General features: G+C 48.3%; 1 protein-coding gene across 3 annotated transcripts; it reads right to left on the reverse strand.

The window, feature by feature from the left end:
- Positions 1–12,379: 12,379 nt before the first annotated feature.
- Positions 12,380–55,736, reverse strand: LOC120919636 (breast cancer anti-estrogen resistance protein 3 homolog). Of its 3 annotated transcripts, XM_040331883.1 has the most exons (11): positions 55,634–55,736; positions 42,725–42,861; positions 34,977–35,092; positions 32,635–33,011; positions 29,835–29,929; positions 27,815–28,644; positions 24,253–24,368; positions 19,580–19,751; positions 17,078–17,183; positions 15,303–15,497; positions 12,380–13,005 (listed from the first exon to the last, which is right to left on the reverse strand). In XM_040331883.1, the coding sequence occupies exons 3-11, from the start codon at positions 35,082–35,084 to the stop codon at positions 12,803–12,805; spliced, it is 2,202 nt and encodes a 733-aa protein (XP_040187817.1). In that variant the 5' UTR covers positions 35,085–35,092; positions 42,725–42,861; positions 55,634–55,736; the 3' UTR covers positions 12,380–12,802. The 3 variants fall into 3 exon arrangements, with proteins under 3 accessions (XP_040187817.1, XP_040187818.1, XP_040187816.1); XM_040331884.1 differs by lacking the exon at positions 42,725–42,861 and having other exon boundaries at positions 55,634–55,728; XM_040331882.1 differs by lacking the exon at positions 55,634–55,736 and having other exon boundaries at positions 42,725–43,056.
- Between the last annotated feature and the right edge of the window lie 16,353 nt (positions 55,737–72,089).

Genomic DNA, 72,089 nt, shown 5'->3' on the forward strand with positions numbered 1-72,089 from the left:
CGCGTTTAGCCGCGATTTGCGGCTAAAACGCGAAAGCTGAAAGCGTCTGAACCCAAAATTTGGGGTTTGGAAAAACGGCCCTAAACCCAACTGCTTTGAAACGCCAAAAAACGTGATTGTGTGCATGGACACATAGGATAACATTAAATGTGTTCAGGGGCAGTTGAAAAAAATGCCCAAATGCCTCTGAACTCAGGTTTAGCAGCGTCTCGTGTGCATGGGGCCAAAGAGTTCCAACCTCCCCTCATAGCCGGTCCAACACACGCCTCAAAAACATACCGGCCTTCAACCTCCCCTCCATAGCCGGTTGAACACACGCCTCAAAAACATACCGGCCCCCAACCTCCCCTCATTTAAGCTTTAAGGTATTCAAAAATATTACATTTTTGCGGGAAAGATAGAAGGGGGAGGGGGAGTATGGAAGAGGGAGAGAGGGAGAAAAGAAGGGGGGAGGAAGGGGAGGTTGTGGGAATGGAAAGGGTGTGGGGGTTCCCCCCAACCCTCACCCCCCTTCTTTCCTCCAACCTCCCCTTTCCCACCCTCTCCTTTCCTCCCTCTCTCCTTCCATACTGCCCCTCCCCATTGTTCTATCTTTCTATATAAAATTTTATATTTTTGATTAACCTTAAAGCTTAATCTCAAAGCTTCTGCAGAAGCTGAAGAAAGCAAAATAGAGGGCTAATGGGAAAACCCTCCAGTTATTGGAGTGGCAGCCGCCACCAGTGTAGGGACCTGTGTTGGTACAGCCGTACCTGGTCCCTGGGAGGGTTCCTCTGGCTTTTTGTTGAGTCTTCTTCTAGGAACAGCCAATTGTCTTGTTTGTCCATCTACATTGATAGTTGGTGATTCAGAAGCTCCAAAAACTAAAATGGAGGGCTGATGGGAGGACTCTCCGGTTACTGGAGTGGCAGCCGCCACCAGTGTAGGGTCCTGGGTTGGTACAGCCGTACCTGGTCCCTGGGAGGGTTCCTCTGGTTTTTTGTTGAGTCGTCTTCTAGGAACAGCCAATTGTCTTGTTTGTCCATCTACATTGATAGTTGGTGATTCAGAAGCTCCAAAAACGAAAATGGAGGGCTGATGGGAGGACTCTCCGGTTACTGGAGTGGCAGCCGCCACCCGCGTAGGGACCTGTGTTGGTACAGACGTACCTGGTCCCTGGGAGGGTTCCTCTGGTTTTTTGTTGAGTCGTCTTCTAGGAACAGCCAATTGTCTTGTTTGTCCATCTACATTGATAGTTGGTGATTCAGAAGCTCCAAAAACTAAAATGGAGGGCTGATGGGAGGACTCTCCGGTTACTGGAGTGGCAGCCGCCACCCGTGTAGGGACCTGTGTTGGTACAGTCGTACCTGGTCCCTGGGAGGGTTCCTCTGGCTTTTTGTTGAGTCTTCTTCTAGGAACAGCCAATTGTCTTGTTTGTCCATCTACATTGATAGTTGGTGATTCAGAAGCTCCAAAAACTAAAATGGAGGGCTGATGGGAGGACCCTCCGGTTACTGGAGTGGCAGCCGCCACCAGTGTAGGGTCCTGGGTTGGTACAGCCGTACCTGGTCCCTGGGAGGGTTCCTCTGGCTTTTTGTTGAGTCTTCTTCTAGGAACAGCCAATTGTCTTGTTTGTCCATCTACATTGATAGTTGGTGATTCAGAAGCTCCAAAAACTAAAATGGAGGGCTGATGGGAGGACTCTCCGGTTACTGGAGTGGCAGCCGCCACCCGTGTAGGGACCTGTGTTGGTACAGTCGTACCTGGTCCCTGGGAGGGTTCCTCTGGCTTTTTGTTGAGTCTTCTTCTAGGAACAGCCAATTGTCTTGTTTGTCCATCTACATTGATAGTTGGTGATTCAGAAGCTCCAAAAACTAAAATGGAGGGCTGATGGGAGGACCCTCCGGTTACTGGAGTGGCAGCCGCCACCAGTGTAGGGTCCTGGGTTGGTACAGCCGTACCTGGTCCCTGGGAGGGTTCCTCTGGCTTTTTGTTGAGTCTTCTTCTAGGAACAGCCAATTGTCTTGTTTGTCCATCTACATTGATAGTTGGTGATTCAGAAGCTCCAAAAACTAAAATGGAGGGCTGATGGGAGGACTCTCCGGTTACTGTAGTGGCAGCCGCCACCCGTGTAGGGACCTGTGTTGGTACAGCCGTACCTGGTCCCTGGGAGGGTTCCTCTGGCTTTTTGTTGAGTCTTCTTCTAGGAACAGCCAATTGTCTTGTTTGTCCATCTACATTGATAGTTGGTGATTCAGAAGCTCCAAAAACTAAAATGGAGGGCTGATGGGAGGACCCTCCGGTTACTGGAGTGGCAGCCGCCACCAGTGTAGGGTCCTGGGTTGGTACAGCCGTACCTGGTCCCTGGGCGGGTTCCTCTGGTTTTTTGTTGAGTCGTCTTCTAGGAACAGACAATTGTCTTGTTTGTCCATCTACATTGATAGTTGGTGATTCAGAAGCTCCAAAAATGAAAATGGAGGGCTGATGGGAGGACTCTCCGGTTACTGGAGTGGCAGCCGCCACCAGTGTAGGGACCTGTGTTGGTACAGCCGTACCTGGTCCCTGGGAGGGTTCCTCTGGCTTTTTGTTGAGTCTTCTTCTAGGAACAGCCAATTGTCTTGTTTGTCCATCTACATTGATAGTTGGTGATTCAGAAGCTCCAAAAATGAAAATGGAGGGCTGATGGGAGGACTCTCCGGTTACTGGAGTGGCAGCCGCCACCAGTGTAGGGACCTGTGTTGGTACAGCCGTACCTGGTCCCTGGGAGGGTTCCTCTGGCGTTTTGTTGAGTCTTCTTCTAGGAACAGCCAATTGTCTTGTTTGTCCATCTACATTGATAGTTGGTGATTCAGAAGCTCCAAAAACTAAAATGGAGGGCTGATGGGAGGACTCTCCGGTTACTGGAGTGGCAGCCGCCACCAGTGTAGGGTCCTGGGTTGGTACAGCCGTACCTGGTCCCTGGGAGGGTTCCTCTGGTTTTTTGTTGAGTCGTCTTCTAGGAACAGCCAATTGTCTTGTTTGTCCATCTACATTGATAGTTGGTGATTCAGAAGCTCCAAAAACGAAAATGGAGGGCTGATAGGAGGACTTTCCGGTTACTGGAGTGGCAGCCGCCACCAGTGTAGGGACCTGTGTTGGTACAGCCGTACCTGGTCCCTGGGAGGGTTCCTCTGTTTTTTTGTTGAGTCGTCTTCTAGGAACAGCCAATTGTCTTGTTTGTCCAGCTACATTGATAGTTGGTGATTCAGAAGCTCCAAAAACGAAAATGGAGGGCTGATGGGAGGACCCTCCGGTTACTGGAGTGGCAGCCGCCACCCGCGTAGGGACCTGTATTGGTACAGCCGTACCTGGTCCCTGGGAGGGTTCCTCTGGTTTTTTGTTGAGTCGTCTTCTAGGAACAGCCAATTGTCTTGTTTGTCCAGCTACATTGATAGTTGGTGATTCAGAAGCTCCAAAAACGAAAATGGAGGGCTGATGGGAGGACTCTCCGGTTACTGGAGTGGCAGCCACCACCAGTGTAGGGTCCTGGGTTGGTACAGATGTACCTGGTCCCTGGGAGGGCTGACGGGAAAACTCTTCTTTGGTTGCTGGCATTGCAACCTGTGCTACAGCCATATCGGGCCCCGTGTGAATGTCACATGCTGGTGGAGTCTCCGTGTGAACATTACATGCTGGTGGAGTCTCAATGTAGCTTTCATATTCTGTCTCGCTCACTGGGGCAGTCCTGCCTTGTGAGCTTTGTCTGCAGTAAAAATCGGGTACATCTGCAATAAAAAAAGAAGAAAAAGATTTAGCACCTTCACCTACATTTCATATATTTTTTATACAACATAAAATTCTAGAGAGAAAAGTAAAAAATTCCAGTGTCAGGGACAAGAACTAAACCCGACATGACAGGGATGACTAATGTCCATGGCAATCCCTATACATGTGTACATATAGGGGGGACCCCTCATCAATGTCCATGGAAATCCCTATACATGTGTACATATGGGGGGACCCCTCATCAATGTCCATGGAAATCCCTATACATGTGTACATATGGGGGGGAGCCCTCATAAATGTCCATGGAAATCCCTATACATGTGTACATATGGGGGGGGGGAGCCCTCATCAATGTCCATGGAAATCCTTATACATGTGTACATATGGGGGGGGCCCTCATCAATGTCCATGGAAATCACTATACATGTGTACATATGGGGGGGGGACCCCTCATCAATGTCCATGGAAATCCCTATACATGTGTACATATAGCGGGGGGCCCACATCAATGTCCATGGAAATGTCTATACATGTGTACATATGGGGGGGACCCCTCATCAATGTCCATGGAAATCCCTTTATATGTGTACATATGGGGGGGACCCCTCATCAATGTCCATGGCAATCCCTATACATGTGTACATATGGGGGGTGACCCCTCATCTATGTCCATGGAAATTCCTATACATCTGTACATATGGGGGGGGGGGCCCTCATCAATGTCCATGGAAGTCCCTATACATGTGTACATATGGGGGGGGGGCCCTCATCAATGTCCATGGAAATCCCTATACATATGGCGGGGGGGGGGGCCTCATCAATGTCCATGGAAATCCCTATACATGTGTACATATGGGGGGGAGCCCTCATAAATGTCCATGGAAATCCCTATACATGTGTACATATGGGGGGGGGGAGCCCTCATCAATGTCCATGGAAATCCTTATACATGTGTACATATGGGGGGGCCCCTCATCAATGTCCATGGAAATCCCTATACATGTGTACATATGGGGGGGGGGGACCCCTTATCAATGTCCATGGAAATCCCTATACATGTGTACATATGGGGGGGGGGGGGACCCCTTATCAATGTCCATGGAAATCACTATACATGTGTACATATGGGGGGGGGGGGGGGACCCCTCATCAATGTCCATGGCAATCCCTATACATGTGTACATATGGCGGGGGGGGGGCCTCATCAATGTCCATGGAAATCCCTTTATTTGTGTACATATGGGGGGTTGCCCCCTCATCAACTTCTATGGAAATCCCTTTATATGTGTTCATATGGGGGGGGGGCCCTCTTCAATGTCCATGGAAGTCCCTATAAATGTGTACATATGGGGGGGGGGCCCTCATCAATGGCGGGGGGGGGCTCATCAATGTCCATGGAAATCCCTATACATGTGAACATATGGGGGGGGGGGGACCCCTCATCAATGTACATGGAAATCCCTATACATATGGCGGGGGGGGGGCCCTCATCAATGGCGGGGGGGCCCTCATCAATGTCCATGGAAATCCCTATACATGTGTACATATGGGGGGGGGGGCCCACATCAATGTCCATGGAAATCCCTATACATGTGCAGGTGACTTATCCAGAGTACATTTTGTATCGATCACTATCCATAGTACTTACCAATCTCGGTGTCGGTATCCCGGTGATGTCCTTTGGCTTTACAGCCGGAACCGAAACATCCAACGACGGCTCTGATACAGCCGCGTACAAGCGCCCGGCTCCTCTTCATTTTGGAGGGCTTTTTGGTTGGGGTATCTGCAGGCTGGTCACTGATACCTCCTCTTTCCACAGCCGCCCTTCCTTCGCTGGGCTTCTCTTTGGTGTTTTTCAGAGAAAAAAGCTTTTTACATTTAAGTTGCCTCATTATTAAGAATAAAGAAACGCGCTTTAAATGTACAAGAACTAGAAATCGCAATGAAATCGAATCGAATGAAATCGAATCAAATCGCAAGAAAAATCTCAGGAGAGATTAGAAACACGTCTTCACTGGTCAGTGATCAGTCGGCTTCTGCCGCCTCCCCCTCCGCACCGCCTTATATTCGCTCAGCTGATGACATCAATGGTAACCATGGCAACAGACGCACTGTCTGCACCACATTATATGACATCACGGCACAGAGTCATGTGACCTCCTTCTTTTCTTTTGAAGCTCATGATGAAAATAACTGACGTTTTTTCTTAAAGGGGCCACGTCCTTATTTGTGAACTTTGTGAATTCAGGCTGTAGGATCAGTATACGGATCTAATAGGGACGCGGCTCCTTTAAGAAGATGTTCTTGTGGATGAGATTTAACCCTTACAGTCCCATGGCTGAAATAAAGATCTCTATTCTTATAACATTGCGAATGGAGCCTTATAAATCCTCCCGGCACATCAAATCTTTTCATTTCTTTTGTTTTATCGTTATTACACCCCAATTATTGTTTTTAACATTTTCACTACCAAATCGTATCTTTCCCCCCATTTTTAACCCTTTAACTGCCAAGTCAAATGTTTTTGTTTCATTTATAAACCCTTTTCTTTGTCCAGCCACTCCCCCGCCTTTTGTTTTTAACCTTTTCACTGCCAATCAATAATTTTAATTTTCAACCCTTTCTATGAAACCTTTCTTTGCAAAACAACGTTTTTATTTATTTTTTACGTTTTTTTTAACCCTTTCAGCGCCAAACCAAATTAATTTCGTTTTTTTTCACCCTCCCCCTTTTTAACGCTTTCACTGCCAAACAAATATTCCCCCCCATTTCTCACCTGTATGTTAAAGGAAAACCTGTTTATTGTAAGGCTAGGTTCACATCACGATTTTTACATCCGATAATCGGACCGTTAAATCGGATGGAATCGTATGTCAAAAAAAAAATCGGATCCTGATTTTAAATATTGTCTGGCAATGGCCATAAAAGAAGATTCTTGAAGTTTCTAGCTCGTTCCAGTGTCTAGTGCGCATGCGTAATAAAAAATCGGGTGCGATTTATCGGATAAAAACGCACAGTCATCCGATTTATTACGATTTTAGATTGACCACAATATAAAAAAAATCGGACACGATTTTAATACGATTTCAAATCAGGACCAAAAATCGTGGTCAAACACGATTTTTGATGCGATTTTAAATCGGATCAAATCGGATGCACTTGGGGACCTACATTAATGAATGGAAGTGAATGGATACGTTTTGCCATACAGATTTGTACGATTTCAAACCTAAGAATCGTGAGAACAAGTAGGATGATAAAATTGTGGTGTGAATGCACCCTTAGTGTTGGATGGAGTGGAGAGGGATTAGAGCCCCTGTCAGGTTTTTTTTGATGTCTCCGACCCCTTTAGGGAGATTCATTCTCTACAACTGACAAATATTTTTTTTTTTCTTTCAGTTTTTAACCCTTTCACTACCAATCTGTATTGTTCATTTGTTGCAGACCTTTAACTGTCAAACCAAGTAGATCCCTCCCCTCCCCTCCCCCTACACACACACATGTTATACCTATGGGGACACTGTGATGGGGCAACTAATCTATGGGGGCAACTAATCTATGGGGACACTGTGATGGGGAAACTAATCTATGGGGGCATTTAGATGGGGCAATTAATCTATGGGGGCACTGTGATGTGGCAACTAATCTATGGTGGCATTTAGATGGGGCAATTAATCTACGAGGACACTGTAATTGGACATTTAGATGGGGCAATTAATCTACGAGGACACTGTAATTGGACATTTAGATGGGGCAATTAATCTACAAGGACACTGTAATTGGACATTTAGATGGGGCAATTAATCTATGGGGGCAACTTATCTATGTGGACACTGTGATGGGGCAACTATTTTATGGGGGCAATTAATCTATGGGGACACTGTGATGAGGCAACTAATCTATGGGGGAACTTTGATGGGGCAATTAATCTACGAGGACACTGTGATGGGGCAACTATTCTTTTGGGGCAATTAATCTATGGGGACACTGTGCTGGGGAAACTGATCAATAGGGACACTGTGATGGGGCTACTAATCTATGGGGACACTGTGATGGGGCAACTAATCGACAGGGGAATTTAGATGGGGCAATTAATCTATGGGGTACTGTGATGGGGCAACTTATCTATGAGGACACTGTGATAGGGCAAATAATCTATGGGGACATTTAGATGGGGCAATTAATCTATGGGGGCATTTTGATGGGGCAATTAATCTATGGGAGCACTGTATTGAGGCAATTTATCTACGAGGACACTGTGATGGGGCAAATAATCTATGGGGGGCAATTAATCTATGGGGGCACTGTGATGGAGCAACTTATCAATGGGGCAACTAATATATTGGGGCATTTTGATGGGGCATCTAATCCATGGGGGCAATTAATCTATGGGGACACTGTGATGGGGCAACTAATCTATGGTGGCATTTAGATGGGGCAGTTAATCTATGAGGACACTGTGAAGGGGGAAACTAATTTATGTGGGCAATTAATCTATAGGGGTACTATGATGGGGCAACTAATCCATGAGGACAGTGTGATGAGGCAACTGTATATTTCCGGCAGGATGAAGTGTTACATTGTTACTTGTAGAAGGGATATAAGAAGACGGTGTATTCTGTTTCTTCATGAGAGGTCCCCTTTAGGGTCGGCCCGGAGTCCTCTGCTATAAAGCCTCGATCGCTGAGCTCTTCTTCTCCAGGATAGTGACTCTCACGTCTTCCCTTCTTCTTGTCACAGGAAGAATACCTGAGCTCCTTGTTGGGTGAATATCAAGAGAAAGAGGAGCAACAAAGAGCGCCGAAGATCCTCCAAGAGTAAGTGCAGCAGATAACAGCCCCTCCTCCCCACAGGGACACACTTTATTTTCTATGAAATCTGGTGGTAGAATGTACATCCTTGCCTTAAGTGTACATGAGGACCCCTGAGCAGAGGAAATATTTTGGTACTTATTGCGCATGGGCACGTCGTGGCCTCCCCTTTCCAACCCGGTAACCACCCTATTGGTCTGTGTAGCTTCCTGTCATACGTGTAATGCATTATGACCACTAGATGGAGCCTGAGGATCATCCTTATTTTTCTTATGCTACTCAGTGCCATCTAGTGGCCATAATGCAGGTTTTTTTTTTTTCATTCACTTTGTTTTTTTTGTTTTTTTGTTGCTTTTAACCACTTCCCGATCGGCTCCTGTATATATACGTTGGCAGAATGGCTCTCCTGCGCGTATCGCTGTGTATATGTTGTTAAATTATTTGTATTACATTTTTATACAAATATAAAACTTTTACAAAAACAAATAATTTAAAAAGCACAAAACATACAAAAAAAAAATATACAGATGAATACAGGAATGGATCTATCCTATATCACAGGGATATGCAATTAGCGGACCTCCAGCTGTTGCAGGACTACAAGTCCCATGAGGCATAGCAAGACTCTGACAGCCACAAGCATGACACCCAGAGGCAGAGGTATGATGGGACTTGTAGTTTTGCAACAGCTGGAGGTCCGCTAATTGCATATCCCTGCTATAGCATATACTTTTCTTAAATTTTCCAGGGCTATCTGAAAAAAAAAATGGAGAATGGGACCACTCCCCCATCTCCTCCCTTCCCCCTCCCAAAGCACCCACCCCCCAAGAAAAATAATAATAATTATTGCTGTGTGTATATATAAGGCGGCTCCTTTAACCACTTAAGACCCGGACCTTTAGGCGGGTAAAGGACCTGGCCAGTTTTTGCGATTCGGCACTGCGTCGCTTTAACTGACAATTGCGCGGTCGTGCGACGTGGCTCCCAAACAAAATTGGCATCCTTTTTTCCCACAAATAGAGCTTTCTTTTGGTGGTATTTGATCACCTCTGCGGTTTTTATTTTTTGCGCTATAAACAAAAATAGAGCGACAATTTTGAAAAAAAATCTATTTTTTACTTTTTGCTATAATAAATATCCCCCAAAAATATATAAAAACATTTTTTTTTCCTCAGTTTAGTCCGATGCGTATTCTTCTACCTATTTTTGGTTAAAAAAAAATCGCAATAAGCGTTTATCGGTTGGTTTGCGCAAAATTTATAGCGTTTACAAAATAGGGGATAGTTTTATTGCATTTTTATTAATTTTTTTTTTTTTACTACTAATGGCGGCGATCAGCGATTTTTTTTCGTGACTGCGACATTATGGCGGATACATCGGACAATTTTGACACATTTTTGGGACCATTGTCATTTTCACAGCAAAAAATGCATTAAAAATGCACTGATTACTGTGAAAATGACAATTGCAGTTTAGGAGTTAACCACAAGGGGGCGCTGAAGGGGTTAAGTGTGACCTCATCTGTGTTTCTAACTGTAGGGGGTGTGGCTGGACGTGTGACATCATTGATAGTGTTTCCCTACGGCGCCACAGTGAAGAACGGGGAACAGCTCTCCTCGTTCTTCAGCTCCGGGGACCGATCGCGGGACTCCAGCGGTGATCGGGTCACGGAGCTTCGGACCGGGTCGCGGGCGCGCGCCATTGACCCACGGCTGGGCACTTAAAGAGGACGTACAGGTACGTGGATGTGCCCAGCCGTGCCATTCTGCCGACGTATATGTGCAGGAGGCGGTCCTTAAGTGGTTAAGAGATATAGCAGGCGCATGCCCGGGGGACCGATGCACGTGGCGTGATCGGCGTCGGCCACCCGCGATCGCGGGCACGAGAGCAGGAACGGGGACACACAAATCCCTGTTCTGACAGGGGAGGAGAAACAGATTGTCTGAGTAGGAAGTAGAAACAGCGATCGGTCTCCTCTCCTCCCCTCCTCCAGTCAGTCCCATCCCCCCCACAGTTAGAAAACCAACCTAGGGAACATTTAACCCCTTGATCGCCCCCTAGTGTTATCTTTTTCCCTGCCAGTGACATTTACACAGTAATCAGGGGGTTAGATTCAGGTATCTCCTCTTAAAGTTACGGCGGCGCAGCATAGTGTATTTACGCTACGCCTCCGCAACTTACAGGAGCAAGTGCGGTATTCACAAAGCACTTGCTCCGTAAGTCGCGGCGGCGTAGCGTAAATGGGGCTGGCGTAAGCGCGCCGTCCGTGTACATATCCCAGTGTGCATTGCTTCCAAGTACGGCGCAACAACGTATTGGTTTCGACGTGAACGTAATTTACGTCCAGCCCTATTCGCGAACGACTTCCGCAAACGACGTAAATAATTCAAATTTCGAAGCGGGAACGACGTCCATACTTAACATTGGCTGCGCCTCCTAATAGCAGGAGCAACCTTACGCAGAAAAAGCCTTAACGCAAACGACGTAAAAAACGAACGTCGGGCGCACGTAAGTTTGTGAATCGGCGTAAGTATGCAATTTGCATACTCTACGCTGAAAACTACGGGAGCGCCACCTAGCGGCCACCGTAAGAATGCACCCCAAGATACGACGGCGTAAGAGACTTATGCCAGTCATATCTTAGGCTACAGTCGGCGTATCTAGCTTTCTGAATACAGAAAGTAGATACGCCGGCGCAACTTAGCAATTACGCTGCGTATCTATGGATATAGCACTGACCGCTGTAAAATTGTCAAAATAGTGTCAAAAGTGTCCGATGTGTCTGCCGCAATGTCCCAATAATAATCGCAGATCACCGCCATTACTAGTAAAAAAAATAATAATAATAAAAATGCCATAATTCTATCCCCTATTTTGTAAACGCTATAAATTTTGCGCAAACCAATCAATAAACGCTTATTGATTTTTTTTACCAAAAATATGTAGAAGAATACGTATCGGCCTAAACTGAGGAAGAAATTCTTTTTTTTATTATTTGTTACCTACAGAACGTCGATAAGAAAGGGTCCGCAATTGTGTAAAAATAAGCTTTAATATTTTATTTTTTACATATAGTTACAGAGACGGAATGCAAAGTCTTTCATAAAAATAGAAATAATAAAATAAACAGCAATATCAGTCTGCCGAGGTGTTACCAGTTCAAAGTGAAGGGCCAGTTGTACCGGGCGCTGCGCTGACCAATGGGAAGGTCTGTACTGTATATTGTATGAAGTGTAAGGTTCAGCTGAGTGATACAAAAGGTGAGAGGATAGGCTTTGCTTGCCTTTATCTGGCCCTTGGGGCAGGTTTTCATCCACAGATTCCAACAATGGGGCACCATTCCTCCCAATGACACCAATGACGGGGCACTATTCCTCCCAAGGACACCAATGATGGGACACTATTCCTCCCACTGACACCAATGATGGGGCACAATTCCTCTTAATGACACCACTGATGGAACACAATTCTTATCAATGACACCAATTATGGGGCACTATTCCTCCCAATGACACCAATGATTGGTGTCATTGGTAGGATTTGTGCCCCGTCATTGGGCCCCATTGTTGATGTCATTGGGAGGAATAGTGCCTCATCATTGGGCCCCATTGTTGATGTCATTGGGAGGAATAGTGCCTCATCATTGGGCCCCATTGTTGATGTCATTGGGAGGAATTGTGCCCCATCTTTGGTAGGAATTGTGCCCCGTCTTTGTGCCCCATTGTTGATGTCATTGGGTGGAATTGTGCCCCATCATTGGTGTCATTGGGCACAATTGTTGGTGTCATGAGTAACTGTGTACCTTTTGATGGTGTCAGTGAATGAAATAGTTCCCCAAGGGCCGGATAAAAGCAAGCAAAGGGCCGCGTCCGGCCCCCGGGCCACAGTTTGGAGATCACTGGTCTAATAGATATAAAAGTGGCAAGCTATAAACAACAGAAAAAAAGGTGTGACTACATTTCGGTCAAGTAGATACAGGGCTGTCCTAATGCATGGGCACTGCCCAGGGGCCCCAGGTGCATAGGGGGCCCCATGATAGTCTTGCATTACATCTGGGGCAGGCTGGTAGAGGCCCAGTGCATTACTTTGCCCAGGGGCCCGTGAGGCTATCAGGAGAAGATATACGGAGTCGCTGAACATCTTGTGGTTGGAAGGTGAAGAATGAACTCCGTAGAGAATTGTAACAAATCAGAATGTCATTGTTGACTTTTTTCGATAAAGTTGACCTACTTTGATCAGATATCAGTCTAGTAGGCGTGTCCATACACAGAACTCGCTAGCCGACTTCTCGGAGTCTCTGGCTCCAGTTTCTGGGATAAAACGCTCAGGATCTGGTCAAACTTCTTGTATCTTTCACTTTGTTCCACCGCGGCGCCTTTACTGCCCCAGAAAATCCTGAGGGAGAACTCCGTCTGGAAGGCCTCTCTGAGTTCGGGGTGAGGAACGAATCCTGCGGGATGAAGACCAACAACTGTATGAATAAAATCGTCTTTCGCAGGAACCTGGATATCATCTTTTCATTCTGCGATTACCTCCTGCGACCCCAAACTTGGCACACATGTAGCCCCACTCTTCCTTAAAACCGGGCACCCCTTCCATAGACTCCCATGTTAAACGGTAATTTCTCCGGAGACATTGGGGACCCAGTACTGGCCGGTTGTAGGTCCCCTGGACCCGGAACTTGGCACACCCGTAGCCCCGCTCTTCCTCTACAAGTGTGCACAGTTTGTTGTCCGGGGGAACTACGGCCGGGGAGCACCGATTTTTCATATTCGGGAACCCCTTCCATAGACTCCCATGTTAAAATGTAATTTCTCCCGAGACATTGGGGACCTTGTACTGGCCGGTTGTAGGTCCCCTGGACCCGGAACTTGGCACACCCGTAGCCCCGCTCTTCCTCTACAAGTGTGCACAGTTTGTTGCCCGGGGGAACTACGGCCGGGGAGCACCGATTTTTAATATTCGGGCACCCTTTCCATAGACTCCCATGTTAAACGGTAATTTCTCTGGAGATTTTGTGGACCTAGTACCGGCTTGTTGTAGGTCCCCTGATCCCGGAACTTGGCACACCTGTAGCCCCATTTCTCCTCTACAAGTGTGCAAAGTTTGTTGTCTGGGAGACCTATGGCTGGGGAGCACCGATTTTTCAAAGCCAGGCACCCCTTCCATAGACTCCAATGTTAAACTGTAATTTCTCCGGTGAATTTGTGGACCTGGTACCGGCCGGTTGTAGGTCCCCTGGACTCGGGAACTTGGCACACCTATAGCCCCATTTCTTCTCTACAAGTGTGCAAAGTTTGTTGTCCAGGGGACCTACGGCTGGGGAGCACCGATTTTTCAAAGCCAGGCAGCCCTTCCATAGACTCCCATGTTAAACGGGAATTTCTCCGGAGACATTGCAGACCCGGTACTGGCCGGTTGTAGGTCCCCTGGACCCGGAACTTGGCACACCTATAGCCCCATTTCTCCTTTACAAGTGTGCAAAGTTTGTTGCCTGGGGACCTTTGGCCGGGGAGCACCGATTTTTCAAATCCAGGTACCCCTTCTACACCCCCTTCCTGCCCAGGCCAATTTTCAGCTTTCAGCGCTGTCGCTTTTTGAATGACAATTGCGCGGTCGTGCTACACTGTACAGAAACAGAATTTTTGTTCCCACAAACAGAGCTTTATTTTGGTGGTATTTTATTGCCTCTGCGGTTTTTATTTTTTGCTAAACAAATAAAAAAAAGACCAAAATTTTCTATTATAATATTTTGTAAATAAGTTTTCTCCTTTACTGATCGGCAGCGATAAAGCGGCACTGATAAGGCAGCACCAATAAGGTGGCACACTGATGGGCACTGGTAGGCAGCACTGATGGGTGGCATTGATATGCAGCACTGATAGATGGCAATGATGGCACTCATGGGCGACACTGATGGGCACTGAAAGGCTGCACTGATGGGTACTTATGAGTGACACTGATAGGCGGCACTGCTGGGCACTGATAGGCGGAACTGCTGGGCACTGAAAGGCATCCCTGGTGGCACTGGCAGGCATTTTGGATGGGCACTGATTGGCATCTGCCTGGGCACGGATTGGCATTTTTCTGATGGTCTAGGGTGGCATATCTAGTGGTCCAGTGTTGTGGCCTTCCCTGGTGGTCCTGGGCGGGCATCCGAGGGGGGTCTGTGCTGATAAACAATCAGCACAACCCCCCCTCCCGTCAGGAGAGAAGCCGATGGGCTCTCCTCTAATCGCGTCTGTCAGATAAAGAGCCTCCGTCTGAGATCGGTGTCGCGGTGTATCAAACTGACACACCGCACCACCAATCGCTGTGAGGCGCGCCCCCACGTGCGCGCGGCGGCTGTTATCCCGCTGGACATCATATGACACCCACTCAGGATAACTGAACCACCGCCCGGCAGTCATTCTGCTATAGGCGGGCGGGAAGGGGTTAAAGGGAAGGGGTAAAAGGGTTGTGACACGCCCACCCAGGACAGGAGCTTTTTTTTTTTTACAATATTATTTCTTATAACGACTTTTTTACAAGGAGCCCTGTTGGGGGGGGGAGGGGCTTTGGTGAAATATCAGGGGTCTAAACAAGCCCCTGATGTCTCACACCGGGACAGGGGCTTTTAGAGGGGACTGCAGGCTAGCCTCTGATTATGGGCCCTGGCTTCTGAGGGGGCTCTATTTTTTGGGAGGCGGGCCTTTGAAGTCGGATCCAAGTCCCCGTCTCCATGAACTGTCACTATTCGATTCTCACCGGCTAGTTTGTTCTCGGCATTATTGCGGTAAGTCTCCTCATTGGCGACGTACGTCCTCGCTGCTTGCAGTACACGCAGGAGCCGCCCGCAGCTCTCCTCCACGGGGCCACCCCAGTCATCTTCTCCTTCCAAGGCCCTGAGAACTGGCAGGACGTACGGCACCACTATATTGGTCAATGATGGCAGTGACAGGCCTGGGGGGGACACAAGAAAATGGTCTTATATTAAAAACTAGAAATGGCATAAAAAAGAAAAACATTTTCAGTGTGGAGGTGAAACCCCTCTCAGGTTTGTCCCTGCTGGCGAGGTTTAGAAACCCTGTTTGGCTGGCGACCCCGGTCACTGCAACAGGAAGTGACCAGAACATGTTAGGGGGAATCTTCCACTTGGGACACCTCTCTGGTACAAGCTACACTATAGTGTCAAAAGTATTGGGACACCTAACTTTACACGCACATGGGCCCAGATTTACAGAGAGCAAGGCGCACATTACGCCGCTGTACGCTACGCCAACGCAGCGCAGAGAGGCAAGCATTGCATTCAGAAAGCCAGTGCTTCCAACGCTGCGCCAGAGTGGCGTAGGTTTCGAAGGCACACGTCGGCATAGGTGGAAGTGGGCGTGAACCCATGCAAATGAGGCGTGACCCCATGCAAATGATGGGCCGAGCGCCAGACAGGTACGTATCACGAACTGCACATGCCCCCTGCGCCTGCTCACAACCACGCCGGCACAACTGCCTAAGCTACGTCGGATCACCGCGTACGCCGTGAACATAACATACGCCCAGCCAGACACGCGTCCAATGCACAATACGCCGGCTTGTGTTCCCTGGTGCAGACCTGAGCATGTCTGTTGCTGGGTTGCACCTCCTTTATGGGGAATAACTTTACGCCAGACGTACAACTTATGCGCATCTCGTTCGTGAATCGCCGTATTTCCCATTTGCATGTTTGAATGGCTAATCAATGGGAGCGGCACCATGCGCCCAGCCTAAATGTGCGCCCACCCTACGCCTGCGTAGGCAAGTTACGTCTGCGGGGTGTAGCCTGTTTTAGGCGCATATTAGTTTATGGGTCTGGCGCAAACATACGCCGGTGCACATTTGCACTTACGTCGGCGTAACGTGTTATACGTCGGCGTAAGTGCTTTGTGAATCTGGGCCATGAACTTTAATGGCATTCCAGTCTTTGTCCGTAGGGTTCAATATTGCTTACCCCCTGATGAAGACTCTTTATGAGTTGAAATGCGTTGGAGTCCAACCATTGACAGGATGATATGGAAGATATCTCCATGTGGTTGAGTCTATATTCACTATCTTTCCAAAAGTATTGGGACGCCTGCCTTTACATTAACTTTAATGGCATCCCCAGTCTTAGTCCGTAGGGTCCAATATTGAGTTGGCCCCGCCCTTTGTATCTATAACAGCTTCAACTCTTCTGGGAAGGCCGTCCACAAGGTTTAGGAGTGTGTCTGTGGGAATGTTTGACCGTTCTTCCAGAAGAGCGTTTGTAACTTTGTAACTTTGTAGGTATTTATGACCCAAGTGGTTCTCATAGAGAGAGTTCATATATTGTTGCTTTGTTATTTACAGCTGCCTATGGAATGTTTGCATTCCGTGTACTTTTCACATGAACACAACACAGGTGGTAATAAATAAAGTATTGATCGCGCTGTTGGATTTCTGAGGACGGTGGCGCCACGTTGGCGGTGAAGGTCACAGAGGGGTATAGAGGAAAATCCTGAAGTTTGTGTCTCTGGAGAAGGACAACTTACATTCCTCCATTTCCCGTAAGGCCGGTTTCAGCTGTTTGTGGAAAGCGATGGCGCTGTCGGTGTGCGTTTGCCGGAGCGATTGCCATGTTTGTTCCAGGCGGGCAACCTGGAATAAAAATGTGGCTGTCTCAGAGATTGCTTCTGATTGGTGGATAAGCACAAGAAGCCTATTCTTGCCTTAAACAGCTAAATGCTTGGGCAAAAAACGGGGCACCATACAGACAACCTGACACGGGGCCCCATACAGACAACCTGACACGGGGCCGCATACAGACAACCTGACACGGGGCCGCATACAGACAACCTGACACGGGGCCACATACAGACAACCTGACACGGGGCCCCATACAGACAACCTGACACGGGGCCCCATACAGACAACCTGACACGAGGCCCCATACAGACAACCTGACACGGGGCCCCATACAGACAACCTGGCACGGGGCCCCATACAGACAACCTGACACGGGGCCGCATACAGACAACCTGACACGGGGCCGCATACAGACAACCTGACACGGGGCCCCATACAGACAACCTGACACGGGGGCCCCATACAGACAACCTGACACAGGGCCGCATACAGACAACCTGACACTGGGCCGCATACAGACAACCTGACACGGGGCCGCATACAGACAACCTGACACGGGGCCGCATACAGACAACCTGACACGGGGCCGCATACAGACAACCTGACACGGGGCCGCATACAGACAACCTGACACGGGGCCGCATACAGACAACCTGACACGGGGCCCCATACAGACAACCTGACACGGGGCCGCATCCCCTCTCCCTTATAAATTGGGTTCCCAATGTCCCTTCGCCCTTATAAATTGTGTTCCCAATGTCCCTTCGCCCTTATAAATTGGGTTCCCAGTGTCCATTCGCTCTTATAAATTGGGTTCCCAGTGTCCCTTCTCCCTTATAAATTGGGTTCCCAATGTCCCTTCGCCCTTATAAATTGGGTTCCCAGTGTCCATTCGCTCTTATAAATTGGGTTCCCAGTGTCCCTTCGCCCTTATAAATTGGGTTCTCAATGTCCCTTCGCCCTTATAAATTGGGTTCCCAATGTCCCTTCGCCCTTATAAATTGGGTTCCCAATGTCCCTTCGCCCTTATAAATTGGGTTCCCAGTGTCCCTTCGCCCTTATAAATTGGGTTTCCAATGTCCCTTCGCCCTTATAAATTGGGTTTCCAATGTCCCTTCGCCCTTATAAATTGGGTTCTCAATGTCCCTTCGCCCTTATAAATTGGGTTCCCAGTGTCCCTTCGCCCTTATAAATTGGGTTCTTAATGTCCCTTTCGCCCTTATAAATTGGGTTCCCAGTGTCCCTTCGCCCTTATAAATTGGGTTCTCAATGTCCCTTCGCCCTTATAAATTGGGTTCCCAATGTCCCTTCGCCCTTATAAATTGGGTTCCCAATGTCCCTTCGCCCTTATAAATTGGGTTTCCAATGTCCCTTCGCCCTTATAAATTGGGTTCCCAATGTCCCTTCGCCCTTATAAATTGGGTTCCCAATGTCCCTTCCCCTTATAAATTGGGTTCCCAATGTCCCTTCCCCTTATAAATTGGGTTCCCAGTGACCCTTTGCCCTTATAAATTGGGTTTCCAATGTCCCTTTCGCCCTTATAAATTGGGTTCCCAGTGTCCCTTCGCCCTTATAAATTGGGTTCTCAATGTCCCTTCGCCCTTATAAATTGGGTTTCCAATGTCCCTTCGCCCTTATAAATTGGGTTCTCAATGTCCCTTCGCCCTTATAAATTGGGTTCCCAATGTCCCTTCGCCCTTATAAATTGGGTTCCCAGTGTCCCTTCGCCCTTATAAATTGGGTTCCCAATGTCCCTTCGCCCTTATAAATTGGGTTCCCAGTGTCCCTTCGCCCTTATAAATTGGGTTGTCAATGTCCCTTCGCCCTTATAAGTTGGGTTCTCAATGTCCCTTCGCCCTTATAAATTGGGTTCCCAATGTCCCTCGCCCTTATAAATTGGGTTCCCAATGTCCCTTCGCCCTTATAAATTGGGTTCCCAATGTCCCTTCGCCCTTATAAATTGGGTTCCCAATGTCCCTCGCCCTTATAAATTGGGTTCTCAATGTCCCTTCGCCCTTATAAGTTGGGTTCTCAATGTCCCTTCGCCCTTATAAACTGGGTTCTCAATGTCCCTTCGCCCTTATAAATTGGGTTCCCAATGTCCCTTCGCCCTTATAAATTGGGTTCCCAATGTCCCTTCGCCCTTATAAATTGGGTTCCCAATGTCCCCTCACCCTTATAAATTGGGTTCTCAATGTCCCTTCGCCCTTATAAATTGGGTTCCCAATGTCCCCTCACCCTTATAAATTGGGTTCTCAATGTCCCTTCGCCCTTATAAATTGGGTTCCCAATGTCCCCTGCCTCTTTAAAATGATATTCCCAGCATCCCTTTCCCCCTAACATTATATTCCCAGCATCCCCTCTCCCTTAAAAAAATGGGGTTCCCAACATCTGAGCCCCGTCCTTACCTGGGGCATGGTCAGGGCCTTCATAACAGCCGAAAAACCAAAAAGATCTCCAGCAAAGTCCTTCAGCTCCATGGCCAGATGGATAATACGGTGCAGGGTGTGCGCTCTCTCGCTCACCGCGCCGGTGCAGCCCAGGATATCCACAGCTACCCCCAGAGACAGCAGGTGGTGCCTAGAGGCGGGGGAGAAGAGAGAATAAACATTCGCATTCTACATTCCCGCTTCTCTTCATTTTCACCATTTGTCTTCTCCTGCTGACCACACAGGAGCTACATAAAGGTTTTACTGCCGCTGACCACCAGGCCTGAGTCATTGTCATTGGCTCATTTTCTACTCCAGCTGGCTACAGTCCGGCCCTCCTAAAGTCACGTATTTGTATTGCACTTATCTGTCATTGCGCGAACATAACATTTCCGTGCAGTCCCAATCGCATAATAATCGGATGAACTGTCATGATCGGCTCCCGAAAGCTCTGCACTAACGATCTGATTATCGTACGATCTTCTGATCGTGTGTACGTGGGGCTTAACCACTTAAGGACCCCTTCACGTCGATATACGCCGGCAGAATGGCATGGCTGGGCACATCAACGTACATGTACGTGGCTCTTTAAGCCCAGCCGTGGGGTCGCGCGGGCGCGTGCACGCGACCCGGTCCGAAGCTCCGTGGTCGCGGGACCCGATCGCCACTGAGCTGTATGTAAACACATGTAGAGCTGTATGTAAACACAGCTTCCCCGTTCTTCACTGTGGCACTGTCATTGATTGTGTGTTCCCTTTTATAGGGAAACACAATCAATGACGTCACACCTACAGCCACACCCCCCTACAGTTAGAAACACAAATGAGGTCACACATAACCCCTTCAGCGCCCCCTTGTGGTTAACTCCCAAACTGCAATTGTCATTTTCACAGTAATCAGTGCATTTTTAATGCATTTTTTGCTGTGAAAATGACAATGGTCCCAAAAATGTGTCAAAATTGTCCGAAGTGTCCGCCATAATGTCGCAGTCACGAAAAAAATCGCTGATCGCCGACATAAGTAGTAAAAAAAAAAAAAAATTATAAAAATGCAATAAAACTATCCCCTATATTGTAAATGCTATAAATTTGGCGCAAACCAATCGATAAACGCTTATTGCGATTTTTTTTTTACCAAAAATAGGTAGAAGAATACGTATCGGCCTAAACTGAGGAAAAAAAATGTTTTTTTATATATTTTGGGGGATATTTATTATAGCGAAAAGTAAAAAATATTGAATTTTTTTTAAATTCTCGCTCTATTTTTGTTTATAGCGCAAAAAGTAAAACCGCAGAGGTGATCAAATACCACCAAAAGAAAGCTCTATTTGTGGGAAAAAAAGGACGCCAATTTTGTTTGGGAGCCACGTCGCACGACCGCGCAATTGTCAGTTAAAGCGACGCATTGCCGAATCGCAAAAACTGTCCGGGTCCTTAAGCTGCCTAAAGGTCCGGGTCTTAAGTGGTTAATGGACCGTAAACTGGCCCTTTGTTTGTAAAGTTTGGAGACCCCTGTACTTCATCAATGGAGCAGCAATAATCGAATACTTTTGGTAATTTAGTGTATATGTGCGTCGGCGAACTGATTGTAATCAGACCGATAAAATGATAGAAAATCGATCGTACTGATAAAATCGTACTTTTGATAATTTTTTTTTTATTTGCAAACAATACTTTGATTGGGGCTGATTTGCCAAAACTGGAGAGTGCAGAATCTGGCGTGGCACACCTCCCAACTTTTTAAATATGGGAATGAGGGACACCTATCAGAAAAAGTATACAGGCATAGGACACACCCCCTTGCCACGCCCCCTTAACCACTTCAGCCCCGGACCATTATGCAGCTAAAGGACCAGGCCCCTTTTTGCGATTCGGCACTGCGTCGCTTTAACCGACAATTGCGCGGTCGTGCGACGTGGCTCCCAAACAAAACTTGCGTCCTTTTTTCCCCACAAATAGAGCTTTCTTTTGGTGGTATTTGATCACCTCTGCGGTTTTTATTTTTTGCGCTATAAACAAAAATAGAGCGACAATTTTGAAAAAAAATGCAATATTTTTTACTTTTTCCTATAATAAATATCCCCCAAAAATAAATAAAAAAACGTTTTTTTCCCTCAAAAAAATCGCAATAAGCGTTTATTGATTGGTTTCAATAGTGATAGCGTCTACAAAATAGGTGATAGATTTAATGCGTTTTTATTATTTTAATTTTTTCACTAGTAATGGCGGCGATCTGCGATTTTTATCGTGACTGCGACATTATGGCGGACACATCGGACACTTTTGACACCATTTTGGGACCATTTTCATTTTTGCAGCGATCAGTGCTATAGAAATGCACTGATTACTGGCAGTGAAGGGGTTGACCTGTAGGGGGCTCGGAAGGGGTTAAGTGTGACCTAGGGAGTGATTCTAACTGTTAGGGGGCGTGGGTTGCCGTCACACGTCACTGATCGCTGCTCCCGATGACAGGGAACAGACGATCAGTGACATGTCACTAGGAAGAACGGGGAGATGTTGTGCTTACACTGACATCTCCCCGTTCTTCAGCTCTGTGACCCGATCACAGGACACCGGCGGCGTTCGGGTCCCGCGGTCACGGAGCTTGGGACAGGGTCGCGAGCGCTCCGCCAGCGGGGCACGTGCAACCACACGGCTCGCATCTATATACGCATCTATATACGCCCATATGTGCAGCCCTGCCATTCTGTCGGCGTAAATAGTTGTGCGCCGGTGGGGAACCGGTTAAGGCTGGCGCAGGGGGGGGGGGGGCGTGTACCGAAACTCTGAGCACAGATCCCTGTGTGTCCCTGCGGTAGGAAATCACAGGGCGGGCGCATTCCACATGGGCTCTAAGCGCTCTTTGTTGTGTTTAGTTACTCCGGTTACAGAAAAAGCCGGTTAACAATCGTCCACTGATCTGCAACCCTTCCCTGCCAAGAGCGCGTCGTATCTCTCTGGGAAACCTTTCCTCACAGCTGCAGTGCTAAAGACGCACCTCCCCCGCACAGCCCAATATAAAAGTACAACTAAAAGCAAAACTTTGTTTTGGATAGAGTAGGTTTTCTGGCACCCGATGAAGGGGAGGAGCCAGGAACCCCCCGGTGGGGCACTCCAGAAGAGGAGGATCCGGGCTGCTCTGTGCAAAACCCTTGCCCCAAAGCATAGTCCGCTAAAGTTACAGACTGACTTGGCCGCATTGAGGGGCCAATGGGCGGGGCCGCGTATTGTAAAATCTTGGGTGAGAACCTTCTTTCCTCAGACAGAACACTGAAGATGGGTGGGGGATGGGTCTTCCAGCATGACAGTGACCCAAAACATACCGCCAAGGCAACAAAGGAGTGGCTCAAGAAGAAGCACAAGAATGGCCTAGTCGCCAGTCTCCAGACCTTAACCCGCTGTCAGTGTGAGGAGGAGAAAAAGCCGATCACCGGCTTATGTGCAAGGGACATCGATCCTGAAGAGGAAGGAGGCAATTCTGCCGATCAGTACCCCCTGCCATTGCCACCTGCCAGTGCCCACCAGCACCACCTATCAATGCCCACAAGTGCCACCTATCAATGCCCATCAGTGGTGCCAATCAGTGCCTCATCAGTGCTGCCTATTAGTGTAACCTACCAGTGCCCATCACTGCCACCCATCAGTGCCCATCACTGCCACCTATTAGTGCCACTTATCAGTGCCCCTATCAATGCCCACAAGTGCCACATAGGAATGCCCATCAGTGGTGCCAATCAGTGCCACCTAGCAGTGCTGCCTATCAGTGTAACCTACCAGTGCTGATCAGTGCCCATCACTGCCACCCATCAGTGCCCATCACTAGTGCTCATCACTGCCACCTATTAGTGCCACCTATTAGTGCCACTTCTCAGTGCCCCCTATCAACGCCCACAAGTGCCACATATCAATGCCCATCAGTGGTTCCAATCAGTGTCACCTAGCAGTGCTGCCTATCAGTGTAACCTACCAGTGAGTGAGTGAAAAACTTGTAAAGCGCAACACATGCGAACTGAATCGCCTCTGGGCGCTGTTTCCAGTGCTAATCAGTGCCCATCACTGCCACCCATCAGTGCCCATCACTGCCACCTATTAGTCCCACTTCTCAGTGCCCGCCAGTGCCACCTATCAGTGCCACCTCTCAGTGCCCACCAGTGCCGCCTTATCAGTGCCCATCAATGCCGCTGATCGGTGCCCATCAGTGCCACCTCATCGGCGTACATCAATGAAGGAGAAAAATTACCTGTTTGCAAAATTATATAGCAAAATATATAAAAAAAATATATAAAAAAAACAATTCTGTCTTTTTAAAATATTTTAACAAAAAATAAAAACCACAGAGGTCATCAAATACCACCAAAATAAATATTTATTTGTGGGGAGAAAATAATAAAAATGTAATCTGGGTGCAGCGTCGCACGACCGCGCAATTGTCATTCAAAGTGCGTCAGCGCTGAAAGCTAAAAATTGGTCTGGGGACATCTGAATGCCCCCCCCCCACCCCTCCCCCCCTTTGCAACATGAGCAGCAAAAATGTCATAGTGGCCAAAAAATAAACCACGCCTTAATAATAGGCCTCTATGACTCCGCCCATTTCCTCCATCCTTCATTCCATTGGAGGGAAGAGAAGACGTCCCCCATAGGACTATTACTGACCTCTCCAGCAGATCCCGTCTCAGCTGCTGGCCGTAGGGTAACGTCAGCAGTTCCAGGCCCGACTTCACCCCCATAATCCTCTGCTGCTCCTCGCTCACCCCCCACATCCGAATTTCCTGTGAAAGCGGAAAAATTACAATTTTACTAACAGACGTTCGTTAGAGGAGAACCCAACATTCCCGATGGCAAGGCCACCCATGTCACATACTCTAGTATTGTAGTATTATTAGCGTTATTAGGTTTTTATTTACTCTTTTTGTGATAAATAGGATGGCCTTTAACACTAAAAGTACTGGAAGGGTTACACTGCCTTGAAAAAGTATTCATACCCCTTAACATTTCCCACATATTTTCATGTTACAACCAAAAACGTAAATGTATTTTATTGGGATTTTATGTGATAGACCAACACAAAGGCCCGGATTCACAAAGCACTTGCGCCGAACCTATCTCAAGATACGCCGCGTAAGTGCAAATATGCGCCGTCGTATCTGTGCGCCGGACCCACAAAGTAAGATACGCCTAAAAATAGGCTTCATCCAGCCGACGTAACTTGCCTACGCCGGCATAGCATTGCAGTTTGTGAGAAGCCATGTGGGGGGAGGGGACACAGCAAACATGTGGAAGAAGGTGCTCTGGTCACATGACACCAAAATTCAACTTTTTGGTCTAAAAGCAAAATGCTATGTGTGGGGGGAAAACTAACACTGCACATCATCCTGAACACACCATCCCCACCGTGAAACATGGTGGTGGTGGTAGCATCGTGGTGTGGGGATGCTTTTCTTCAGCAGGGAAGCTGGTCGAAAGAAAGATGGATGTAGCCAAATACAGGACAATCTTAGAAGAAGAATGTAACGTGAATCGCAATCAACGGTTTCAGGCGTAGGCGCCCTGCCGCGTGTGTATATTTAGGGGGGGGTTGGGGATTTTTTGTGCTTGGGTGTAACTTTTTTTTATAAAAGAATATATATATTTTTTTATCACAGAGGACAAAGTCATGTGATGTTTTTTTTTTTGGTGACAGGTTCACTTTAATGAGACATGCAGGGTCAATGTAAATGTAAATTACATAGTAATGTAATGCAGATCGCACTGCATTACATTCTTTCTCGGATTTGATGGGTGGAGAAACTGTCAACAGGTACCAAGAAATGACGTGTGTCCGCTCTTTCCCCCCCTCACTTCTCTACCCAGTGCCCCCCCCCCCACCCCGCTATGCCGGTTCCGGGCCCGCAGATGGGAAAGCGTAGACCTGGATACATAGCGGGGGGGGGGAGGGTGGCGCACACGCATGTGTATGCAGCATTCGGGCGCTAGGTTGAAACTTCTGGTTGCAATGGCGACCTGATGCCTGAGGTTTGTCGAGTCCTGCCTATGGGGCTCACGCTCTCAGCAGGTCTATCTGTGAAGTAGAAGGTTGTATGGAGAACTATGGTAAATACGACCAATGACGGGAGCACAGCCATGTTAAATAAGCCGGTTGAGACTGTCCCGGCACACACACAGACATTAATCTACCATATATACTCAAGTATAAGCCGAGTGCTGAAAATGCCCCCCCCAGGCTTATACTCGAGTCTGCGTACCTGATCAGCCCGTGATCTGCAGTCAGACGGCGGGTGTCCAGTGTAAAAAAGCCGCGCCTCCTCCTCGTCCGTGATAGGCGGAACACTCATTTTCCCAGCAGAGACTGTGTTCAGTGTTCCGCCTATCACGGACGTCCTCTCATCCTCGTCCGTGGGATGAGGAAGTCCGTGATAGGCGGAACACTGAACACAGTCTCTGCTGGGAAACTGAGTGTTCCGCCTATCCCGGACGAGGAGGAGGCGTGGCTTTTTTACACTGGACGCCCGCCGTCTGACTGCATGTCACAGGCTGATCAGGTATGCGGATCAGCACAGTGAGGCTGCAATTGGCACAGTGAGGCATGCAATGGGCACTGTGAGGCATGCAATGGGCACAGTGAGGCTGCAATGGGCACTGTGAGGCATGCAATGGGCACTGTAAGGCATGCAATGGGCACAGTGAGGCTGCAATGGGCACTGGGAGGTATGCAATGGGCACAGTGAGGCTGCAATGGGCACTGTGAGGCTGCAATGGGCACAGTGAGGCATGCAATGGGCACTGTGAGGTATGCAATGGGCACAGTGAGGCATGCAATGGGCAATGTGAGGCATGCAATGGGCACTGTGAGGCATGCAATGGGCACAGTGAGGCTGCAATGGGCACTGTGAGGTATGCAATGGGCACAGGGAGGCATGCAATGGGCACAGGGAGGCATACAATGGGCACAGTGAGGCATGCAATGGGCACAGTGAGGCGTGTAAATGGGCATTGTTGACCCTCTTTTCCACTTACAGTTGCTGCTGCATTCTCCCCCTAGGCTTATATTCAAGTCAATACGTTTTCCCAGTTTTTTTGTGGTAAAATTAGGTGCCTCCGCTTATATTCGGGTCGGCTTATACTCGAGTATATACGGGTACTTTATATTTTTAGCGGCTAAAACCGATATCCCATTGGTATGGAAAAGTCCGGTCATAGATCTTACCTTGATAAAACGCAAACTCAACTGCATCATGCTGAATGAAAAGACTGCGAGCGTCTTACGGGACAGTGGCCTAGTTATTTGCACGTACCGGACACGCGGAGTTGACCTCCAGGCCTTGGCTACAATCGTTACCTAACAGTCATTTTCGCTCGTTCTCACACAATTTCAAGTAAAACCACGGTGCTGATCAAGTTGGAAACCATCATGAGTTGGAAACCATCATGTGGTGCATGGACAGCTCTCGACAGAAGACATATAGGTAGATTCACAAAGAGTTAGGCCGGTTTATCTACAGATAAGCCGACCTAACTCTGAATCGAAGCCAGCTTATGTTTAAGTGTATTCTCTAACAGAGATACACTTAAACATACCTAAGATAGAATGGCGCAAGCCATTCTATCTTAGGCTGCAATGTTTCTTTTGCCCGCTAGATGGCGCTGCCATTGCGGCCGGCCTAGGTTATGTAATTGAGGGGCTACGCCGATTCCCGTCGATTTACGAGCGTACGCCGGGCCTACATCGTCGAGTTACGTCGTTTCCGTACGCGATAGGCCGCCTAAAGTTATTTCACCTATGAGGTGGAATAACAATGTTAAGTATGGCCGCCGTTCCCGCCGCGAGGTTCGAATTTTTTATGTTGTTTGCGCAAGTCATCCGCGAATCGGGATTTACATCGTTTACGTACGCGTCGAAATCAATAGGCCCGTACGGCCTACTTAGCCGCAATGTGCACTGGGAAATGTAGTCGCCCGGGGCATGCGCAGTGTAAAAAACGTCAAAAAACGTGAGGTCAAGCCTCATTTCAATAATACACGCCCCCCTCCCAGTCATTTGAATTAGGCGCGTTTACGCCCGCTCGTTTTAGGCTACGCCGCCTAAAATTTGAAGGTAAGTGGTTTGAGAATCACTTTTAACCTAAATAATTTAAGGCGGTGTAGCCTAAAAAAAGTAGGCTAGGCCGTCCTAATTTTAGGCGCCCGTACGTGAATCTACCCCATAGATTTGACTTACTTGGCAGTTTTCGCGGAGAATATGGAGGGCGCTCTCCTTGCAGTCTCGTTGACTAACAATCTCTTTCAGCTTTCGCAGAGCATTTGCCTCCAGAGGCTTGTTCTCCGGCGACAGCAGAATGGACGGGAAGGTTTTGGGATTGTACGATGTTATGGTCTGAATCTGCGGCCGGATGAAACCATCCTCATCTTCAGCAGTCTCCAATATTACATGGTCCATCTTGGAAAGTCTCGGCTTATGGTGTGGTTGGCTGAGATGTTCAGTTCTAGATTGTTCTGTTTTAGGCCTTTCCTCCGGCGAATGGACCGGTTTGTATTTATTGCTTTCAGAAACGACTGTCCTAGATTTATCCACCTCTTTATGAACCAGTTTTGTTTTGACAACTTCGGAGTAGACCGGTTTAGAGTTTCTAGGGTTGTCTAAATCAAAATGACCCTTTGACGACTGAATGACATCTGGGGACTTGTCTGAGTCCAGGAAACCAAAAGTGGTCTCTGTGGCTCGGGCGCGGTTCTTCCACCGTTCCTCAACTTTCATGGTGTCCATAAGTCTTCGAGGTGCCTCTGGGACACGAGGGACCAACTCCCAATAGGTGTCCATCCCATCAGGAGGGTCTGGAAGCAGCAATGATGGAGCTCGTATGGGCTTGGGTGGAGCCTTGGAGTGTAGCTGGCTGTCGGAACCCCTCAAGGCATTGTTACCACCGCAGTCCAGAGGCTGGATTGTTTGAAGTTTGGCTCTGAGGACTGGGTCGCTGCCCGTTCGGAAAATAGGCGATAATGGGATGGTAGATGTGTCATCTGGAGACGCCGATGTTTCTGCTGTAACAGCTGGAAGAAAAAGAAGGTGGTCATTATTGGGCAATGTTGGGTGAAGAGTTGTAGGGTGCGTTAGACTGGTAATAGAAAATGGAATGAAGACAGTGGTGGAAGGAACGGAACATCTTGGAGGAAAGACTCCATACATTTCGAGGTTTACAACTTTCCCGAGCATCCATAATCCTGTGCTATTCTACTTTACTCTACAAGACTGACTATTTGCAAAGCCACCCCAATGTTTTCTTATATAGTCCGTCACAGAAGTTCCCAAGAGAGATATTAACCCTTTTTAGGACAACTACATGTCTGACCATCCATCTGGACCTCCGATGACCCGATCGCCGCCAGGTTTCCCGCGATCGGTCACAAGAGCTGAAGAACGGGGAGAGGTGAGTGTAGACACACCTTCCCTGTTCTTTGTTGTGGCAGTGTCATTGATCGTGTGTTCCCTGATATAGGGAAACACGATTAATGACGTCACACGTCCAGCCCCGCCCCGCCCCCCTACAGTTAGAAACACATATGAGGTCACACTTAACCCCTTCAGCGCCCCCTTGTGGTTAACTCCCAAACTGCCATTGTCATTTTCACAGTAATCAGTGCATTTTTATAGCATTTTTGGACAAAATGGTCCCAAAAATGTGTCAAAATTGTCCGAAGTATCCGCCATAATGTCGCGGTCACGAAAAAAAATTGCAGATCGCCGCTATTAGTAGTAAAAAAAAAATTATAAAAATGCAATAAAACTATCCCCTATTTTGTAAACGCTATAAATTTTGCGCAAACCAATCAATAAACGCTTATTGCGATTTTTTTAACCAAAAATAGGTAGAAGAATACGTATCGGCCTAAACTGAGGAAAAAAATTATTTTTTTTACATATTTTTTGGGGGATATTTATTATAGCAAAAAGTAAAAAATATTGTTGTTTTTTTTCAAAATTGTCGCTCTATTTTTGTTTATGGCGCAAAAAAAATAAAAACCGCAGAGGTGATCAAATACCACCAAAAGAAAGCTCTATTTGTGGGAAAAAAAGGACGCCAATTTTGTTTGGGAGTCACGCCGCACGACCGCGCAATTGTCTGTTAAAGCGACGCAGTGCCGAATCACAAAAACTGGCCAGGTCCTTTACCTGCATAAAGGTCTTAAGTGGTTAAGGACTTGCAGAAGTTTTGACCATCCACATGTTTTTTTTTACTTACCTGAGAAGAGGTTGCTGTCAGACTGAGCGCTCTGTAACGGTCTTTCCTTCAAGATGTCCAGATTGCCAGGTTGGCTCCCGAACCTGTCTTTGGTCCTGGTGGATATAATCACAACAAAAAAAACTCCATTTAATAAAAAAAAAATCAGCTATGTGCAGTGAATGGGAGGAAATGGGCAACAAGATGAATTATGGGAGGCCAATGAGAGCAAAGTGCATTGTGGGTGAGAGGTGGTGCTAAAGAAGTGCGCCAGTGTTGGCATTGGCAGTTGTGAATGTGACCCAGATGTGGGACAGTCCTGTATTTTGGACCCAAAAATTGACAGGTTGTGGGGACATAGCTTGGCTGAGAATGCGTCTGAGAGAGCGGGCGGCTCCATGGATGAGAGAGAGAGAGAGGGCGGCACGTCGGTGAGTAGACAGCTGGCCAATCAGGGAGCCAGTGGGCGGGTAGCAGAGAGATGACATCATCTCTCAGCGCCCGGTGCCCGCCCTGCATCCCTGCAATGCAGTTCTGCCCTCACTGTGCAGGCAGCCGGGAAGCAGAGAGATGACATCATCTCTCTGCTGTCTGGCTAGTTATCTGCTGCCTGACTTCCAAGAGACCACCTTAGCAGGAAAGTGACACAGCAAGTGACAACCCGCAACATCTGGCAAGTGACAACCCGCGACGTGGCAAGTGACAATCCGTGACGTGGCAAGTGACAATCCGCAGCGTGTGACAGGTGACGTGGCAAGTTTCAATCCGCAACGTGTGGCAAGGGACAATCCGCAATGTGAGACGTGGCAAGTTTCAATCCGCAACATGTGGCAAGGGACAATCCGCAATGTGAGACGTGGCAAGTTTCAATCCGCTACATGTGGCAAGGGACAATCCGCAACGTGTGACGTGGCAAGTTTCAATCCGCAACATGTGGCAAGGGACAATCCGCAACGCGTGACAGGTGACATGGCAAGTTTCAATCCGCAACGTGTGGCAAGGGACAATCCGCAACGTGTGACAGGTGACGTGGCAAGTTTCAATCCGCAACGTGTGGCAAGGGACAATCCGCAACGTGTGACGGGTGATGTGGCAAGTTTCAATCTGCAACGTGTGGCAAGGGACAATCCGCAACGTGTGACAGGTGACGTGGCAAGTTTCAATCCGCAACATGTGGCAAGGGACAATCCGCAACGTGTGACGTGGCAAGTTTCAATCCGCAACATGTGGCAAGGGACAATCCGCAACGTGTGACAGGTGACGTGGCAAGTTTCAATCTGCAATGTGTGGCAAGGGACAATCCGCAACGTGTGACGTGGCAAGTTTCAATCCGCAACATGTGGCAAGGGACAATCCGCAACGTGTGACAGGTGACGTGGCAAGTTTCAATCTGCAATGTGTGGCAAGGGACAATCCGCAACGTGTGACGTGGCAAGTTTCAATCCGCAACATGTGGCAAGGGACAATCCGCAACGTGTGACGTGGCAAGTTTCAATCCGCAACATGTGGCAAGGGACAATCCGCAACGTGTGACAGGTGATGTGGCAAGTTTCAATCCGCAACGTGTGGCAAGTGACTATCCGCAACGTGTGACAGGTGACAGTCCTTAAGTGACACGCTGAATCTGGTGACAGGGGACGTGACAAGTGACACGCTGAATCTGGTGACAGGGGACGTGACAAGTGATACGCTGAATCTGGTGACAGGGGACGTGACAAGTGACACGCTGAATCTGGTGACAGGGGACGTGACAAGTGACACGCTGAATCTGGTGGCAGGGGACAGTAGCAAGTGACACGCTGAATCTGGTGGCAGGGGACAGTAGCAAGTGACACGCTGAATCTGGTGGCAGGGGACAGTAACAAGTGACACTCTGAATCTGGTGGCAAGGGACAGGTGGCAAGTAACACGCTGAATCTGGTGGCAAGGGACAGGTGGCAAGTGACACGCTGAATCTGGTGGCAAGTGACACGCTGAATCTGGTGGCAAGTGACACGCTGAATCTGGTGGCAAGTGACACGCTGAATCTGGTGGCAGGGGACGGTGGCAGGGGACGGTGTCAGGTGATACGCTGAATCTGGTGGCAGGGGACAGTGTCAGGTGATACGCTGAATCTGGTGGCAGGGGACGGTGTCAGGTGACACGCTGAATCTGGTGGCAGGGGACAGGTGGCAAGTGACACGCTGAATCTGGTGGCAGGGGACGGTGTCAGGTGATACGCTGAATCTGGTGGCAGGGGACGTGACAAGTGATACGCTGAATCTGGTGACAGGGGACGTGACAAGTGATACGCTGAATCTGGTGACAGGGGACGTGACAAGTGATACGCTGAATCTGGTGGCAGGTGACGGTGGCAAGTCACACGCTGAATCTGGTGGCAAGGGACAGGTGGCAAGTGACACGCTGAAGCTGGTGACAGGGGACGTGGCAAGTGACACGCTGAATCTGGTGGCAGGTGACGTGGCAAGTGACACGCTGAATCTGGTGACAGGTGATGTGGCAAGTGACACGCTGAATCTGGTGGCAGGGGACAGGTGGCAAGTGACACGCTGAATCTGGTGGCAGGGGACAGGTGACAAGTGACAGGCTGTTAAGTAGAAATATTGTACTTTCATTCTTGAGAATGTGTGTAAATTGGGGCTTGTAGGGGCCCCGTAGCATGACTTTGCCCAGGGGCCCATGATGCTATTAAGATGGCCCTGCATTGAGGAAGAACCTTTCCTAATTGAAGGACCCGGTGAGTACCGCTGAACATGGCAGTGGGTATGGAAGAGTCGCTTTTCGAACTTGTAAATGAAAGTGAATTTTGATTGGCTTGTACCTGAGCAAGCTGTTATCTGTCACGTGAAGACTCCGCCTGTTTTCCTTGTTTGCCTTCTGGGATTCCTGCCTCTCCCCCGCCGCACTCAGAGGCACTGTCCTGTTGACGGGATTCTCTATGACGGCCCCTGAGGATTCAGACACCGCCCGCCTGTCGCCGACGTACGACCGAACCAGGGCGGGAATGTTGTCAAAGCGGTCCTGTTCCAGCTGGTAGAGCGTGCGTGAGACCCCTCGCCGGGGACGCAAGTTGACGGCAATGATCTTGAAGTGCAGAACCTGCTTGGCGCTCACACAGCTTAAGACGTAGTCCCCGGGAGAGGAGAGCGAGTCGCGAATCAGGAAGTCGCCATCTTTTTCTAAGAGCTTCTCTGCCTCCTGCCAAAGTGTAAAACATCAATGAACACAACAACGCGTAATACGGCCCCCCCCGCTCAACCTACCTACCACAGAGGAACCCCCCAATCATTTTTAGGTTTCAGGGAACGGTGGGGTCAGAATTTGGCTCATGGATCCATCCTGCCTACAAGGTTCAGGCTGGTGGTGGGGGTGTAATGGGGGGTATTTTCTTGGCCCCTTGTGTACCAATTGAGCATCATTTACACGCCACGGCCCCCCTGAGTATTGAGTCCAACCCGCTACTAGCAAGGAGGGCCTGATAAAGGGGGTCCAGCCCGCTACTAGCAAGGGGGGCCTAATACAGGGGGTCCAACCCGCTACTAGCAAGGGAGACCTAATACAGGGGGTCCAATCCAATACTAGCAAGGGGGGCCTAATAAATGGGGTCCTACGTGTTACTAGCAAGGGGGGCCTAATAAAGGGGGTCCAGCCCGCTACTAGCAAGGGAGACCTAATAAAGGGGGTCCAACCCGCTACTAGCAAGGTGGTCCTAATAAAGGGGGTCCAACCCACTACTAGCAAGGTGGTCCTAATAAAGGGGGTCCAGCCCACTACTAGCAAGGTGGTCCTAATAAAGGGGGTCCAGCCCACTACTAGCAAGGTGGACCTAATAAAGGGGGTCCAGCCCGCTACTAGCAAGGTGGTCCTAATAAAGGGGGTACAACCCGCTACTTGCAATGTAGACCTAATAAAGGGGTCCAACCCAGTACTAGCAAGGTGGACCTAATAAAGGGGATCCAACCCAGTACTAGCAAGGGGGGCCTAATAAAGGGGGTCCAACCCGCTACTTGCAATGTAGACCTAATAAAGGGGTCCTACGTGTTACTAGCAAGGGGGGCCTAATAAAGGGGGTCCAGCCCGCTACTAGAAAGGTGGACCTAATAAAGGGGGTCCAACCCGCTACTAGCAAGGTGGACCTAATAAAGGGGGTCCAGCCCACTACTAGCAAGGTGGTCCTAATAAAGGGGGTCCAGCCCACTACTAGCAAGGTGGTCCTAATAAAGGGGGTCCAGCCCACTACTAGCAAGGTGGTCCTAATAAAGGGGGTCCAGCCCACTACTAGCAAGGTGGACCTAATAAAGGGGATCCAACCCAGTACTAGCAAGGGGGGCCTAATAAAGGGGGTCCAACCCGCTACTTGCAATGTAGACCTAATAAAGGGGGTCCAGCCCAGTACTAGCAAGGTGGACCTAATAAAGGGGATCCAACCCAGTACTAGCAAGGGGGGCCTAATAAAGGGGGTCCAACCCGCTACTTGCAATGTAGACCTAATAAAGGGGTCCTACGTGTTACTAGCAAGGGGGGCCTAATAAAGGGGGTCCAGCCCGCTACTAGAAAGGTGGACCTAATAAAGGGGGTCCAACCCGCTACTAGCAAGGTGGTCCTAATAAAGGGGGTCCAGCCCACTACTAGCAAGGTGGTCCTAATAAAGGGGGTCCAGCCCACTACTAGCAAGGTGGACCTAATAAAGGGGATCCAACCCAGTACTAGCAAGGGGGGCCTAATAAAGGGGGTCCAACCCGCTACTTGCAATGTAGACCTAATAAAGGGGTCCAACCCGCTACTAGCAAGGGGGACCTAATAAAGGGGGTCCAACCCGCTACTAGCAAGGTGGTCCTAATAAAGGGGGTCCAACCCAGTACTAGCAAGGGGGACCTAATAAAGGGGGTCCAACCTGCTACTAGCAAGGGGGACCTAATAAAGGGGGTCCAACCTGCTACTAGCAAGGGGGGCCTAATAAAGGGGGTCCAACCTGCTACTAGCAAGGGGGGCCTAATAAAGGGGGTCTGACCCATACTAGCAAGGGGGGCCTAATAACGTGGCCGGTGAGTGTAGTCATTATTAGAAGGGGTTCCCTGAGACCAGAAAGTTATTATAAGGGTCCCTCTATGTTGGAAAGGTTGAGTAAAGCTTCTTTAGAGGGCAGTTCCAAGCTGTACTCACCTGGCGGGGGAGGGGTCCATGGTACCAGGCATGACTTCTCAAATCCTCACCGCTCAGCTTCAGCTCTTCCTCCAGCTCCTTCTTTAGGATCTCTGTTGGAGACGGCATATCTGTGCCTGAAAGAAGAAGACCACCTCTACATTAAAGGGAGACCCCAGTCACACAAAAAACAGTAACCCCGCCCACATTCTATGTAGAACATCTTTCTTGTCTATGGCTTATGAATGCTTTTTACCTGACTAGCGTGACCCCCATATTCTGAGGGAACAATTATGTCCTCTGGGGAGTCCCAGCTCCACCCCCTCAAACACAACGACCTGTTATGTCCCTCTGGGGAGTCCCAGCTCCACCCCCTGAAACACAATGACCTGTTATGTCCCTCTAGGGAGTCCCAGCTCCACCCCCTAAAACACAATGACCTGTTATGTCTCTCTGGGGAGTCCCAGCTCCACCCCCTAAAACACAATGACCTGTTATGTCCCTCTGGGGAGTCCCAGCTCCACCCCCTGAAACACAACGACCTGTTATGTCCCTCTGGGGAGTCCCAGCTCCACCCCCTGAAACACAACGACCTGTTATGTCCCTCTAGGGAGTCCCAGCTCCACCCCCTGAAACACAACGACCTGTTATGTCCCTCTGGGGAGCCCCAGCTCCACCCCCTGAAACACAACGACCTGTTATGTCCCTCTGGGGAGCCCCAGCTCCACCCCTGAAACACAATGACCTGTTATGTCCCTCTGGGGAGTCCCAGCTCCACCCCTGAAACACAATGACCTGTTATGTCCCTCTGGGGAGTCCCAGCTCCACCCCCTGAAACACAATGACCTGTTATGTCCCTCTGGGGAGTCCCAGCTCCACCCCTGAAACACAATGACCTGTTATGTCCCTCTGGGGAGTCCCAGCTCCACCCCCTGAAACACAATGACCTGTTATGTCCCTCTAGGGAGTCCCAGCTCCACCCCCTGAAACACAATGACCTGTTATGTCCCTCTAGGGAGTCCCAGCTCCACCCCCTGAAACACAACGACCTGTTATGTCCCTCTAGGGAGTCCCAGCTCCACCCCCTGAAACACAATGACCTGTTATGTCCCTCTGGGGAGTCCCAGCTCCACCCCTGAAACACAATGACCTGTTATGTCTCTCTGGGGAGTCCCAGCTCCACCCCCTGAAACACAATGACCTGTTATGTCCCTCTGGGGAGTCCCAGCTCCACCCCCTGAAACACAACGACCTGTTATGTCCCTCTAGGGAGTCCCAGCTCCACCCCCTGAAACACAACGACCTGTTATGTCCCTCTAGGGAGTCCCAGCTCCACCCCCTGAAACACAACGACCTGTTATGTCCCTCTGGGGAGTCCCAGCTCCACCCCCTGAAACACAACGACCTGTTATGTCCCTCTGGGGAGTCCCAGCTCCACCCCCTGAAACACAATGACCTGTTATGTCCCTCTGGGGAGTCCCAGCTCCACCCCTGAAACACAATGACCTGTTATGTCCCTCTGGGGAGTCCCAGCTCCACCCCCTGAAACACAATGACCTGTTATGTCCCTCTGGGGAGTCCCAGCTCCACCCCTGAAACACAATGACCTGTTATGTCCCTCTGGGGAGTCCCAGCTCCACCCCCTGAAACACAATGACCTGTTATGTCCCTCTAGGGAGTCCCAGCTCCACCCCCTAAAACACAATGACCTGTTATGTCCTCTAGGGAGTCCCAGCTCCACCCCCTGAAACACAATGACCTGTTATGTCCCTCTAGGGAGTCCCAGCTCCACCCCCTGAAACACAATGACCTGTTATGTCCCTCTAGGGAATCCCAGCTCCACCCCCTGAAACACAATGACCTGTTATGTCCCTCTGGGGAGTCCCAGCTCCACCCCCTGAAACACAATGACCTGTTATGTCCCTCTAGGGAGTCCCAGCTCCACCCCCTGAAACACAATGACCTGTTATGTCCCTCTGGGGAGTCCCAGCTCCACCCCCTCAAACACAACGACCTGTTATGTCCCTCTAGGGAGTCCCAGCTCCACCCCCTGAAACACAATGACCTGTTATGTCCCTCTAGGGAGTCCCAGCTCCACCCCCTGAAACACAATGACCTGTTATGTCCCTCTAGGGAATCCCAGCTCCACCCCCTGAAACACAATGACCTGTTATGTCCCTCTAGGGAGTCCCAGCTCCACCCCCTGAAACACAATGACCTGTTATGTCCCTCTGGGGAGTCCCAGCTCCACCCCCTGAAACACAATGACCTGTTATGTCCCTCTGGGGAGTCCCAGCTCCACCCCCTGAAACACAATGACCTGTTATGTCCCTCTGGGGAGTCCCAGCTCCACCCCCTGAAACACAATGACCTGTTATGTCTCTCTAGGGAGTCCCAGCTCCACCCCCTGAAACACAATGACCTGTTATGTCCCTCTAGGGAGTCCCAGCTCCACCCCCTGAAACACAATGACCTGTTATGTCCCTCTGGGGAGTCCCAGCTCCACCCCCTGAAACACAACAACCTGTTATGTCCCTCTGGGGAGTCCCAGCTCCACCCCCTGAAACACAACGACCTGTTATGTCTCTCTGGGGAGTCCCAGCTCCACCCCCTGAAACACAATGACCTGTTATGTCCCTCTGGGGAGTCCCAGCTCCACCCCCTGAAACACAATGACCTGTTATGTCTCTCTGGGGAGTCCCAGCTCCACCCCCTGAAACACAACGACCTGTTATGTCCTCTGGGGAGTCCCAGCTCCACCCCCTGAAACACAATGACCTGTTATGTCCCTCTGGGGAGTCCCAGCTCCACCCCTGAAACACAATGACCTGTTATGTCCCTCTGGGGAGTCCCAGCTCCACCCCCTGAAACACAATGACCTGTTATGTCCCTCTGGGGAGTCCCAGCTCCACCCCTGAAACACAATGACCTGTTATGTCTCTCTGGGGAGTCCCAGCTCCACCCCCTGAAACACAATGACCTGTTATGTCCCTCTGGGGAGTCCCAGCTCCACCCCCTGAAACACAACGACCTGTTATGTCCCTCTAGGGAGTCCCAGCTCCACCCCCTGAAACACAACGACCTGTTATGTCCCTCTAGGGAGTCCCAGCTCCACCCCCTGAAACACAACGACCTGTTATGTCCCTCTGGGGAGTCCCAGCTCCACCCCCTGAAACACAACGACCTGTTATGTCCCTCTGGGGAGTCCCAGCTCCACCCCCTGAAACACAATGACCTGTTATGTCCCTCTGGGGAGTCCCAGCTCCACCCCTGAAACACAATGACCTGTTATGTCCCTCTGGGGAGTCCCAGCTCCACCCCCTGAAACACAATGACCTGTTATGTCCCTCTGGGGAGTCCCAGCTCCACCCCTGAAACACAATGACCTGTTATGTCCCTCTGGGGAGTCCCAGCTCCACCCCCTGAAACACAATGACCTGTTATGTCCCTCTAGGGAGTCCCAGCTCCACCCCCTAAAACACAATGACCTGTTATGTCCTCTAGGGAGTCCCAGCTCCACCCCCTGAAACACAATGACCTGTTATGTCCCTCTAGGGAGTCCCAGCTCCACCCCCTGAAACACAATGACCTGTTATGTCCCTCTAGGGAGTCCCAGCTCCACCCCCTGAAACACAATGACCTGTTATGTCCCTCTAGGGAATCCCAGCTCCACCCCCTGAAACACAATGACCTGTTATGTCCCTCTAGGGAGTCCCAGCTCCACCCCCTGAAACACAATGACCTGTTATGTCCCTCTGGGGAGTCCCAGCTCCACCCCCTGAAACACAACGACCTGTTATGTCCCTCTAGGGAGTCCCAGCTCCACCCCCTGAAACACAATGACCTGTTATGTCCCTCTGGGGAGTCCCAGCTCCACCCCCTGAAACACAATGACCTGTTATGTCCCTCTGGGGAGTCCCAGCTCCACCCCCTGAAACACAATGACCTGTTATGTCCCTCTGGGGAGTCCCAGCTCCACCCCCTGAAACACAATGACCTGTTATGTCTCTCTAGGGAGTCCCAGCTCCACCCCCTGAAACACAATGACCTGTTATGTCCCTCTAGGGAGTCCCAGCTCCACCCCCTGAAACACAATGACCTGTTATGTCCCTCTGGGGAGTCCCAGCTCCACCCCCTGAAACACAACAACCTGTTATGTCCCTCTGGGGAGTCCCAGCTCCACCCCCTGAAACACAACGACCTGTTATGTCTCTCTGGGGAGTCCCAGCTCCACCCCCTGAAACACAACGACCTGTTATGTCCCTCTGGGGAGTCCCAGCTCCACCCCCTGAAACACAATGACCTGTTATGTCTCTCTGGGGAGTCCCAGCTCCACCCCCTGAAACACAATGACCTGTTATGTCCCTCTGGGGAGTCCCAGCTCCACCCCCTGAAACACAATGACCTGTTATGTCCCTCTGGGGAGTCCCAGCTCCACCCCCTCAAACACAACGACCTGTTATGTCCCTCTGGGGAGTCCCAGCTCCACCCCCTGAAACACAACAACCTGTTATGTCCCTCTAGGGAGTCCCAGCTCCACCCCCTGAAACACAATGACCTGTTATGTCTCTCTAGGGAGTCTCAGCTCCACCCCCTGAAACACAATGACCTGTTATGTCCCTCTGGGGAGTCCCAGCTCCACCCCTGAAACACAATGACCTGTTATGTCTCTCTAGGGAGTCTCAGCTCCACCCCCTGAAACACAATGACCTGTTATGTCCCTCTGGGGAGTCCCAGCTCCACCCCCTGAAACACAATGACCTGTTATGTCCCTCTGGGGAGTCCCAGCTCCACCCCCTGAAACACAATGACCTGTTATGTCCCTCTAGGGAGTCCCAGCTCCACCCCCTGAAACACAATGACCTGTTATGTCCCTCTAGGGAGTCCCAGCTCCACCCCCTGAAGTACAATGACCTGTCTCTGAACCGCAAATTGGTTCCTCCTTCGTAAGTCCATGAATTGTGATACAGTGGAACCTTGGTTAACGAGCGCTTTGAAAGACAAGCAATTATTTTTTTTATTTATTATGACTTATTCGGAGCCATTCGGAAACTCTCAGAAATACTCCATTCCAGAGTGTTTCTGAGCCTTTCCGAGGGTTTCCAAGTTCAGCCGAGCTGTCCCCGAGTATTTCCAAGGCTCTCCGGCGCTCCCCCCCACTTCTGGTTACATGCGGTATTGCATGCAATAGAAGTCAATGCGAAACAAATTATCTACGTTTCCATGGACTTCTATGGGGGAAACTCGCTTTGATATGAGAGCACTTTGGATTACAAGCATTCTCCTGGAACGGATTATCCTCGTAATCCGAGGTTTCACTTTATTATTATTTTATGTCGGTCACTCCTACTTTCTTGCTTTCCCTTTAACTCCGCCCGCCAGAATAGTCCTATTAGGTCTAATAATATAAATGCATTGAATTGCCATTGCCTGGGAAAAATTACTCTGCACTGCTGGAGGACTCTGCTCCTTCCTCTATAACTCTCCTCTCCTGATATACTCTGCTGGAGGACTCTGCTCCTTCCTCTATAACTCTCCTCTCCTGAAATACTCTGCTCTGCTGGAGGACTCTGCTCCTCCCTCTATAACTCTCCTCTCCTGATATACTCTGCTGGAGGTCTCTGCTCCTTCCTCTATAACTCTCCTCTCCTGAAATACTCTGCTCTGCTGGAGGACTCTGCTCCTCCCTCTATAACTCTCCTCTCCTGATATACTCTGCTGGAGGACTCTGCTCCTTCCTCTATAACTCTCCTCTCCTGATATACTCTGCTGGAGGACTCTGCTCCTTCCTCTATAACTCTCCTCTCCTGAAATACTCTGCACTGCTGGAGAACTCTGCTCCTTCCTCTATAACTCTCCTCTCCTGATATACTCTGCTGGAGGACTCTGCTCCTTCCTCTATAACTCTCCTCTCCTGAAATACTCTGCACTGCTGGAGAACTCTGCTCCTTCCTCTATAACTCTCCTCTCCTGAAATACTCTGCTGGAGGTCTCTGCTCCTTCCTCTATAACTCTCCTCTCCTGAGATACTCTGCTCTGCTGGAGGACTCTGCTCCTTCCTCTATAACTCTCCTCTCCTGAAATACTCTGCTCTGCTGGAGGACTCTGCTCCTTCCTCTATAACTCTCCTCTCCTGAAATACTCTGCTGGAGGTCTCTGCTCCTTCCTCTATAACTCTCCTCTCCTGAGATACTCTGCTCTGCTGGAGGACTCTGCTCCTTCCTCTATAACTCTCCTCTCCTGAAATACTCTGCTCTGCTGAAGGACTCTGCTCCTTCCTCTATAACTCTCCTCTCCTGAAATACTCTGCTGGAGGACTCTGCTCCTCCCTCTATAACTCTCCTCTCCTGATATACTCTGCTGGAGGACTCTGCTCCTTCCTCTATAACTCTCCTCTCCTGATATACTCTGCTGGAGGACTCTGCTCCTTCCTCTATAACTCTCCTCTCCTGAAATACTCTGCACTGCTGGAGGACTCTGCTCCTTCTTCTATAACTCTCCTCTCCTGAAATACTCTGCTCTGCTGGAGGACTCTGCTCCTTCCTCTAACTCTCCTCTCCTGATATACTCTGCTGGAGGACTCTGCTCCTTCCTCTATAACTCTCCTCTCCTGAAATACTCTGCTCTGCTGGAGGACTCTGCTCCTTCCTCTAACTCTCCTCTCCTGATATACTCTGCTGGAGGACTCTGCTCCTTCCTCTATAACTCTCCTCTCCTGAAATACTCTGCACTGCTGGAGGTCTCTGCTCCTCCCTCTATAACTCTCCTCTCCTGATATACTCTGCTGGAGGACTCTGCTCCTTCCTCTATAACTCTCCTCTCCTGATATACTCTGCTGGAGGACTCTGCTCCTTCCTCTATAACTCTCCTCTCCTGATATGCTCTGCTGGAGGACTCTGCTCCTTCCTCTATAACTCTCCTCTCCTGAAATACTCTGCTGGAGGTCTCTGCTCCTTCCTCTATAACTCTCCTCTCCTGAGATACTCTGCTCTGCTGGAGGACTCTGCTCCTTCCTCTATAACTCTCCTCTCCTGAAATACTCTGCTCTGCTGAAGGACTCTGCTCCTTCCTCTATAACTCTCCTCTCCTGAAATACTCTGCTGGAGGACTCTGCTCCTCCCTCTATAACTCTCCTCTCCTGATATACTCTGCTGGAGGACTCTGCTCCTTCCTCTATAACTCTCCTCTCCTGATATACTCTGCTGGAGGACTCTGCTCCTTCCTCTATAACTCTCCTCTCCTGAAATACTCTGCACTGCTGGAGGACTCTGCTCCTTCTTCTATAACTCTCCTCTCCTGAAATACTCTGCTCTGCTGGAGGACTCTGCTCCTTCCTCTAACTCTCCTCTCCTGATATACTCTGCTGGAGGACTCTGCTCCTTCCTCTATAACTCTCCTCTCCTGAAATACTCTGCTCTGCTGGAGGACTCTGCTCCTTCCTCTAACTCTCCTCTCCTGATATACTCTGCTGGAGGACTCTGCTCCTTCCTCTATAACTCTCCTCTCCTGAAATACTCTGCACTGCTGGAGGTCTCTGCTCCTCCCTCTATAACTCTCCTCTCCTGATATACTCTGCTGGAGGACTCTGCTCCTTCCTCTATAACTCTCTTCTCCTGAAATACTCTGCTCTGCTGGAGAACTCTGCTCCTTCCTCTATAACTCTCCTCTCCTGATATACTCTGCTGGAGGACTCTGCTCCTTCCTCTATAGCTCTCCTGATATCCATGTCTCTGCTCATTATAACGGAGCGCCCCTCCCAGCGTTCTTACCTGTTGCACGCCCGGCCCCGGGGATCCTTGTGTATGATCAGGCGGTGAGGAGAACCATCGGTGACATTAGCCCGTCCGGTGAGCCATGACTCGCTGGTACCCGTTGGCAGGCCGGGTGGTGGGTGCAGCCGCAGCTCCTGTTGGTTTCAATCACATTCCATCGTCAGCCTCTTAATCATTAAACCGTCAGAAATCCGGAGAGGAAGCCACACCCCGCCGACGTCACCGGAGCACCAATCACGGGGGGGCAGATATAAGGCATGTCCAGGCACACTGGGAGGAATGTCAGCGAGGAAGACGCATTCCATGAACATGTGCAGGTACACACGCCAAGACACGTCCCCTACAGAGCATGCAACCTGCAGCTTCCCTCCCAACAATCCGCACCCCCCTCCCTCGCCTGTCATTATTTATACATAGAATATCTATTATTATCCCGAGACCGCCAAGGTGTTGGCCCGAGGGCGGCCATTTTTTGTTGTTGTGAAGACGCACACAGGAGGGTGTAGGTACCTGGTGCAGTGATGGCGAACCTTGCCACCCCAGATGTTTCAGAACTACATTTCCCATGATGCTCCACTACCCTGCAGAGAGCCTGAGCATCATGGGAAATGTAGTTTCCAAAACATCTGGGGGTGCCAACAAAGGTGTTGGCCTGAGGGCGGCCATTTTTTGTTGTGTTGCGAAGACGCACACAGGAGGGTGCAAGCGCCTAGTGCAGTGATGGCAAATCCTTGGCACCCAGGGCCGCTGATAGAAATCATGGGGCCCCCCGTACAGTCTACCTGATGCCCCCCCCCCTTCAACCCCACCCCTGATCCCTCCTTCAGCCCGCCCCTGGCCCCTCCCTAGACCCCGCCTTGAAACAAAGTGAAGATTTATCACTGCAGACCGTGCTACCCATGCCGCCAATGCCGTAATGTGCTGCAGAGAGTGCCACCAATGACGCTAATTCCATAATGCATGTGCTGCCTGCTGACAGTGCCACCCATGATGCCAATGCCATAATGCATGTGCTACGTGCTGACAGTGACACCCATGCCGCCAATGCCATATTGTGCTGCAGACAGTGCCACCCATGCCGACAATGGCATAATGCCATTGGCAGCATGGGGGGCACTGTCTCTGCAGGCAGCACATGCGTTATGGCATTAGCATTATGGGTGGCAATGTCTCCAGCACATTACGGCATCGGCGGCATGGATGGCACTGTCTCTGCAGGCAGCACATGCGTTATGGCATTAGCATTGTGGGTGGCACTGTCTCCAGCACATTACGGCATCGGCGGCATGGATGGCACTGTCTCTGCAGGCAGCACATGCGTTATGGCATTAGCATTATGGGTGGCACTGTCTCCAGCACATTACGGCATCGGCGGCATGGATGGCACTGTCTCTGCAGGCAGCACATGCGTTATGGCCCATAAGGCATGTGCTGCCTGCAGACAGCGCCGCCAATGCCGTACCATAATGTATAGATGCTGCTACAGTAGTAGTAGATCTTTTTTTAAATTGGTTATCTGTTCAGGTTGCCCGGGCCCCCCTGCTGGCATGGCCCGGTTCAACAGGGCCAGTTGTACTGGCCTATCAGCGGCCCTGTTGGCACCCCAGATGTTTTGGAACTACATTTCCCATGATGCTCCACTACCCTGCAGAGTGCCTGAGCATCATGGGGAATGTAGTTTCCAAAACATCTGGGGGTGCCGAGGTTCTCCATCACTGCCCTAGAACATGGGTGCTCAACCTGGGGCCCTCCAACTGTTGGAAAACTACAAGTCCTATCATTCCTCAGCCTTTGGGAGTCACACTTGTGCCTGTCAGCCTTGCAATGCATCATGGGACTTGTAGTTTTGTAACACCTTGAAGGCCACAGGTTGAGCACCCATGACCAGTGATGGAGAACCTCGGCACCCCAGATGTTTCGGAACTACATTTCCCATGAGGCTCAGGTACTCTTCTGTGTAGGTGAGCATTCCCATGATGCTCAGGCACTCTGCAGTGTGGTAGAGCATCATGGGAGATGTAGTTTCCAAAACATCTGGGGTGCCGAGGTTCTCCATCACTGGAGCATCACCACAAGAAGGCCAAACCCATCCTCACAGAAGAAGAAAAATAACCAAATGTCTCATATCATATCGTGGTCCAGTGTGGCATCAAGTGACCTGATTCGTGCATCACTGTGTCTGCAAGCCGACGCGTTTCGGGGGACGCACCCCCTTCCTTCCTTCCTGAGCTTAATGTAACTGTAAAGTCTTGTTTAACCCCTTCCATACCAGACACTTACACACCTTCCCGCCCAGGCCAATTTTCAGCTTTCTGTGCTGTCGCAATTTGAATGACAATTGCGCGGTCGTGCTACACTGTACCCAAATGACATTTGTATCATTTCAGTTCATGTGCGTGTAAAGAGCAGGTGTCCCAATACTTTTGATAATATAGTGTTTGAAAGATTTATTTTTTTCCCCTTTATTTTGTGCTCATGTGTTTTTTTTTTTTTTTTTCTTAAAGTGCAACCAATCAGAATTCATACTTTTAAAGTCCTGCCAGTTCAAGATGGGTCCTGATTGGTTGCTTGGGTTGTTGAATAAAGCCGCATTCATTTTCACATTCCACTTGTCACTCAGAGGGAAAATTATTTTGAAAACTTTCCTATCACCCCGGGGAGTTCTCTCCGGAATTCAGAGACCCCCGAGGGCGTTACCCCGAGCAACACAACACTATACTTCATCACCAGGGACATTCTTCCCACTGATCACCAATGTAAGGGACATTCTTCCCACTGATCACCAATGTAAGGGACATTCTTCTCACTGATCACCAATGTAAGGGACATTCTTCCCACTGATCACCAATGTAAGGGACATTCTTCCCACTGATCACCAATGTAAGGGACATTCTTCCCACTGATCACCAATGTAAGGGACATTCTTCCCACTGATCACCAATGTAAGGGACATTCTTCTCACTGATCACCAATGTAAGGGACATTCTTCCCACTGATCACCAATGTAAGGGACATTCTTCTCACTGATCACCAATGTAAGGGACATTCTTCCCACTGATCACCAATGTAAGGGACATTCTTCTCACTGATCACCAATGTAAGGGACATTCTTCTCACTGATCACCAATGTAAGGGACATTCTTCTCACTGATCACCAATGTAAGGAACATTCTTCTCACTGATCACCAATGTAAGGGACATTCTTCTCACTGATCACCAATGTAAGGGACATTCTTCCCACTGATCACCAATGTAAGGGACATTCTTCTCACTGATCACCAATGTAAGGAACATTCTTCTCACTGATCACCAATGTAAGGAACATTCTTCTCACTGATCACTAATGTAAGGGACATTCTTCTCACTGATCACCAATGTAAGGGACATTCTTCTCACTGATCACCAATGTAAGGGACATTCTTCCCACTGATCACCAATGTAAGGGACATTCTTCTCACTGATCACCAATGTAAGGGACATTCTTCCCACTGATCACCAATGTAAGGGACATTCTTCCCACTGATCACCAATGTAAGGGACATTCTTCTCACTGATCACCAATGTAAGGGACATTCTTCTCACTGATCACCAATGTAAGGGACATTCTTCCCACTGATCACCAATGTAAGGGACATTCTTCTCACTGATCACCAATGTAAGGAACATTCTTCTCACTGATCACCAATGTAAGGGACATTCTTCCACTGATCACCAATGTAAGGAACATTCTTCTCACTGATCACCAATGTAAGGGACATTCTTCCCACTGATCACCAATGTAAGGGACATTCTTCTCACTGATCACCAATGTAAGGGACATTCTTCCCACTGATCACCAATGTAAGGGACATTCTTCCCACTGATCACCAATGTAAGGGACATTCTTCCCACTGATCACCAATGTAAGGGACATTCTTCCCACTGATCACCAATGTAAGGGACATTCTTCTCACTGATCACCAATGTAAGGGACATTCTTCCCACTGATCACCAATGTAAGGGACATTCTTCTCACTGATCACCAATGTAAGGGACATTCTTCCCACTGATCACCAATGTAAGGGACATTCTTCTCACTGATCACCAATGTAAGGGACATTCTTCTCACTGATCACCAATGTAAGGGACATTCTTCTCACTGATCACCAATGTAAGGAACATTCTTCTCACTGATCACCAATGTAAGGGACATTCTTCTCACTGATCACCAATGTAAGGGACATTCTTCCCACTGATCACCAATGTAAGGGACATTCTTCTCACTGATCACCAATGTAAGGAACATTCTTCTCACTGATCACCAATGTAAGGAACATTCTTCTCACTGATCACTAATGTAAGGGACATTCTTCTCACTGATCACCAATGTAAGGGACATTCTTCTCACTGATCACCAATGTAAGGGACATTCTTCCCACTGATCACCAATGTAAGGGACATTCTTCTCACTGATCACCAATGTAAGGGACATTCTTCCCACTGATCACCAATGTAAGGGACATTCTTCTCACTGATCACCAATGTAAGGGACATTCTTCCCACTGATCACCAATGTAAGGGACATTCTTCTCACTGATCACCAATGTAAGGGACATTCTTCTCACTGATCACCAATGTAAGGGACATTCTTCCCACTGATCACCAATGTAAGGGACATTCTTCTCACTGATCACCAATGTAAGGAACATTCTTCTCACTGATCACCAATGTAAGGGACATTCTTCCCACTGATCACCAATGTAAGGAACATTCTTCTCACTGATCACCAATGTAAGGGACATTCTTCCCACTGATCACCAATGTAAGGGACATTCTTCTCACTGATCACCAATGTAAGGGACATTCTTCTCACTGATCACCAATGTAAGGGACATTCTTCTCACTGATCACCAATGTAAGAGACATTCTTCCCACTGATCACCAATGTAAGGGACATTCTTTTCACTGATCACCAATGTAAGGGACATTCTTCTCACTGATCACCAATGTAAGGGACATTCTTCTCACTGATCACCAATGTAAGGGACATTCTTCTCACTGATCACCAATGTAAGGAACATTCTTCTCACTGATCACCAATGTAAGGGACATTCTTCTCACTGATCACCAATGTAAGGAACATTCTTCTCACTGATCACCAATGTAAGGGACATTCTTCCCACTGATCACCAATGTAAGGGACATTCTTCTCACTGATCACCAATGTAAGGGACATTCTTCCCACTGATCACCAATGTAAGGGGCATTCTTCTCACTGATCACCAATGTAAGGAACATTCTTCTCACTGATCACCAATGTAAGGAACATTCTTCTCACTGATCACCAATGTAAGGGACATTCTTCTCACTGATCACCAATGTAAGGAACATTCTTCCCACTGATCACCAATGTAAGGAACATTCTTCTCACTGATCACCAATGTAAGGGACATTCTTCCCACTGATCACCAATGTAAGGGACATTCTTCTCACTGATCACCAATGTAAGGGGCATTCTTCTCACTGATCACCAATGTAAGGAACATTCTTCTCACTGATCACCAATGTAAGGAACATTCTTCCCACTGATCACCAATGTAAGGGACATTCTTCTCACTGATCACCAATGTAAGGGACATTCTTCCCACTGATCACCAATGTGAGGGACATTCTTCCCACTGATCACCAATGTAAGGGACATTCTTCTCACTGATCACTAATGTAAGAGACTTTCTTCTCACTGATCACCAATGTAAGGAACATTCTTCTCACTGATCACTAATGTAAGGGACATTCTTCCCACTGATCACCAATGTAAGGGACATTCTTCTCACTGATCACCAATGTAAGGAACATTCTTCCCACTGATCACCAATGTAAGGGACATTCTTCTCACTGATCACCAATGTAAGGAACATTCTTCCCACTGATCACCAATGTAAGGGACATTCTTCTCACTGATCACCAATGTAAGGGACATTCTTCTCACTGATCACCAATGTAAGGAACATTCTTCTCACTGATCACCAATGTAAGGGACATTCTTCTCACTGATCACCAATGTAAGGGACATTCTTCTCACTGATCACCAATGTAAGGGACATTCTTCTCACTGATCACCAATGTAAGGAACATTCTTCTCACTGATCACCAATGTAAGGAACATTCTTCCCACTGATCACCAATGTAAGGAACATTCTTCCCACTGATCACCAATGTAAGGAACATTCTTCTCACTGATCACCAATGTAAGGAACATTCTTCCCACTGATCACCAATGTAAGGAACATTCTTCCCACTGATCACCAATGTAAGGGACATTCTTCCCACTGATCACCAATGTAAGGAACATTCTTCCCACTGATCACCAATGTAAGGGACATTCTTCTCACTGATCACCAATGTAAGAGACATTCTTCTCACTGATCACCAATGTAAGAGACATTCTTCTCACTGATCACCAATGTAAGGGACATTCTTCTCACTGATCACCAATGTAAGAGACATTCTTCTCACTGATCACCAATGTAAGGGACATTCTTCCCACTGATCACCAATGTAAGGGACATTCTTCTCACTGATCACCAATGTAAGAGACATTCTTCTCACTGATCACCAATGTAAGGGACATTCTTCTCACTGATCACCAATGTAAGGAACATTCTTCACACTGATCACCAATGTAAGGAACATTCTTCTCACTGATCACCAATGTAAGGAACATTCTTCTCACTGATCACCAATGTAAGGGACATTCTTCTCACTGATCACCAATGTAAGGGACATTCTTCTCACTGATCACCAATGTAAGGAACATTCTTCCCACTGATCACCAATGTAAGGGACATTCTTCTCCCTGATCACCAATGTAAGGAACATTCTTCTCACTGATCACCAATGTAAGGAACATTCTTCCCACTGATCACCAATGTAAGGAACATTCTTCCCACTGATCACCAATGTAAGGGACATTCTTCCCACTGATCACCAATGTAAGGAACATTCTTCTCACTGATCACCAATGTAAGGGATATTCTTCTCACTGATCACCAATGTAAGGAACATTCTTCACACTGATCACCAATGTAAGGAACATTCTTCTCACTGATCACCAATGTAAGGGACATTCTTCTCACTGATCACCAATGTAAGGAACATTCTTCTCACTGATCACCAATGTAAGGGACATTCTTCTCACTGATCACCAATGTAAGGAACATTCTTCTCACTGATCACCAATGTAAGGAACATTCTTCACACTGATCACCAATGTAAGGAACATTCTTCTCACTGATCACCAATGTAAGGAACATTCTTCACACTGATCACCAATGTAAGGAACATTCTTCTCACTGATCACCAATGTAAGGGACATTCTTCTCACTGATCACCAATGTAAGGGACATTCTTCTCACTGATCACCAATGTAAGGAACATTCTTCCCACTGATCACCAATGTAAGGGACATTCTTCTCACTGATCACCAATGTAAGGAACATTCTTCTCACTGATCACCAATGTAAGGGACATTCTTCTCACTGATCACCAATGTAAGGAACATTCTTCCCACTGATCACCAATGTAAGGGACATTCTTCTCACTGATCACCAATGTAAGGAACATTCTTCTCACTGATCACCAATGTAAGGAACATTCTTCTCACTGATCACCAATGTAAGGGACATTCTTCTCACTGATCACCAATGTAAGGGACATTCTTCTCACTGATCACCAATGTAAGGAACATTCTTCCCACTGATCACCAATGTAAGGGACATTCTTCTCACTGATCACCAATGTAAGGAACATTCTTCCCACTGATCACCAATGTAAGGGACATTCTTCCCACTGATCACCAATGTAAGGAACATTCTTCTTACTGATCACCAATGTAAGGAACATTCTTCCCACTGATCACCAATGTAAGGGACATTCTTCTCACTGATCACCAATGTAAGGGACATTCTTCCCACTGATCACCAATGTAAGGAACATTCTTCTCACTGATCACCAATGTAAGGAACATTCTTCTCACTGATCACCAATGTAAGGGACATTCTTCCCACTGATCACCAATGTAAGGGACATTCTTCTCACTGATCACCAATGTAAGGAACATTCTTCTCACTGATCACCAATGTAAGGGACATTCTTCTCACTGATCACCAATGTAAGGGACATTCTTCCCACTGATCACCAATGTAAGGAACATTCTTCACACTGATCACCAATGTAAGGAACATTCTTCTCACTGATCACCAATGTAAGGAACATTCTTCTCACTGATCACCAATGTAAGGGACATTCTTCTCACTGATCACCAATGTAAGGGACATTCTTCTCACTGACCACCAATGTAAGGGACATTCTTCTCACTGATCACCAATGTAAGGGACATTCTTCTCACTGATCACCAATGTAAGGGACATTCTTCCCACTGATCACCAATGTAAGGAACATTCTTCTCACTGATCACCAATGTAAGGAACATTGTTCCCACTGATCACCAATGTAAGGGACATTCTTCCCACTGATCACCAATGTAAGGAACATTCTTCCCACTGATCACCAATGTAAGGGACATTCTTCCCACTGATCACCAATGTAAGGAACATTCTTCTCACTGATCACCAATGTAAGGGACATTCTTCCCATTGATCACCAATGTAAGGAACATTCTTCTCACTGATCACCAATGTAAGGGACATTCTTCTCACTGATCACCAATGTAAGGGACATTCTTCTCACTGATCACCAATGTAAGGAACATTCTTCCCACTGATCACCAATGTAAGGGACATTCTTCCCACTGATCACCAATGTAAGGGACATTCTTCTCACTGATCACCAATGTAAGGAACATTCTTCTCACTGATCACCAATGTAAGGGACATTCTTCCCACTGATCACCAATGTAAGGGACATTCTTCTCACTGATCACCAATGTAAGGGACATTCTTCTCACTGATCACCAATGTAAGGGACATTCTTCTCACTGATCACCAATGTAAGGAACATTCTTCCCACTGATCACCAATGTAAGGGACATTCTTCTCACTGATCACCAATGTAAGGAACATTCTTCTCACTGATCACCAATGTAAGGGACATTCTTCTCACTGATCACCAATGTAAGGAACATTCTTCCCACTGATCACCAATGTAAGGGACATTCTTCTCACTGATCACCAATGTAAGGAACATTCTTCTCACTGATCACCAATGTAAGGAACATTCTTCTCACTGATCACCAATGTAAGGGACATTCTTCTCACTGATCACCAATGTAAGGGACATTCTTCTCACTGATCACCAATGTAAGGAACATTCTTCCCACTGATCACCAATGTAAGGGACATTCTTCCCACTGATCACCAATGTAAGGAACATTCTTCCCACTGATCACCAATGTAAGGGACATTCTTCCCACTGATCACCAATGTAAGGAACATTCTTCTCACTGATCACCAATGTAAGGGACATTCTTCCCATTGATCACCAATGTAAGGAACATTCTTCTCACTGATCACCAATGTAAGGAACATTCTTCTCACTGATCACCAATGTAAGGGACATTCTTCTCACTGATCACCAATGTAAGGGACATTCTTCTCACTGATCACCAATGTAAGGAACATTCTTCCCACTGATCACCAATGTAAGGGACATTCTTCTCACTGATCACCAATGTAAGGAACATTCTTCTCACTGATCACCAATGTAAGGGACATTCTTCTCACTGATCACCAATGTAAGGAACATTCTTCCCACTGATCACCAATGTAAGGGACATTCTTCTCACTGATCACCAATGTAAGGAACATTCTTCTCACTGATCACCAATGTAAGGAACATTCTTCTCACTGATCACCAATGTAAGGGACATTCTTCTCACTGATCACCAATGTAAGGGACATTCTTCTCACTGATCACCAATGTAAGGAACATTCTTCCCACTGATCACCAATGTAAGGGACATTCTTCTCACTGATCACCAATGTAAGGAACATTCTTCCCACTGATCACCAATGTAAGGGACATTCTTCCCACTGATCACCAATGTAAGGAACATTCTTCTTACTGATCACCAATGTAAGGAACATTCTTCCCACTGATCACCAATGTAAGGGACATTCTTCTCACTGATCACCAATGTAAGGGACATTCTTCCCACTGATCACCAATGTAAGGAACATTCTTCTCACTGATCACCAATGTAAGGAACATTCTTCTCACTGATCACCAATGTAAGGGACATTCTTCCCACTGATCACCAATGTAAGGGACATTCTTCTCACTGATCACCAATGTAAGGAACATTCTTCTCACTGATCACCAATGTAAGGGACATTCTTCTCACTGATCACCAATGTAAGGGACATTCTTCCCACTGATCACCAATGTAAGGAACATTCTTCACACTGATCACCAATGTAAGGAACATTCTTCTCACTGATCACCAATGTAAGGAACATTCTTCTCACTGATCACCAATGTAAGGGACATTCTTCTCACTGATCACCAATGTAAGGGACATTCTTCTCACTGACCACCAATGTAAGGGACATTCTTCTCACTGATCACCAATGTAAGGGACATTCTTCTCACTGATCACCAATGTAAGGGACATTCTTCCCACTGATCACCAATGTAAGGAACATTCTTCTCACTGATCACCAATGTAAGGAACATTGTTCCCACTGATCACCAATGTAAGGGACATTCTTCCCACTGATCACCAATGTAAGGAACATTCTTCCCACTGATCACCAATGTAAGGGACATTCTTCCCACTGATCACCAATGTAAGGAACATTCTTCTCACTGATCACCAATGTAAGGGACATTCTTCCCATTGATCACCAATGTAAGGAACATTCTTCTCACTGATCACCAATGTAAGGGACATTCTTCTCACTGATCACCAATGTAAGGGACATTCTTCTCACTGATCACCAATGTAAGGAACATTCTTCCCACTGATCACCAATGTAAGGGACATTCTTCCCACTGATCACCAATGTAAGGGACATTCTTCTCACTGATCACCAATGTAAGGAACATTCTTCTCACTGATCACCAATGTAAGGGACATTCTTCCCACTGATCACCAATGTAAGGGACATTCTTCTCACTGATCACCAATGTAAGGGACATTCTTCTCACTGATCACCAATGTAAGGGACATTCTTCTCACTGATCACCAATGTAAGGAACATTCTTCCCACTGATCACCAATGTAAGGGACATTCTTCTCACTGATCACCAATGTAAGGAACATTCTTCTCACTGATCACCAATGTAAGGGACATTCTTCTCACTGATCACCAATGTAAGGAACATTCTTCCCACTGATCACCAATGTAAGGGACATTCTTCTCACTGATCACCAATGTAAGGAACATTCTTCTCACTGATCACCAATGTAAGGAACATTCTTCTCACTGATCACCAATGTAAGGGACATTCTTCTCACTGATCACCAATGTAAGGGACATTCTTCTCACTGATCACCAATGTAAGGAACATTCTTCCCACTGATCACCAATGTAAGGGACATTCTTCCCACTGATCACCAATGTAAGGAACATTCTTCCCACTGATCACCAATGTAAGGGACATTCTTCCCACTGATCACCAATGTAAGGAACATTCTTCTCACTGATCACCAATGTAAGGGACATTCTTCCCATTGATCACCAATGTAAGGAACATTCTTCTCACTGATCACCAATGTAAGGGACATTCTTCTCACTGATCACCAATGTAAGGGACATTCTTCTCACTGATCACCAATGTAAGGAACATTCTTCCCACTGATCACCAATGTAAGGGACATTCTTCCCACTGATCACCAATGTAAGGGACATTCTTCTCACTGATCACCAATGTAAGGAACATTCTTCTCACTGATCACCAATGTAAGGGACATTCTTCCCACTGATCACCAATGTAAGGGACATTCTTCTCACTGATCACCAATGTAAGGGACATTCTTCTCACTGATCACCAATGTAAGGGACATTCTTCTCACTGATCACCAATGTAAGGGACATTCTTCCCACTGATCACCAATGTAAGGAACACTCTTCCCACTGATCACCAATGTAAGGAACATTCTTCCCACTGATCACCAATGTAAGGGACATTCTTCACACTGATCACCAATGTAAGGGACATTCTTCTCACTGATCACCAATGTAAGGGACATTCTTCCCACTGATCACCAATGTAAGGAACATTCTTCCCACTGATCACCAATGTAAGGAACATTCTTCCCACTGATCACCAATGTAAGGGACATTCTTCCCACTGATCACCAATGTAAGGAACATTCTTCCCACTGATCACCAATGTAAGGGACATTCTTCTTACTGATCACTAATGTAAGGAACATTCTTCTCACTGATCACCAATGTAAGGAGCATTCTTCCCACTGATCACCAATGTAAGGGACATTCTTCTCACTGATCACCAATGTAAGGGACATTCAACCTACAACCTATACTGCTAGTAGTTCCCAGACCATAGATGATTGGTGGATACATTTTATCCTCGGGTGCTAAAGATCCTGGTCCTGGAGCTTTTGCCTTTACTGGCCGCATGCTTGTTCCAGGTCTTCCAGAGACAGCCAGGCAGCTGGCATGTTCAGAAGAAAGTCACCTGACCGTTACTTTCAGTTCTGGTTTCCTATTAACAGCTAAAGATCACATTTATATTCCGTACAAGAGGGTCCCCTTCTAAAAGGGGGTGACATGGGGGGGGGGAGGGGGCAAAACTTTTAGCTTAAGTTCCAAGAAGTGATGTCAAATGCTGAGACTTGTAGTTCCCCAGAAACCTGCCTGTATGTAATATGCCTGTGTTTTCTTGCCCCGTGGCACCCTGCCCCATGTTCTATACACCCCCCCCCCACCCTGCTGAACCTACCTTACATTGGGGGCTTCAGAGGGCAGCCAGTGGCAGTGGGGGGTCCCAGCATGTGTCAGTATGTTGTTCGCTGTTCTGTACGCTGACCAGTTCCTCCCTTTTCCTGAATGCCTCCCCTATTCTGTCACCAGGAATGCGGAGGGCGGGGCCATGTAAGCAAACACAGCCAGTGACCCGCAGCTGTGACAACACCAGGTAGCAGAGACCCCCCCCCCCCCCCTCGTGTCACCTGCTGCTGCATTGCCCAACACTCAGGAACACTCACCTTCCTCTACTATGAGTGCTGATTACCGACGGAAGCTTGCTTAAAGGGACCATACCCCTAAATATAGGTCACAGCATTGCTGATAACGTTACCAATTGCTAATCAGACCTTGTTATTCTCGGGACTTAACCACGTGACCACCGCGCCTATTCCGGCACTTCTCTCCTTCATGTAAAAATCGCAATTTTTTTGCTAGAAAATTAATCAGAACCCCCCAAACATTATATATATTTTTTAGCAGACACCCTAGGGAATAAAATGGCGGTCATTGAAACTTTTTTTCTCGCACGGTATTTGCGCAATCATTTTTCAAATGACTTTTTTGGGGAAAAAAAACGGTTTCATTAATTAAAAAAAAACAAAACAGTAAAGTTAGCCCAATTTTTGTGTTTAATGTGAAAGACGATGTTACGCCGAGTAAATAGATACCTAACACGTCACGCTTTAAAATTGCGCACACTCATGGAATGGCGCCAAACTTCGGTACTTCAAAATCTTCATAGGCGACGCTTTAATTTTTTTTACAGGTTACTATTTTCGAGTTACGGAGAAGGTCTAGTGCTTAAATTGTTGCTCACGCTCTAACGCACGCGACGATACCTCACATGTGGGGTTTGAACGGCGTTTACATATGTGGGCGGGACTTGCGTGTTCGCTTCTGCACGGGACAGGGGCGTTTAAATAAAAAAAAAAAAAAAATTTTATTTTACTTCATTTTTTTATTTTTACACTTTAAGGCCCAGATTCTCAAAGGACTTACGACGGCGTAGCGCCATGTACGCCGTCGTAAGTCCGAATCCGAGCCGTCGTATCTATGCGCCTGATTCTTAGAATCAGTTACGCATAGATTTCTATTACATCCGACCGGCGGATCGTAACTGCATATTTACGCTGGCCGCTAGGGGCGTGTACGCTGATTTACGCTTAGAAATATGTAAATCAGCTAGATACGCGAATTCACGAACGTACGCCCGGCCGACGCAGTACAGATACGCCGTTTACGTTAGGCTTTTCCCGGCGTAAAGTTGCCCCTGCTATATGAGGCGCAGCCAATGTTAAGTATGGCCGTCGTTCCCGCGACGAAATTTGAAATTTTTACGTCGTTTGCGGAAGTCGTCCGTGAATGGGGCTGGACGTCATTTACGTTCACGTCGAAACCAATACGTCCTTGCGGCGTACTTTGACGCAAAGCACACTGGGATATGTACACGGACGGCGCATGCGCCGTAAGTGAAAAACGTCAATCACGTCGGGTCAGGGTTATTTTACATAACACACGCCCACCTCTTCACAATTTGAATTAGGCGGGCTTACGCCGGCCGATTTACGCTACGCCGCCGCAACTTACTGAGCAAGTGCTTTGAGAAAACAGCACTTGCCCGTCTAAGTTGCGGAGGCGTAACGTAAATCGGATACGTTACGCCGCCGCAAACATGCGCCGCTGTACGAGAATCTGGCCCTTATTTATTTTAATTTTTTTGATCACTTTTATTCCTATTACCAGGAATGTAAACATCCCTTGTAATAGTAATCAGTGTGACAGGTCCTCTTTATGGAGAGAGGCGGGGTCAATAAGACCTCCCCCTCCCCCCACATCTCTCCTCCAGGCTTACAAGCATGAGATTGTGAAAAAAAAATCACTGATCACATGCCGACAGCCGCGATTGCGGCTTTGTTTACTTCCGGGTACCGGGCGTGACGTCATAACGTCGCGCCCGGGCCTCCGACGGTCATAGAGATGACTGGTGACCATCTGGTCACCAGTCATCTCTATGGTTCTGCAGCGACCGTCGGCCGATTCGCTCTCCGGGCCCCCGATTGCACGGGAGAGCCCGGAGAAGCACCGGATGGCGGCGGGAGGGGGGGGGGGCGGGGACGCCCCTTTCCACTGCCTATAAGAACGATCAAGCGGCGGAACTGCCACTTTGATCATTCTTATGGTGCAGAGAATCGGCGGCTGAAGACAGTGGCCCGGATTCAAGTAGATTTGCGCATTTTTTACGGAGGCGCAGGGCAACGTTTTTGCCCTGCGCCCCCGCAAATTAACTGCGCCGCCCTTGATTCACGGAGCAGTAGCTCCGTAAATTGCTTGGGCGCGCCGGCAAAATGCCCGGCGCAAGCGCGCGCAATTTAAATGATCCCGTAGGGGGCGGGAATCATTTCAATTAGGCGCGCTGCCGAGCGTAGAGCGCATGCTCCGTCGGGAAACTTTCCCGACGTGCATTGCGGCAAATGACGTCGCAAGGTCGTCATTTGCTTCAAAGTGAACGTGAATGGCGTCCAGCGCCATTCACGATTCACTTACGCAAACTACGTAAATTTCAAATTTCGCGACGCGGGAACGACGGGTATACGTAACATTGGCTGTCCCTGCTAATAGCAGGGGCAGCCTTACGCAAAAACCGCCGTACGGAAACGACGTAACTTGCGTACGCAGGGCTCGCGTAACGTTGTGAATCGGCGTTAGTATGCAATTTGCATACTATACGCTGAGTACAACGGGAACGCCACCTAGCGGCCATCGCAAGAATGCAGCCTAAGATATGCGGGCATAAGAGCCTTATGCCGCGCATATCTTAGGCTGCAGTCGGCGTAACGAGGTTCCTGAATCAGGAGAAGTCGTTACGCCAGGGCAAGTAAGCAATTGCGCGGTGTAACCTATGGTTACACAGGCGCAATTGCTTCTTGAATCCAGGCCAGTGATGCCTCTAGCTCCACCCATCATTCAGATATCTCCGCACAAAGCCGAGGACGTCATATTCTCGTACTGCGGTGGGCAAGTGGTTAAACCCCAAGGGTCAGAGGTCATTATTTTTTAGGGGTGCACCCCGGTCACAATTGACGGTCAAGCCCTGCGGAGCCGACCTACCCAGCTTTGTCTGTAGGGGCCACCTTACACCACCGCTAAATGAGGTCCATCATTACTTACCTTACGCGTTTCGGCCCCCTTGCCAGCTTGGATAAGTGAGGCATCAGTGCCTCGCAGGTGACTTACACTTTGCAGTGTTTTCACTTACAGGTCTTGTCCCGCCCCCAGCCTATGAGTGGACAGTCACAGTCAGAGTCACCCTGCTCTCTTCTTCTGTCAGCGCGACTGATTGACTCCTTGTACTGCTTCTTCCAGTCTGAGCTCGGCTGTACCGGGACTTTAGAGGGCCGGTGAGCCAAACTCAGGGACTTCCGCTGCTTGTAGAAAATAAAAAATAAAGAAATACATATAATGATGTATTCATCACTTTGTGTCTTTTATATTAGAGGTAATAATAAGGAAACAAAGTAACATTTCTCCTCACATACAATGTAGCGAGGGAACTGCGGCGTCCTCTCGGCGCTCTTTGTATACAGATGATAGGTGAAGAATGCCGTATACTCCACTGAGATATATATATATATACAATGCATTGATTGTAACCAGACACAGCTCAGTGTCTCCCCCTGGTGTCTGAGGCATGAATGTATACTGTAATGGGAACCATGAAGACCATATCTGGACATAGCGGGTGCCCTGGGGAGAAGGCGGGTCATGTGATAAGTACAGGGGGGGCGGGGGAGGGGGGGGGCTCTTATTTTAGGGAATGGGTCACTCTGCTGGCTTCATTTCTTAAAGAGGCCCTGTCATGACATTCATACATAGAAATATGTTACACCTACACCGCTCGCTAATAGCGCAAGAGCACGCAATTTAAATGATCCCGTAGGGGGCGGGAATCATTTAAATTAGGCGCGTTCCCGCGCCGAGCGTAGAGCGCATGCTCCGTCGGGAAAGTTTCCCGACGTGCATTGCGGTAAATGACGTCGCAAGGACGTCATTTGCTTCAAAGTGAACGTGAATGGCGTCCAGCGCCATTCACGATTCACTTTCGCAAACTACGTAAAATTCAAATTTCGCGACGCGGGAACGACGGGTATACGTAACATGGGCTGCCCCTGCTAATAGCAGGGGCAGCCTTGCGCGAAAACCGCCGTACGTAAACTACGTAAATTGCGTACGCAGGGCTCACGCAATGTTGTGAATCGGTGTTAGTATGCAATTTGCATACTATACACTGAGCACAACGGAAACGCCACCTAGCGGCCATCGCAAGAATGCAGCCTAAGATATGCGGGCATAAGAGCCTTATGCCGCGCAGATCTTAGGCTGCAGTCGGCGTAACGAGGTTCCTGAATCAGGAGCACTCGTTACGCCAGGGCAAGTAAGCAATTGCGCGGTGTAACCTATGGTTACACAGGCGCAATTGCTTCTTGAATCTACCCCCATGGTCTCTTTAACCCAAGTTTTTGAGTTTTTTGTGCACACTTTTATAAAAGGATTTATATATATATATATGCACAGTGCTGTGTAAAAAGTATTCACCCCCTTCCTGATGTATTTATTTGTATTTTTCTTGCATATTTGTCACACTTAAATGATGCAGATCATCAAACCATAGAGAAAGATCCCGGCCATGTAATCCCTTCACTGAGGATAGAATGAGGAATGATTTGTTGTCTCCCGGTCATGCAGGAGATCCATGTGCAGTATATGACATGGACACCAGAGGGCACTGTTGGCTCACACTGATATTAGTGGAAACTAACCGGACTTGAAACAGAAAAGTTGGATTTAAAGTTAAAGTCCGGAGATAAACGAATATTTCCCGGATTCCTTCGTCTTCTTCCTGGAATCTCGGTGATCTTTGTGTATTTCTTCCAGATCTGTGGAGTAATCCAGTGTGAGACTTCCTGTAATTAAGACCGATCACTTCCGCTCTCTCTCCTTGTGCAGGGTGACTGGTCTTGTCTACGCCCCCTCCTGTAGTTTTCTGTAGTAGGTGGAGCCTGTGGGCCCCTCCCACAGCTCTGCTCTCTCTCCTTGTGCAAGGTGACGGCCTTGTCCCCGCCCCCTCCTGTAGTTTTCTGTAGTAGGTGGAGCCTGTGGGCCCCTCCCACAGCTCTGCTCTCTCTCTCTCCTTGTCCGGGGTGACCAGTCTTGTCTCTGCCCCCTCCTGTAGTTTTCTGCAGCCTGTAGTGGGTGTGGCCTGCTGGGCCCCTCCCACAGCTCTGCTCTCTCTCCTTGTGCAGGGTGACTGGTCTTGGCTCCTGACTGGGGGAGGAGCCGGTACACCTTAGCAAGACTGAAGAGGGAGGAGCCGGTACGCCTGTGTGAAATTGAAGGTGGAGGAGCCAGTACACCTGTGCAAGACTGAAGGGGGGAGGAGCCAGTACACCTGTGCAAGACTGAAGAGGGAGGAGCCGGTACGCCTGTGCGAAATTGAAGGTGGAGGAGCCAGTACACCTGTGCAAGACTGAAGGGGGAAGGAGTTGGTACACCTGTGCAGGACTGTAGGGGGAGGAGCTGATACACCTGTGCAAGACTGAAGGGGGAGGAGTCGGTACACCTGTGCAAGACTGTAGGGGGGAGGAGCTGGTACACTTGTGCAGGACTGAAGGGTGGAGGAACCGGTACACCTGTGCAAGACTGAAAGGGGAAGGAGTCGGTACACCTGTGCAAGACTGAAGGGGGAGGAGCCGTTACGCCTGTGCGAAACTGAAGGAGGAGGAGCCGGTAAACACGTGCAAGACTGAAGGGGGGAGGAGCCAGTACATCTGTGCAGGACTGTAGGGGGGAGGAGCCGATACACCTGTGCAAGACTGAAGGGGGAAGGAGTCGGTACACCTGTGCAAGACTACAGGGGGGAGGAGCTAGTACACTTGTGCAGGAATGTAGGGGGGAGGAGCCGATACACCTGTGCAAGACTGAAGGGGGAGGAGTCGGTACACCTGTGCAAGACTGTAGGGGGGGAGGAGCTGGTACACCTGTGCAGGACTGAAGGGTGGAGGAGTCTGTACACCTGTGCAAAACTGTAGGGGGGAGGAGCCGGTACACCTGTGCAAGACTGTAGGGGGAAGTAGCTGGTACACCTGTGCAAGACTGAAGAGGGAAGGAGTCGGTACATCTGTGCAAGACTGAAGGGGGAGGAGTCGGTACACCTGTGCAAGACTGAAGGGGGAAGGAGTCGGTACACCTGTGCAAGACTGAAGGGGGAGAAGTCGGTACACCTGTGCAAGACTGAAGGGGGAGGAGTCGGTACACCTGTGCAAGACTGAAGGGGGAGGAGTCGGTACACCTGTGCAAGACTGAAGGGGGAGGAGTCGGTACACCTGCGCAAGACTGTTGGGGGAAGGAGTCGGTACACCTGTGCAAGACTGAAGGGGGAGGAGTCAGTACACCTGCACAAGACTGTAGGGGGGAGGAGCCGTTACACATGTGCAAGACAAAAGGAGGAAGAGACGGTACACCTGTGCAAGACTGAAGGGGGAGGAGCTGGTACACCTGTGCAAGACTGAAGGGGGAGGAGCTGGTACACTTGCACAAGACTGTAGGGGGAGGAACCGTTACACCTGTGCAAGACAAAAGGAGGAAGAGTCGGTACACCTGTGCAGGACTGAAGGGTGGAGGAGTCTGTACACCTGTGCAAGACTGTAGGGGGGAGGAGCCGGTACACCTGTGCAAGACTGTAGGGGGAAGTAGCTGGTACACCTGTGCAAGACTGAAGAGGGAAGGAGTCGGTACATCTGTGCAAGACTGAAGGGGGAGGAGTCGGTACACCTGTGCAAGACTGAAGGGGGAAGGAGTCGGTACACCTGTGCAAGACTGAAGGGGGAGAAGTCGGTACACCTGTGCAAGACTGAAGGGGGAGGAGTCGGTACACCTGTGCAAGACTGAAGGGGGAGGAGTCGGTACACCTGTGCAAGACTGAAGGGGGAGGAGTCGGTACACCTGCGCAAGACTGTTGGGGGAAGGAGTCGGTACACCTGTGCAAGACTGAAGGGGGAGGAGTCAGTACACCTGCACAAGACTGTAGGGGGGAGGAGCCGTTACACATGTGCAAGACAAAAGGAGGAAGAGACGGTACACCTGTGCAAGACTGAAGGGGGAGGAGCTGGTACACCTGCACAAGACTGTAGGTTGAGGAGCCGTTACACCTGTGCAAGACAAAAGGAGGAAGAGTCGGTACACCTGTGCAGGACTGAAGGGTGGAGGAGTCTGTACACCTGTGCAAGACTGTAGGGGGGAGGAGCCGGTACACCTGTGCAAGACTGTAGGGGGAAGTAGCTGGTACACCTGTGCAAGACTGAAGAGGGAAGGAGTCGGTACATCTGTGCAAGACTGAAGGGGGAGGAGTCGGTACACCTGTGCAAGACTGAAGGGGGAAGGAGTCGGTACACCTGTGCAAGACTGAAGGGGGAGAAGTCGGTACACCTGTGCAAGACTGAAGGGGGAGGAGTCGGTACACCTGTGCAAGACTGAAGGGGGAAGGAGTCGGTACACCTGTGCAAGACTGAAGGGGGAAGGAGTCGGTACACCTGTGCAAGACTGAAGGGGGAGGAGTCGGTACACCTGTGCAAGACTGTTGGGGGAAGGAGTCGGTACACCTGTGCAAGACTGAAGGGGGAGGAGTCAGTACACCTGCACAAGACTGTAGGGGGGAGGAGCCGTTACACATGTGCAAGACAAAAGGAGGAAGAGACGGTACACCTGTGCAAGACTGAAGGGGGAGGAGCTGGTACACCTGTGCAAGACTGAAGGGGGAGGAGCTGGTACACCTGCACAAGACTGTAGGGGGAGGAGCCGTTACACCTGTGCAAGACAAAAGGAGGAAGAGTCGGTACACCTGTGCAGGACTGAAGGGTGGAGGAACTGGTACACCTGTGCAAGACTGAAGGGGGAGGCCGGAGGTCAGATTGGACAGGTCACATGACCATTCTGGCGATCGTTCAGATTTACGATCACTCTGTCCTGTCTGTGTTAATAATCGCTCCGTCGGATCAGGTCGGGTATTCGATGTACGGCGCACACTGTTGGATTTTGCCGTCGCGGTGGTGAAAGCGTTAACGTCTGCGAGTCATTTTGCGTCTCCTGTCCTCGGGGTCACTCGCTGTCTCCATTCATTAGTCCGCCTCATATTCAACTTGTCGCCGCAACCGGAAAGGGCAGAGACCGCCAGACAATAAAACCCCCCCAAAAAAATTAAAAGGCCATTTGGATGCGCGAAGACGGAGTTTTAATTTTCTGCCTGTCAGAATGTGACACTTCACATATTTTTCTGTCCTCCCCTCCCCCCCCTCCCTCCTAAATCTGAATCCACTCTCCCTTCAGAGATGACTGTCCTCCTGCGTGATAAGAAAGTGGACCTCCAGGGCAGCTTGTGTCAGCCCACTGGGGGCTGCAGGAATGGCCTCTGCCCAGTAGGGGGGCGCAGGTCTGCTACGCACAAGCAAGAAACTGATGAACGTGCAAATGCAGTGACACAAGGCGGCCTGCTAGGGGGCGATCTCAGATTGAGATTTTCTGAGGATTCTGGGTTACTGCTCCTCGCCCATTCTTTGTTAAACAAGCCGGATTTCTTGTAAACGTTATTAGGTAATTGTTAAGGAATAAATGTGAAAACCGAACTCCATGCAGATATAACATGTAGCAACGCATGCGTGTGTTCATTAGAAGCCTGCATTATCCACTTGCCGACAGCACACCGCCGTTCTACGTCGGCAAGTTGGCTCTGCTGGGCGAGAGCACGTAGTATAACGTCCTCTCTCTCAGCCGCCACTAGGGGCGCGTGCACGCGCCCCCCACTCGCCCCGACTCCCGTGCGTGTGCCCGGCGGGCGCGATCGCCGCCGGGAACACGTGATTGCTCGTTACAGAGCGGGGACCGGGAGCTGTGTGTGTAAACACACAGCTCCCGGTCCTGTCAGCAGGGGAAATGCTGATCTTCTGTTCATATGTATACAATGTATGAACCGAGGATCAGTGTTTCCCCTAGTGAGGCCACCCCCCCCCCCCCCACAGTAAGAACACACCCAGGCATACTTAACCCCTTCCCCGCCCCCTAGTGTTAACCCCTTCACTGCCAGTGGCATTTTTATAGTAATCCAATGCATTTTTATAGCACTGATCGCTATAAAAATGCCAATGGTCCCAAAAATGTGTCAAAATTGTCCGAAGTGTCCGCCATAATGTCGCAATACCGAAAAAAATCGCTGATCGCCGCCATTACTAGTAAAAAAAAATATATTAATAAAAATGACATAAAAATACCCCCTATTTTGTAAACGCTATAACTTTTGCGCAAACCAATCAATAAACGCTTATTGCGATTTTTTTTTACGAAAAATATGTAGAAGAATACGTATCGGCCTAAACTGAGGAAAAATAATGTTTTTTTATATATTTTTGGGGGATATTTATTATAGCAAAAAGTAAAAAATATTCATTTTTTTCAAAATTGTCGCTCTATTTTTGTTTATAGCGCAAAAAAAAAAAAACGCAGAGGTGATCAAATACCACCAAAAGAAAGCTCTATTTGTGGGGAAAAAAAAAGGACGCCAATTTTGTTTGGGAGCCACGTCGCACGACCGCGCAATTGTCTGTTAAAGTGACGCAGTCCCGAATCGCAAAAAGTACTCTGGTCTTTGGGCAGCAATATGGTCCGGGGGTTAAGTGGTTAAAATACATGCCATATAAATCTAGCCTTATATTGGCTTCCTGTAGTGCCCTGCACAGCTGCACTGACTCTGGGGAAGGAAGGGGAGGTGCTAGTGTTGGTTTAGGTTCTGCTGCAATGGATACGTCACTCTTAACACTGTGAACTTGCTTATAGGAGGGCAGATCACAGGGATGACCTAATCAGCATGGTCAATCAGCGAGCAGATCACAGGGATGATAGAATCAGCATGGCCAATCAGCATGTAGATCACAGGGATGATCTAATCGGCATGGCCAATCAGCATGCAGATCACAGTAGTGACTTAATCTGCATGGCCAATCGACATGCAGACCACAGGGATGATCTAATCAGCATGCAGATCACAGGGATGACCTAATCAGCATGGCCAATCAGCGAGCAGATCACAGGGATGATAGAATCAGCATGGCCAATCAGCATGTAGATCACAGGGATGATCTAATCGGCATGGCCAATCAGCATGCAGATCACAGTAGTGACTTAATCTGCATGGCCAATCGACATGCAGACCACAGGGATGATCTAATCAGCATGCAGATCACAGGGATGACCTAATCAGCATGGCCAATCAGCATTTAGATCACAGGGGTGACTTAATCTGCATGGCCAATCAGCATACAGATCACAGGGATGATCTAATCAGCATGGCCAATCAGCATACAGATCACAGGGAAGACTTGATCTGCATGGCCAATCAGCAAGCAGACCACAGGGACGATCTAATCAGCATGCAGACCACAATACCCCAAATTTCTCCAATACATTTAAAAGCAAAAGATCAAAATAAAAAATGTTTTTGATCTTTTGCTTTAAAAAAGCAAAAAACTGTTTACATCCAACCTAGATGGGAAGTGATGTCATGATGTGGCTCCAGTCCTCCAAGGTCATAGATGCGATCAGAGACAATGAGAATGGCAGGTCCTCGTTATGGAGAGATCTGGGGTCTGTTTTTCTTTCATTCGGTTTTTTTTTGTTTTGTTTTTTTTACGTTTTTCGGGTCATTTGTTATGATCGCAATTCATGAATATTAAAATTCGTAATTTCTTAAATTCAAAAATCCGAAAATAAGAAAGAAAGAAATTAAGAAAGAAAGAAAATCTGAAAATTCTAAAGAATAACTAAGTAATAATAACAAACTATTAAATTATAGGTATTGTAATTTCCTTTCAAATTTGGCTGTTAGTGAACGTAATGGGGCAGATTCAGGTAGCTTTTACAGCGGCGTATCTCCAGATACACCGCCGTAATTTGAAATCTGCGCCGGCGTATCGTTACGCCGATTCTTAAAGGCAGATACGCTTAAAAAATAGGCTTCCTCCGCCGACGTAACTTGAATGCGGCGGCGTATAATTGTGTGCAATATTACGTTGACCGCTAGGGGTGCTTCCGTTGTTTGTCGGCGTAGAGTATGCAAATTTCCTAGATACGTCGATTCACGAACGTACGTGTGCCCGGCGGTAGTTTTTTACGTAGTTTGCGTAAGGCTTTTTCGGCGTAAGGTTGTTCCTGCTATTAGGTGGCGCAGCCAGTGTTAAGTATGGACGTCGTTCCCGCTTCGAAATTTGAATTTTTTACGTCGTTTGCGTAAGTCGTTCGCGAATAGGGCTGGACGTAATTTACGTTCATGCCGAAACCAATACGTCGTTGCGGCGTACTTGAGAGCAATGCACACTGGGATATGTACACCGATGGCGCATGCGCTGTTCGTAAAACACGTCAATCACGTTAGGTCATCACATATTAACATAAAACACGCCCCCCTTCCACATTTGAATTACGCGGGCTTACGCCGGCCCCATTTACGCTGCGCCGCCGCGACTTACGGAGCAAGTGCTTTGTGAATACTGCACTTGCTCCTGTAAGTTGCGTCGGCGTAGCGTAAATACAATACGCTGCGCTGCCGTAACTAGGCGCACAGGTACCTGAATCTACCCCAATGAATACAAATTTATCCGAAGTGACAAATTGTCTGAAATAACGAATGCTGCATCTAAACGAATGGAACGAATTAATAAAAAATAATAATTATAAGAAGTTTATATTATTATTGTTATTTATCATTACGTTCTATTCGTTTAGATGCGGCATTTGTTATTTTGGATAATTCGTAACTTCGGATAAATTCGTATTCGTTGCGCTCACTAACAGCCAAATTTGAAAGGAAATTCCAATACCTATAAAATAATAGTTACTATTTCAGATTTCCGAATTTACAAATTTTCTAATTTTTTAATTTACAAATTTTCAATTTTTTTACGATTTTATAAATTTTCTAATTTACAAATTTTCTAATTTATGATTTTATGAATTTTCGAATTTACGAATTTACAAATTTTCTATTTTTTTTATGAATTTTCAAATTTATGAAGTTTCTAATTTACAAATTGACGAATTCATGAATTTTCTCATTCCCGAATTTTCGAATTTATGATTTTACAAATTTACTAATTTTCTAATTTACAAATTTTCGAATTTACAGATTTTCCAATTTAAAAATGTTCTAATTTATGATTTTATGAATTCTCGAATTTATGATTTTACAAATTTTCTATTTTTTTTATGAATTTACAAATTATGAATTTATGAATTTTCGAATTTACAAATCTTCTAATTTATGATTTTATGAATTATCAAATTTACAAATTTTTGAATCTTTTACTTAATCACAAATCTTTGAATTTATGAATCTTCTAATTTACGATTTTATGAATTTTCGAATTTACAAATTTTCGAATTTTTTTACGAATTCACAAATCTTTGAATTTATGAGTTTCCAAATTTATGAATTTTCGAATTTACAATTTTTTTTAATTTACAAATTTTTGAATATATTTGAACTTACGAATATTCAGAGAAATTTGTTAAACGGGTTTTCGTTAATTCAGATGTTTTCCAATGAACAAATTTGTCAAAATCTGTAAAAAAAAACGAATTTGGTACGAAACGCATTGCACGTGTTCGGGTGTGCACGCTAAATCTCGGACACGCGTGTGTCTCCATATATATGACTCCGGCACATCCATCTCCCTACCGGCACAGTGAAGGAGATCTGGTAAGTGGGAGATCTTCCTGGGCGGCACACATAATGATAATGCACACGGGGTGATTAGGGGGTGCCCAGGCCCCTCCGGCGCACCCTGTGCACACACCTATAACATAGCCCCACATTTGGACGATGGATATTCCCCCTGAGCTTGCAGCTGATTGGTCATGTGACCGCTTCCTGCAGATTCGGCCCCCAAAAAACCTCCGCCCATCACTAGTCCAGATCCTGGTCTCTGCGCCCAATAAACGCACCGCGTCCTCGTTTTCTCGTTCCTCTACAACTGACCAATCACAGCTGAGCAGGCCTCTGAGTGGAAAAGGTTGACGTGAGCAGAGAGGATTCTGGGAACCGTTGGGCGCCTCGTCCTCCCGGCGTTGAGTGACTGCCGCACCGGCCGGCTCCCCCTCCCCTCCCCCCTCCTCCCTGTGACTGCCCGCCGCTCGCTGTTGTGTCTGGCACATGCTGGGCACAGGGGGGGGGGGGGTTTCACCGCATTCACCGTCCTGCGTCTCTCGCTTCTCCGGAGGACAGGGGCTGCGGCAGGCTGTGTTCTCCAGACGCTGGCAGCCCGTGGGCACCGGGGGGAGGGAAGGGGGAGGGCAGGCGCGGGGCTCGCCGCTGTCACACATCATCATCATCCACCCGCTCCCTGACCTTTTCACACGACACCCGTCTGGGGGACGCCGGCGCCTCATTTCTGACCCTCCTGGACTTGTCACCGCACCAAATCGTCCGAAAATGAAAATGTATTTGTGATGACAGCGGGGGGGGGGGGGGGGGGGGGGGGGGCGCCACCGGCATTAATGAAGGGGGAGGGGGGCTCCGAAAATGGCTTTTCCTTCCGCCTTTTCCACCGCGACAAGGAGGACTTAAAGCCGCATGACGCCCAAAATATTTATTACATTCTTAGATGTGACGCCTGCTTTAGTTTTATTTATTTATTTGGTCTTTCTTCTGTTTATTTGCATCTGGTGATCCAGCCAGCAAGTCTGTTGTTTTTCACAAGCTCTCCAGCAGAATGTATCAGTTTACATGGATGAGACAAACCATTTAACACTGGGGGGGGGGGGGGGGGATGCTTACAATGATCGGCTTTTATTTATTCATGTAAAAGTTTTATCACAAAAAGGAAAATACTGTTTGCTGTAACTGGTTGTAAAAAATGTACGTTTGTGTATTTAAATCTGCTAGTCCATCCAACACCCCCCCCCCCCTCCCCCCAGACTGACAATGCTGCCGTCCAGAGGTGCCCCCTGTGCTCATTCCTCCAGAGTGGGGGAGGGGGGGCAACAGGGCCACTGATAAGGCAGTACTGCCAGCCATCCTGTACTGGGCCCCATCTGTTCCAAGGGTGGTCCCGGGTACCTGCAGGGGGGCGGTTGTACTGTCTTATTTTTTTGTAGATACCGATCCTCTTCTGCCTCCCCCTGCAGTGCTGCCGGCTTCTCCTCTTCTTTCCCCCCCCCCCCCCCTCTGGCTGCATTTCTCCTCCTAGAACAATTCTTACACCCAGCTGTCCCCCTTCCCAACACAAATCCCCTGCCCCCCCCCCCAATCTTCCCGTAATGCCTCCCCTCCCACCTCATATGATACCTACCCACCCCTTGTCCCGACCCTGGAGACAATCATTTACTGCCTGACACAGATCAGCCCCTGCTGCAGCCGCTCTCCGGTGATTGGATAGGCTGCATTCTCAGTGTTGTCTCCGCTCTCTAGTGATTGGATAGGCTGCATTCTCAGTGATGTCACCGCTCTCTAGTGAAGGGATAGGCTGCATTCTCAGTGATGTCACCGCTCTCTAGTGAAGGGAAAGGCTGCATTCTCAGTGATGTCACCGCTCTCTAGTGATTGGATAGGCTGCATTCTCAGTGATGTCATCGCTCTCTAGTGAATGGATAGGCTGCATTCTCAGTGATGTCACCGCTCTCTAGTGATTGGATAGGCTGCATTCTCAGTGATGTCACCGCTCTCTAGTGAAGGGATAGGCTGCATTCTCAGTGATGTCACCGCTCTCTAGTGAAGGGAAAGGCTGCATTCTCAGTGATGTCACCGCTCTCTAGTGATTGGATAGGCTGCATTCTCAGTGATGTCACCGCTCTCTAGTGATTGGATAGGCTGCATTCTCAGTGATGTCACCGCTCTCTAGTGAGGGGATAGGCTGCACTCTCAGTGATGTCACCGCTCTCTAGTGAAGGGATAGGCTGCGTTCTCAGTAATGTCACCGCTCTCTAGTGAATGGATAGGCTGCATTCTCAGTGATGTCACCGCTCTCTAGTGATTGGATAGGCTGCATTCTCAGTGATGTCATCGCTCTCTAGTGAAGGGATAGGCTGCATTCTCAGTGATGTCACCGCTCTCTAGTGATTGGATAGGCTGCATTCTCAGTGATGTCACCGCTCTCCGGTGATTGGATAGGCTGCATTCTCAGTGATGTCACCGCTCTTTAGTGATTGGATAGGCTGCATTCTCAGTGATGTCATCGCTCTCTAGTGAAGGGATAGGCTGCATTCTCAGTGATGTCACCACTCTCTAGTGAAGGGATAGGCTGCATTCTCAGTGATGTCACCGCTCTCCGGTGATTGGATAGGCTGCATTCTCAGTGATGTCACCGCTCTCTAGTGATTGGATAGGCTGCATTCTCAGTGATGTCATCGCTCTCTAGTGAAGGGATAGGCTGCATTCTCAGTGATGTCACCGCTCTCTAGTGATTGGATAGGCTGCATTCTCAGTGATGTCACCGCTCTCTAGTGAAGGGATAGGCTGCATTCTCAGTGATGTCACCGCTCTCTAGTGATTGGATAGGCTGCATTCTCAGTGATGTCACCGCTCTCTAGTGATTGGATAGGCTGCATTCTCAGTGACGTCACTGCTCTCTAGTGAAGGGATAGGCTGCATTCTCGGTGATGTCACCGCTCTCTAGTGAAGGGTTAGGCTGCGTTCTCAGTGATGTCACCGCTCTCTAGTGATTGGATAGGCTGCATTCTCAGTGATGTCACCGCTCTCTAGTGAAGGGATAGGCTGCATTCTCAGTGATGTCACCGCTCTCTAGTGAAGGGATAGGCTGCATTCTCAGTGATGTCACCGCTCTCTAGTGAAGGGATAGGCTGCATTCTCAGTGATGTCACCGCTCTCTAGTGATTGGATAGGCTGCATTCTCAGTGATGTCACCGCTCTCTAGTGATTGGATAGGCTGCATTCTCAGTGACGTCACTGCTCTCTAGTGAAGGGATAGGCTGCATTCTCAGTGATGTCACCGCTCTCTAGTGATTGGATAGGCTGCATTCTCAGTGATGTCACCGCTCTCTAGTGATTGGATAGGCTGCATTCTCAGTGACATTTTCAGAATTTGGGGTTTTAGTTTCGGTTATTATCGGTGAACCTCCGGAATTGAATAATTCGGCGCTCGTTGGTGAAATGTGAACTCTCCTCGGTAACCTCCGTCGTTAGAGATCATTTTCTGTATTTCGGCTCCAGCACTGATATTGATTCATACTTCTTTTCTTTTCTTTTCTTTGTTTCTCTGAAAGCCGAGAAAAGTTCCTCTAATGATAAATAATCGATCGGTCATTTCTCTGCTCTTCTCATGTTGAGTATTAATCAGTATAAAGCCGCATTCCTCCCGGCGCGACCCGACCCGAGA

This window comes from Rana temporaria, chromosome 12 (assembly GCF_905171775.1).
Source record: "Rana temporaria chromosome 12, aRanTem1.1, whole genome shotgun sequence".
NCBI lineage: Eukaryota > Metazoa > Chordata > Amphibia > Anura > Ranidae > Rana > Rana temporaria.

What these genes read in the sequence shown, in the direction of transcription:
- LOC120919636 (XM_040331883.1), bottom strand. Translation starts at nt 35,084, where the DNA reads ATGCCGTCTCCAACAGAGATCCTAAAGAAGGAGCTGGAGGAAGAGCTG. An exon ending in ATGGACCCCTCCCCCGCCAG is followed by an intron (nt 33,012 to 34,976) that starts GTGAGTACAGCT and finishes ACACTTTGGCAG; the next exon opens with GAGGCAGAGAAGCTCTTAGA. An exon ending in CTTACGGGAAATGGAGGAAT is followed by an intron (nt 15,498 to 17,077) that starts GTAAGTTGTCCT and finishes TGTCCCCCCCAG; the next exon opens with GCCTGTCACTGCCATCATTG.